Below are 71,203 nucleotides of genomic sequence, written 5' to 3'. Positions count from 1 at the left end.
CTGACCCGGCCACGCGTTGCTGTGGCTGATTTAGTGTAATGGGAAAGGAAGATGCAGTATAAAAGAGAAAGTGATGTCTTACCATAGGTCTTTGCGTTGAAGTTGAGGTTGTTTTGGTTTTCTTTTCTTGCTCATTGTTTTTGTGTATATAACTCATTATTAGTATTGTTGTATTTTCTGATTCCTTTTTTTGAATTGTTTGTACGTCTTGGTTTGATGTTGTTGATGTGCATTGGAGGGCAGTATATTTGTTTGTACAGTATCAGGTTAGGCCGCCCGAACCCACAAATGGTGGACGGCCTGACTGTGCCGTTGCTTCGCTGTGTACCTGCCACTTCTATCAGCAGGCTATCTCGGTGTTAGCGGGTGGCTTAGCTTTCCTACCGATCCGTCCACCCTCCCAAAAAGCGGACAGGACGTTTCCGGGTGGCGTGGCTATGGCGCGGCTTCTCTCTGTAGCTGCTACAGGTGGCATCTAAAAGCCACGAAGGCCAAACTCCGTCTTTGCATGTGGGCTGCCTTTTGCGGGCGGCGTGCCTGTCGATTGGATGGTGGCAGTGATGTGGGGGGCGGGAGGAGGGATCGGCAACGGGTGTTGTGTGCTGTGCTATTTAACGTCCACTGGAGGGTGCTTTTTTGCACAAATTCACACATTTACCTGGGAAAGGTGTGGTATTTTTACAATCTAGGTACCGAAGATCCTTCCCATATGGCCAAGGCATGTTGTGTCCAAATTTGAAGCCAATCGGTCAAGCGGTTACAGAGAAAGGCGAAAACAAACAAACATGCAGCTTGAAGGATTTTATATACTGTATATAAAACTAAATAAAGAAACTGTAGGCTCCCCCCCCCGTCTTTTGCACCAAATGAAGTCTTATCTCAAGTTCAAACCTTAGTCCTTGCAGTTGATTTGTTCCACAGTTTGTGATCTTATCTCTACTAGCATGCGCCTGTACGTTAGTCTAATTAAGCTCTAATTAACAGGTGAACCTCTTCTTCTTAATGGTGGTGTTGGAGGGTTTTCGGCAAAGTGCTTTTGTACTTAGCGCCTTCCTGCCCCCTGCATTCCATGCCGGAGCGAGAGCCAGGTACAGTGGATGCTCGGGTTGCGAACATGATCCGTGCAGGAGGCACGTTCGCAACCTGCAGTGTTCGCAATCTGCTGCGCCGCCTCTGCGAAGCGCCAAACCCGGAAGTAACCTGTCCCGGCACTTCCAGGTTCAGCGCGGTGTGCAACCTGAAATCACGCAACCCGAAGTGGCCATAATCCGAGGCATGACTGTACTGAGACGAACTGCAAGTGAAGCCCGTCCCTCCGTCCCTGGGGGGAACTTGCAAGGATAATTACCCTCAAGCATCCTTGTTTTTCCTTTGCCAACAATCTCCTGCTGTTTTGGGGGCTGCCTCCATTAAGGCAGAGCGGAACCGGAAGCCTCCAGGGGCTGGCCTTTGAGACCCCTGCTACATTATTTGCCCCAGCTTGTGCAGCTGGACTGAGCGCAAGCTCAGACAGGGTAAGATAATGCTAAGAATAGCAAAATTTTCACGCAGCAAATCCCTTAATCTATGCTAACTGGATCTGCTTCCCATGTCACATTCAGCCATCTTTGGCAAACATCACTGTCCTCTTTATATAACATTTTGGTAGAATTTTTATGATACATGACGGAAATCGTTTGGAAGGTTCAGGCTGTGTCCATGTGGAGGTGTGATCTCCCTCAATGAATAGATCAAATCAGATTTTTCTGAGTCCCGATACGAGATTATCCACAAATGGGTGGCTTACCCAGTGGTGGAGCTTCATGCTCCAGCACCAGGGGGTGGAGAGCAGGCGGGGGCGGGGCTGGGGCACGTCCCAGGGGCGTGGTGCCCAGCGCGGGCAGGGTGGCAACCACGATGGCACCCCACACCGGGATCACGCTGACGGGGGCGGTGCGCTCCCCCCGCACTCCTCTTCCTCTGCCAGTGGGCTTAGCTGCCTCTGATTCCTAAATCAATGTTGGGTGCATGTCTCCTCCCCCCAGTTATTACATATGCTACCTCCATTACCATTTGTTCAAACCAATTATGCGTACAAACTTTAAAAAGTGAGCAAGAACAAACATTGCCAGTCTTATTTCACAATGGGCAGATTGAAGGGATTGAATTTGGTAATAAGTATTATACTGGCTGCTGCAAGGAACTAACGCCTTGCCAATTATTCTTGAAGCACAAATTTTATGCTTATTTTAAATTTAATACTGTACAGTGTTTTGCAAACACACACACACACACACACAGTAAACCTGCTTTCAGCAACAACCAGGGGAAATAAGCACTCTTCAGCCTTTCCCCTGGGCAGATGGAAACAAAATGGCTAGATTGAACTCCAGTGGGGAGCAACTGGAAGTTGCTTGCATGGTGATGGATAACACCCAGAAAAATGTTATAACTAGGGATGGGCAAGTCTGTTCATTTTGGTTTCTCTCCTTTCTAACTTTTCTAGTCTTTAGTCCAATTCTCCACATTTCTGCATCAGTTTGTGAATTCTTTTTTTTAAGGTGCTTATGAAAATTCATCAGCATTTTAGTGTGAATTTCCACGCAATTTTGCCTAATATACACATTTCTGCAAAGCAATTTCCCCAATATAATGCATTCTGGATGTTATTTTCACTAACATATGCATTTTAATGCATACTTTACCCTATTATATTATTCATTATTTTGTTGGAGAACTGCACTGCAAAATCTGGAGGTGTGAATTGCAAAGGATGGTTGTGTCTTAGTTCACAGATTGTTTCAGAGATTGCAAATCAAATAGGTTTGCTTTTTCAGTATGAACTGAGTCACCTAGTCATCATATATGTAAACAACCCGACCCACACAATGTGCTTCCATAGTAGAGTAACATGCAATTTTATATTGGATTTCTTTGCTTTGGTTGTTTGTGGATTGACTAAATCCAAATTACTATAATTAGGAAAAGAGTGCAGGATGCTACCGGTAGCTGGATGAGGAGGACATCATGTGGACAGAGCAAATCATAACCATAACCATAATGACATAAACAGCTTCAAATCCACATGAAACTCCCGTGTGTATAAGCCCTGAAAGTAGCAAGCAAATGAAAAAGAAGTCAGAGCTTTTTCAGCTGCTTGGTAAGAAAAAGCCAGTGTGTGTGTGAATTCCAAAGATATGGAAGATGATTTTTAATGAAACTAAGCTGCCTTCAAGACCAACACGGACTCTGCGACAGCTTCCTCCTTCTCAACTTGCATATTTGCAAATAAACAGAAATTACCACCCCCCCAAAAAAACCCACCACCACCAAGCAATACCCCAAACCCATAAAGACTGCCATACTTTTTAATTATAAGGAAACAAATCCTGTAAAAGGCTGCTCCCGAAACCCCTAACATTTGGAGAAGTGGTTACCACAGAAATGTGTGATAGCACAACAGCTGAGTGTCATGAGGGGTTTTCCAGCCACTTTCTTGGTTTGTCTTCCTACAGAGAGAAAACGAACTTCTCTCCCATGTTGCAGTGTGTAGGTGTATAGCAGGTCAAGATACGCTACTCAGCATTCCCCTGAGGTATGGAAGAACTACAACCACCCCATGCTCTGCTGGCTGCTAGGAAGGGGAGAGAAATTTGATTCATGCGTCTATCAAATTTGCACTTTTCAAAACAATGTATGAAATGAAGCACAGCTTCATTTTGCTATGCCTTCCAAAAAATGTTCACAAAAATACATCTATTAGGGGGAAGTGTGCATAAAAATGAACATATTTGTGAAAAGAATGCACAAAATGCATTATGTTAGCAAATGTGTACATTAGTGAAAACTATATATCAAAGATGTTTATTAGGATAACTTTGCACTAAAATGTTGTGAGTTAAAAAAACACCCACCAATTGCTGCAAAATGTAGAGAGCTGAATTTAAAACGAGAAAAATGAGAATGTGAAAGAACTGGAGTTGAGCTCCTTCCATCCCTGCTGGCAACCCTCTTTCTGTATTACCTGTCCCCAGCAGAAGCCTCAGGACTTCACTTCCATCTGAAAAATCCATATTCTCAGTTAAAAGCAGAAATGTAACCTTCTTTAAAAGCTGCCTCAAAACTCCCCTCGGCTGCCTACTTCCTCCTTGCGCTGTGAGTGAGGAGACACAGTGTCCACCTCCTGGATTTCCCCCGTGCTGCTCAACAGTAAACATGACCTCTTCTGTACAAAGAAGGAGGCGCATGGGTGAAGAGAGAACGTGAAGTGCTTGCTCCCCCCCCCCCCCGCAGAGTGCTGATCATTCTTGAGCCCATAGCGCAGGAGGAGTGGAAGGGAAGGAGGTGGTGCAGGAATGATGGCGGGAGAGGGGCCAGCTATGGCCAGGCCAGGCTGGCTGTGATAAGACACAGCTGGGAGTAGGGCTCTCTGGAGCAGGCTTTTATACCAGCCCCCCCCCCCCAGCATATGGAGAGGATGTCAGGCGGTCTCCTGGGCTCCATTCCACAGATTCCTAAGCTGCAAAGCATCTGCACAAGAAAGATGCACTCAGCAGTGCTGCAAACACATGGGAGAGAACTCCAGCATGAATGGCCTGGATTGCTGCATCTCTGGCTGACCCCAACTCCCAGGAGGCTTCTGGGGAGAGTTGAGGCAATGGTGGAAGCACCACCTGGGGAGGCAGGCCAACCTGAGCCAGGAGCCAGGGGAAAGAATAGTCGCTGGATGGGATGAATAGCATTGAAGGCTGAAGCAAACTACAGTGGCACCTCTGGTTACAGACACCTCACGTAACAAACTCCGCTAACCCGGAAGTCGTACCTCGGGTTGAGAACTTTGCCCCAGGAAATCGTGTGGCGGCGGCAGGAGGCCCCATTAGCAAAAGCACACCTCAGGTTAAGAATGCTTTCAGGTTAAGAATGGACCTCCGATAGGGTTGCCAGGTGTCCACTATTTGAGTGGACAGTCCACTTCTTTCACATTATGTTTAAACCCCCCCCCCCGCTTGTCTGCTATTTTTTGGAAGCAGACCAGGCAACGCTAGGATTAGCTCTTATCTTAATTCACTTGAGCAAAGTTTGCAGCGTGGTCAGATGTTAATCCACCATTTAATAAAAACAAAAACAGTAACAACAGAAACTATAATTAATATAGCACCATCTAAGAAGAGAGATGGCATATTCCTGCACTGAGGGGCTTACTGTCTGAAAGTGTGTGGGTCGGGGTGAGAAATGGAGGCATGGAGAGGACAAGGAAGAATATGGGATTGTTTCAACCACAAAACTTTGGCGATAGTATACAATTGCAGAGAATGAGTTCTAAGTTCTAAGGCTTCCCAGAAAACTTGATTTTTGATAAGGGACTTAAAGCAAGTGAGGGAAGATGAGACCTTTGGAAGGCTGTGGGAGATAGAACTGGGTGAGTGAAGGGTGGGAAAGAAGTTTACGAAGATAAGGGGCTAAGTTTGCTCCCCTTTCTGTGAGGTTCCCGCTCCCATCTTCTTTTATGTTTAGATTGGATTGCCACAGCATCTTTAAAGGGTTATTCACTGCTATTGCTCTTAAGAAATAGCTGGGTTGCGTACGCATAATACATTTAAACCACACACCCCAATTCCTGGGAACTTTAGTTTACCCTATCACAGGGCTACAGCTCACAGCACCATTAACAAACTACAGTTCCTGGTGGGTGTGCTTTAAATGTATGTTGGTCTCAGACTTGAACAGATTATGGGCCTTTCCAGCAGTGGCAGAGGAAGCCTCCACGCCGCCCAGGGTGGCGCGCAGAGGTACCCCCCTGGGGGTGGGGCGTTGCGACGTCATGACGCATGTCAGGATGGGCTGTGCATGTGTGGAAATGCCACGCATGCGCAGTCCATTGGCCTAGCGCTGCTGCTCGTGCGACGACCGGGCGGGCTGCCGGGTGGGCGGTGGCTTGTGGGCTGCCCCGTCCGTGCTGCTTTACGGACGGGGCAGCCCCATGAGCTGCTGCTCACTTGGCAGTTCGCCTGGTCGCCACAGGAGCAGCGGTGCCGACTCGGATGCACTGTGCATGCCCGGAATTTCCGGGCATGCGCAGTGCATCCCGCCCGGCGCTGCTGGTCCCGTGGTGACCGGGGGAGCTGCCGGGTGAGTGGCGGCTCGTGGGGCTGCCTTGGCCATCCGTGGAGTAGCACGGACGGGGTGCTGGGGAGTGGCCACCAAGTGTCACCCCCCTCCTCTGGAATCCGGGGCAAAGCACCCCGTACGCCCCGCCCTTCCTACGCCACTGCTTTCCAGTATATGTAATCCCACTTTCAATACTATTTGTGCAGTCTGCAAAACTTTGGGGGTAGTCATACTGCTTTGTTTCCAATCAGTGTATCCCCCCCATAACTCCTTGCTGAAATCCTGTATATCACAAATGTTCAGAGGTGGCTGCTTTTTTGTTGTGTGCTATACCTCAAGAGTGCCCCTCCAGATGGCAGTGATACAGTAGCATTGGGGGAGCATCTCAGAACTAACAACGCAGAATGGAACTCCCACTAATGCACCATTCTTGCACCAGTGGCATGTAGCAGGATACACCTTGCGAAATAAAATAACCCACTGGTCTGGAGGGGCCCTGCCATATACTTATGAGGTCAGAAAAGATCCCCTAGGCTCAGAATACTCAGTGGTGAGGTAGCTGCATGTGCCCAAGGGCACTCTCTCCCATCAGTGATGGAAGCAAACAGGTAAAGAAAAGGCTGAGTGGCCACGACAAGGAAAAAGGACTTTCCTTTGGTGGGGAACAGACAGGGTTCTGGTTGTACAAGATGCTGGCCAGGAATTAGACGCTAGTAGTGAATCCTTTCCAAAGAAAAATGTGTCCATATGTGCTTAAGGCTCTGTGGGAGTCCCTGCCTTAAATCTAGAAGACCTCCCCTTAATTTCATGTTTGTGGGTAACTGAGTAATTGAGGTGAAGGCACTCTGCAGTTGCTCAGAGGCACCTTCCCTCAGTGAACTTTGCTTCAGCTGCCCTCTCTCTCTCTCTCTCTCTCTCTCTCACACACACACACACACACACGCACTGTGGCTGGGACTGTGTGAGAGTTGATCACACAGGAACAGGAAGGAGAAGCGGTGAGTGGATGGCCCCTCTTTGCAGACAGCCAGGCGGAGGTAGGAGGGGGAAAGCCTGGGCTGCAGGATCTCTTGAGCGCCCACATGACCGTTGGCTTCCTGCGAGGTTCCCACGTGTTGAGCAGCTGAGAAAGAGGAAGTCTTGCATCAGGCCTGTGGGGGCTTGAAAGCTGTGCATTGTTTTTTCTTTTTGTAACCTAGTTTTTATTCATTTTCATCCTTAAACTATTTAACACGGTGGATGCCTTGGGCTCCAGTGCTGCATTGCTGTGGGAGCAAGCCCCTCTTGAGATGACCATGTTGTAAGATCCAGACTCCCTCCATTTAAATATGTGAATAAACCCTATTTCTTAAAGCTATGATAGCCTCTGCCGCATCTTGATTCTCAAAGGAGCACAGACCCTGGGTGAGTGCCTGGAACCCCCCGGCAGAGAGTGGGGATGGCCCCCAACTTTTGTAACAGCACATAAAGCTGTAAAAGAAGGTTGGTTGTCCTACTTCCTTTTCCACCTCTATGTGTTTTCCAAGATTCAGATGGTGATGATGATTTAATTGCCGAGCTCATGGAAATGACTCAGAGCAACCTACTGGTTCTGAAATGTGTGGCTGCAGCTTTCCTTTCTATCTTGGGGGAGGGAGGCTAATTAAGAGGAAGGGATAGAGAGAAGTGACCAGAGGGGGTGGTGCTTATGGCCCTTGCTCAAAATTCCAAATGAGCCCATGGACCTAAAACACTGATGAATATATATTTGAGCTGTTTCTAGCAGAAGCCAGCTGTGTAACATTCTGGCTGAGTGTCCCTTCTGGCAGCCATGAAGCCACTGCTCTCCCTCCCATCAGCCAGGGCCAACCGAAGACATTTTGGCATATGAGGTGAACCAAAATGGCGCCCCTTCCAAGGCCAGGGAAGAAGAGGGGAGTCAGGAACAAGGGGAGGGAATCAAATCCATCTCACCCAATGGAGTGGGATTCGAAGGCCATCACTAAAGTACATCAAGCAGGCCCGAAGGGATGTCGCACACTGTCCTGACGTCACATGTGCGACATTGTGTGATGTTCTAACATTGCTCTGTGCCCAGCACTACGTTTGGCCTCAACAATGGGGGTGGGGGGGTCCCTTCAAGAGAAAGATTGAGGGGGACCCAAAGAGCTTTAGCCCCCTGGAGCTGGCACCTATGGCAGGTGCAGAGCCCAGGAGATCTCAAAGGCCAGCCCCCACCATTTACTCCTTGGGGTGGCAGGAGACCAGCAACATCTTCTATTCCCCGAGAGGCCCCTGTAGAGGGGGCATGAGGGGGTTCTGCTGAGGAAGCAGCAGATCTAGCCTCCAAGGAGCGCACCAAGGAGCAACCCATTCCTTGCAGACCAGTTCTGCTGTCCCTGTGGATCCTGCTGCCCAAGGCGGTCACCTCACCTTTCCTCTTGGGTGGGCCAGCCCTGCCATCAGCTGTACAAAATGCTGATTAGTTGCTCCTTGGGTACCACCACCAGAGTGGCTTGAAAAAGTGCTCCAGGTAGTGTGGTGGAGTGGCAGGTAGGACTCAGCTGCTGAGCAGGAATATTTTTGTGGAGTGGCAGGCGGGACTTCCCACCCTTCCCATCTGGCACTAGGGTGGAACTGGAGGCCCCTCCCTGCCTTGGAGGCTGCTTCTCTGGAACGCGGGGCCCTTCGCTCTCTGTGCCTGAGAGCTGCCTCATGGCCTGCCTCATGGATCTCAAAGGACAAAAATATTATTTGGTGCAAGAAAACTTTATTTACAGCATCCTTTGCTTTCCAGTGCGGCTGGGGTCTGATAGTAGCTATGGTCCAAAACACCTAAACTCCTGGAGGGCACCAGGTTGGCAAATGCTGCTGCAACAGAGTCGTATCTGTCACTCAGTCCCCCAGAGATTATCCTAAATCACATGGAAGTGACTCCTTTGCTCTTGGCACTGATTATCAAATGAAGCCTGGCCCTTCAATACCACAAACAGTCTTTCAAACCTTGACTAGATTAGTGCTGATTTCATTGTGAATTCCCCTCAAATACTAGGCATGTGTTGCAACAACAGACCTGAAGCTTCTTTGTGGAGCAGACCAGAAGGTCAGAGTGCATCAGCTATAGGGGATGGGCTTAGTGGTGGCTTTCCTAATGGTCAGTGTTCGTCTCTTAACAAGGGGGGAGGGCTGTTTTCTCTTTCTCTCCTAATACAAAAAATATGGGTTGTTGCCAGTATTCTGTGCCTTCTGCTAACATTTTCTTCTCTTTACATCTAAAGGGGCTGTTTGAAAAGTTGGCAACTTTTATTTTCAGAGGGAAGTTAGTGGGATATGATAAATAAGCAAAATACTTTAACTCTTTCCATGTGACAGATTTTTTTTATTTTAATTAAATAAATGGAATGTAACTTGGCAGCTGCTGTCATGACTGTCCTCTGAGGCTATTGGGTTGCATGGTGCACGGTGAGTGCTTATATTTAAATGCAATAATAAAGCAGAAAAGGTAGCACTACTTCCCCTGTGATGGTATAAATTTAGAAGGTGGGGAGGGAATATGACATGGTGAGAATTTTGTAGCATCATATATGTTTAAGACTATAGTTGTATAGCTTTCTCCTATCCACACTTACTTTGAGTATGCCCCACTGAGTTTCAGGGGGATTCAAAGGCATAGCATGATGGGGGGCAGGAGGTGTGGCTCTGGGCGCAGAATATTGGGGTGTGCAAACCACTTTCCCCCTGCATGCTCCCGGTGCGCGATCGCCTGTCAGTGGCAGGGACTGGGTGAGTGTGGAGGGCTCCCTCTGAGGATGAAGAGCAGTCGGGCAAACGCTCACGTGCTGGGCGGGGACAAGGCACGGAGGGTGCTCTTCACCCTCGATGCTGACCTAAATCACCCCTGTTCCAAACTCTGCTAGGGAGCAAGTCTACTGTGCTGGTTGCTGAGGTGGCCTAAGTCGGGCAGAGGGGAAGCAAGCCTTTAAAATAGGGTTTGACTTACACCACCCTTTTGCCAGTGTAAGTTCTGCTGGGTTGCCAGGTCATGTGATGAAGCTGAATGGAGTTAGGATCCAGGACAAATTCCCTCCTCTGGAACACCGATTTTTTAGGGTTTACGCTGGCATAAGGCCCACCAATCTCAGCTCAGCTGGGAGTTATGCTGGCATAGCCTGATGGCATCAATAATTGGTAGCTGAACCCGATATCTGCTGGATCCTAACTTGTTCATCCTGGCAGATCTTGGGTTTGGATTGCCCCCTCAGGCAATCTATTCTGGGCTGAGTCAGGATACTGTGAGTGTGCTTCAAGTACAGCTCGCAATGTCAGAGAGACCGAGAACCTGCTCTGTGTGCAGCTTCTATCCCCAGCATTGCTAGGTAAAAGGATATTCGCTAGAAGCAGGACTGAGAAAGCCCTCAGCATATGACGTTGGGGAGCAGCTGCTAGTCAGAACAGACCATAATTGGACTAGTGATTCAGTGTAAGGGAGCGGAGGCCACTGATCCTATTAGGGCTGCCATCCTGCCAGTTCATTATGCCATGACAGGAGCCATGTTTTCATAAACAGTGCCCTGAAGCAAGACTAGGAAACCTCAGGCGGGGGCCTGACTAGGTCCCTCTGCCCTGCCCAAAACAAGACAGGGAGCTTCTGATGCCAGAAGGACGCAGCGTGCAGGATGGAAAGTCAAAAGACAGGAAGCTGACCAGGACCCTGTGTCTCATCACCAACTAACCTCTGATATCGGAAGGGAATGTGATCAGATCCCCCTGTGGCAGTGACTGAATTTACCATGAGGGCATCCAGTCAGAGCCCTGCCGCCCCCTTCCCAAACCCAGGAAGCTTCTGCCTGGCTTAGGGAGGGAGGTATGATGCTCACACATGCGACGTCTGGAGTCATGACATCATGCACATGACACACACCCCCATTGCGCCTTCTGGCCCTACGAAAGGTTTCACTACATGCCACTGGTACCCCAACCCCTGGAGGTGGATCCATGGCTGACTGGCAATGTTTTGTTGCAGGCCCCAGTGTTTTTCCTTCTTCTTTTCAAAATTAGAATGCAAGAGCTAGTAAAGGTAAAGGACTCCTGGACGGTTAAGTCAGTCAAAGGCGACTATGGGGTTGCGGCGCTCATCTTGCTTCAGGCTGAGGGAGCTGGTGTTTGTCCATAGACAGCTTTCCGGGTCATGTGGCCAGCAGAACTAAACCGCTTCTGGCCCAACAGAACTCTGTGATGGAAGCCAGAGCCCACAGAAATGCCGTTTACCTTCCCGCCGCAGTGGTACCTATTTATCTACTCACACTTGTGTGCTTTCGAACCGCTAGACTAGGGCTATGGCTCATGGTATCGTGAACCCAACCAACGAGTGTTCTTGAACCACATTTCTTTCAGTCACTTGCCTGAGCTTGGGCTGGGGCTAGGTTTATCAGAGCTTGGGCTCTTGGCAGAGCCCTGCCTAAAGCATAGCAACATTTGTTGTTGTTGTTCAGTCGTGTTCGACTCTTCATGACCCCATGGACCACAGCACGCCAGGCACTCCTGTCTTCCACTGCCTCCCGCAGTTTGGTCAAACTCATGTTAGTAGCTTCGAGAAAACTGTTCAACCATCTCGTCCTCAGTCTATAAATAAGTAACTGGATGACTGCAGGATTTCCAGGGGGAGAGCTGTATGTCACTAAAGAATTACATGACTCAGCCTTTGAATTCTTTGAATTGAAAAGGGGAACACAGAGCAGAGCTGGAAGCATCGTTGACTAAATTCCTGGATTATCTTTTTTATGCAAGCATGTTTCTTTCCAGTGCCAGGAGATATGATAGCCATCTTCCAATATCTAAAGGGCTGTCACATGGAAGATGGAGCTAGCACGTTTTCTCTTGCTCTGGAGCACAGAATTTGAACCAATGGTTTAAGTTAAAGAAAGGACATTCCGACTAAACACCAGGAAGAACTTTCTGACACTAAGAGCTGTTTGACAGTGCAACTGTCTCCCCTGGGAGGCTATGGACTCTCCTTCCTTGGAGGGTTTTAAACAGGTTGGATAGCCATCTCTCGGGGATTATTTAGCTGCAATTCCTCCATTGCAGTGGGTTGGACTAGGTGACCTTTAAGGTACCTTCCAACTTCCATTATTCCATCTCCTAACTATATCCAGGCAATCAGAGAATGCTACCCATTGTTATCAACAAGTCTCCTGTTAGAGCATTTTGCCAGCTTCCTGCATAAGCTGTTGATGACAGCTGTACTTAAGCAATCTATCTCATTCAAACTCTGTATATCCCATGTGTATCTCATGGAGACAGCTATATTGCAAAGCACCAGAATGGGCAGAATATTTTACATCAAACCTGAAATGTAATTTATATCACTGAATGCAAAAAATGGGATGTCATATAGTTTTACACAGTTAAAAACCATAACCAACCTACTCACATGTTTTAGAAACGGCAAACTGACAATTTTGACAAAAATGTGGAGAAATCTGTTGCTAAACACTGAGTACATTAAAACTGCATGGCCTCAGAGGACAGAAGTAGCATCACTTTGCTTCAGAGAATGAAGCATTCTGAGCTTCCCATCCTCAGCGCTCTATGGCTGCCACCTTGGAAACAGCATCATTTCTATCACAGCAACTGATGAAGACAGGGGCCAAAATGTTTTGCTATAAGAACTTCAAATTTCTCTTTTGCTAGTCACTGAAATATAGCATCATTAACTAAGAACCCCAACATCTGGGATCCCCTCTGCTTCAAGGAATGGAAGAAGGATATTTCTAAGTTTATCTGGCAAGGGGGTGGGGGAGCCAAGAATTAAACATAAAATTATGATATACATAAAAGAAAAAGGAGACTTTGTTCTGCCAGACCTGCAAATGTATTATGAGGCAGCTTGCTTGTGCTGGTTAAAAGAATGGATTACACTGGATATGCGGACATCCTGGACTTAGATGGCCATGATTTAAATTTTGGCTGGCACGCATGTCTCTGGTATGGGAAGGTGAAAATCTATAAAAGTTTTATGAACCATAATGGAAGAATTTGTATAAAGTTTGGGAGAAATATAAACATCTGCTTGGAAGGAAAACACCTTTATGGCTATCTTTTATTGAGGTTATTACAACAAAGAGAGTTAATATGCATAGACAACTTACATGGAATTGCTGTATTTCACAGAGGGAGAACCTAAACTGAAATCAATGTAAGGAGCCATGTTACAAACTGGCTACAATTACATGAAATGTTTAAAATAGATAGGAAAAATGGTTTCTTGGACCAAAGCTCACAATTTGAAAAAGAACTTGTACAAAACAAAGAAAAACCTTTATCTAAATTGTACAATTTGCTAATAGAATGGGAAACAAAAGATGAGCTTGTCAAAGCCTCTATGGCACACTGGGCAATAGATATAGGACATAACATAGATTTTAATCTCTGGGGAAAACTTTGGAAGAGTGATTTGAAGTTTACAGCATGTTATTCCTTGAAGGAGAACTACTGTACCATTTACAGATGGTACCTAACTCCAAGTAGGCTTGATAAGATATATAAGACTGAATCAGATGAGTGATGGAGATGCAATGAGGTCAAAGGTACTTTCTTTCATATGTGGTTGACCTGTAAAAGGGTTAAAGAGTATTGGAAAATAATTTATAATCAACTGGAAAAAAATGTTTTAAAGCACTTAAAAAAAAACCCCACCAGAGTTCTTTCTGTTGGGGATAATTCAGATGGAAATTCCCAGGTGTCAAAAAAGGTTATTTATGTATGCCATAACTGCGGCCCGTGTATTGTTAGCCTCAAAATGGAAAACCAGCAAGGTTCCAACCAAAGAAGAATGGCAACATAAACTGATGGAATATGCACAGCTTGCGGACCTAATTTATAGAATAAGAGAACAAGAACAACATATGTTTAAAGATTGAAAAACGTTTATTGAATATATGGGGGGAAATTGTGTACATTTGAAAATGTTGGCAGCATTAAGATAAATTCAGCAGTGTAAATAAGTTTTGATGGATGTAATAATGGAATACTGAATGGTTTCATTTATATAAAATATGCAGGGATTTATGTTATGCAAAATGAACCATGGAAAGAGACGAAGGGAAGTCATTGATATTTTAAGATTGTTTAAATGAATATTTTAAATTGTAAAACAGAAAATTTAATAAAAATTATATATTCGTACTGGAATTGTCCCTTAAAGCAATCCCTGAGAGGGCTTCCAGGGGGCCATAGGATCTCCCTTGTCAAAAGGGAAAAAAGAACTCTGACCTCAGGGAGGGAGGGAGATCTAATATCAGATGCCCCCATCCCACCACCAGTTTCCTGGCATGCCACCAACCCCAGAAGGAAATGTCAGCCGTGGAGCTGGCATACTTTAAATTAGGTGTGAGGAATGTTTGGCCCTTCAGATGCTGCTGAACTACAACTCCAATCATCCCTGGTCATTGGCCATGTTTGCTTGGAGTTGCAGTTCAGCAACATCTGGGGGGCCAAAGATTCTACACACTTTAAAGGTTTCCCAAGGGGAGGTTGGTCATTTAATGTGGGTAGGGTGATGTTTCCGTGTGCTGCTCTGGTTCGCCAGAAGTGGCTTAGTCGCCAGCTCCCTCAGCCAGTAAAGCAAGATGAGCGCCGCAACCCCAGAGTCGTCCACGACTGGACCTAATGGTCAGGGGTCCCTTTACGTTTACCTTAGGGTGGGAACCAGAAAAGGATGGAGGATTGCAAGAGCTCTGCTCTGCCCTTACATTCACTGGGTCAGCAAGAACCTGCCAGGTCACTTGATAATTTGTCCACTGTAGGAATGATGTTCACAGGGCTGAGGCAAACCTTGCCTGACATGGACAGGCCACAGCCTGTCCAGTACGTCACACTCTTGTCTCTGACCTTTACCGCCTTCGCAGAGGCATGGCTCACTTTCCACTGGGTAGGAACATGACGTGGTGGAGCAGGTCTTGCAAACATCAGAGGAAACATATGTGTCAGCTCATGATGTAAAAGTGCTAAAGGTCAGCCTGTTCCTAAACGTGTGCATATTCTTGCTAATAAGAAGAGCCTCTGCCGAGCTAGCAACCAGCTTGCTTGCGCACAGCTCACCTGCATCATCAACTCCTAAGCGTGTTCTTCACTTCAGTTCACCTTCAGTCTCTGTCACTTTAGGATTAAATTAAATAATTTAGAATCCAGTTACTTTTCAGATGAAGTGCCTGGATAAAGCCCCTGCTCTGTCCGGTCTTCCGGCGTGAGCGCCATTGCTGGTGGTTGGGAGCTGTCTCGGTTCCGAGACAGCTCCGGTTCTCCCGGGGGTAGGAGTCCCGCAATCGCGCTGTCCCGTGGCTAGGGCTTTCCAGCGGGCTCCTTTGTGCCGTCCCATTCTCAAGCTTCCCTTGTAAAAGGGAGGCTTGAGTGAACGGGCTCCGGCGCGGAGCTGTGGAAGCCGCCTCCAACCGGGAGAACCAAGCGGCAGCCGGCCGCCAGCAGTGAGCGCTCCATTCTTACTCAATTTGGCGAAAAAGAGGAAATCTGTAAGTACGGAATTTGTACTTAAATCTGGACTAAATTGTTGTAATTGGCTTACGGAGAGAGATTTAAAAAGAGGAAGTCTGTTTCTCTCCTTTGCGGCAAGATCAAAGTAACACCGGATTTGGCTGTTGCTATTGTGGACTGCTTTGAAGTTTTACGTTGGTTCTGATTCTGACTGCTTAAGAAACCCCTGTTTGGGGCGAGACTGAGAAATTTGAATTATTTCTTCTGATTGACAGAGGATTATAATGAAAGAAAGTTTACCCTCTGATGAAGGGGGGAAATGGCAGCTGAAATCTGAGTAGCGAGGATGGAAAAGTACTGAGACTTTGTTATTTCCTGCCCACTCCTGTCTATTTCTATTTGGTTCCCACGGTCTTTCCAGACCCAGCAATGACATCAGGGCAGAAAAAAATCTTTCTGCAGAAAAAAATCTTACTGCAATTAGAACTTTTGCAACAGAATGTCACTGAAACATTTTCTGGGATTTGAAGTGCTTTCAAGAACTTGGCTGAGGAATTTAAAGAAACAACTAGAGAACTTAAAGATACATTTAAAGATACAACTAGAGAGGACTATTTTCCAGAGATTTCATCTGAAGTAGAGAAGACACAAGTTCAACAAGAAGAAGGGTCTCATGGACGTGAGAGGTCTGAGACTGGTGGCAATGACTTTATAACGGCTTTCTGGGGTGGGAGCCCAGAAATGCAGGAATATCAACTCTGGGATTTAAAATTTGATTTGAAGAATGGAGTAGAGACATTTGGTGACAATGTACAAGTTGATTGGAAGAGCTCAGCAAAGATATTTGGTAACAATGTTTTGGTCTTTAGGTATCAAGGAAAAAGTGACATTCTGGATCAAGGAAAATGTGACATTGGGAAAGAAGAAATTGGTGTGGGGGAAGGAAGATTTGGACTGGGAAAATGTTGGGGGGAAGACTGGTGGGAGATTGAAATGGGAAGAGGGAAGGCGGTGAGGAGGGGTGTGGGGTAAAAGAATTTATGAGATTTATCAGGAAGGCTAACCATGGTACTCTGACGTCAGAGGGTAATAAGCGATTTGGAGAAGGGAAGAAATATTTAGGTTTTTTATGATAATGTGTTGATTATATTTTTTTATTTTTAAGGTAGGAATTAGAAGTAATAACAGCAATAGCTTTACTAAGTTAAGAGAAAAAAGGATATAAGAAGTTAAGATTTGGAATATGATTTTATGTGATAATAATAAGTTGAATGATATAAGATGCATAAGATGTTCATTTGAAGATTAAGAATAATGGTGAATGATTGTTAAACTAGTAATAAAGTTACTAAAGTAAATTAGAATTGAACGCAGAAGAGAGAGCGGGGGAAGTCCCCCCTTAATAAGATTTGAAATAAGATCATAATTAAGAATTGGTGTGTTCCAGTGTCAGGGTGTGAGGTATGTATTAGTTTTTATTTCATTGTTATTTGTATTGTTTGATGTGTTTGTTTTTATATGTAGAATGGATGTTTTTTATTTGTTGTTCTCTTTATGTGGAAATTTCAATAAATTTTTATTAAAAAAAAAAGCCCCTGCTCTGTCCGAACAGGTGCATGAGCACTAGAGACACGTGGAAACAACTGTGAAACTCCCTTCTGCTAGAGATTAACTGGGCTCCCTCTTTCTGCATTTCGACAGAATGTAAAGACATTTTCTTTCCTAATACAGTCGTACCTTGTTTTTCAAATTTAATGCGTTCCAGGAGTCCGTTCAATTCCTGGAACAGTTCAAAAACCAAAGCATGGCTTCTGATTGGCTGCAGGAGCATCCTGCAGCCAATTGGAAGCCGCGGAAGCTGCACCGGATGTTTGACTTCTGAAAATTGTTCAAAAACTTGAACAATCACTTCTGGGTTTCGATTGTTCAGGAGCCGAAACATTCAAGTTCCAAGGCGTTTGGCTTCTGAGGTTTTTATTAACATTAATTAGTGACCTGCTCTTTTTATCACTATTTGGAGTTTTAGACCTTTGGATACTTTAACTGTTGTGGATCATTGTTTCAGTAGATTATTTATTGTTTTGTTCTACCATGATTTTTTTTTAATTCTAAGTCTCTTTGATTATTTTAATAGGCAAGTGGAATTCTTAATCTAACAAAAAACAAACAAACCCTAAAGAGTCCAGTCCTATGCAGTCCTCAGAACTAAGTCCAGTCCTCAGAACTAAGTGTCCCATTGGATTAAATGAGACATACTCCCAGATACATTTGCTTTTATAGCCTAATTTGTTTGATCAGAATTCCCATTTAGCAAGGTCCATTTTCCCTTGCAGCTGGCTTCCTCCTTGACCTATTCTTTCAAAGCAAAATCTATTCTTTCTCCTATCTTGGCTTTTTCTTCCTCCTCCATAAATTGCTTCCTGTTCACTAGCAGATTCATGGCAGTTGAGACCCGGATCTTAATTACTCAGTCCCTGCTCCCTGCAAAAGTGCATGATGGCTTCAATTTATGACTTTCTCTCTGTAGCAAAACTAATTGCTCATCATTATTTTTTAATTAATTGCACATCTTAGGTGGTCCAGTGGTTCACGAATCTATCTTCTGCCCACCTCCAGGGAAGAGACAGAAAGCAACACTTAGAGATTTCTGTTGATAGTTTGTTCTTAATAACTCATCAAAAGGAAGCAATCCTTCCTAGAAATTGTCAGTTCAAGGTTTTCCTGTTATTCCTTTAGCTTCATAAAGAACTAACAAACAAGGAACACCACTTTCACTTGGCTGCCCTTGAAAATAATTGTATTTGTTTGTGCAATTTTGGCACATCACTGCCTATTTGTCAGGCCATTACAGAACATAGTGAAATCAAGTCTGTTTACATAAATAGTCAATATATAATTGTTTTTTAATCAGGAGAAAAATGACTGTTGCAGAGTAACAATTATGCTCAATGGTTTTGCATCTCCTCTAAGAGAGTAATGGGCCACCATCCTGAGGAATCAAGTGTTCCTGGGTACATTGCTTATGGCAAATTTGAAATTAAGCTCACAAAAGTTACTTGTGTGCAAAATCATCATCATACCTGCATTGTGCATTTAAAGCATATGACCTTTCCCAAAAAATATTGAGAAATATTGTTTGTTAAGGGTACTTGGAATTGTAGCTGTGGGGGGTAAACGGTTTCCAGGATTCTTTGATGGGAGCCGTGTGTTTTATGGTGCAGATGTGACCACTTGTCTCCTAGGAACTGTCAGAAGAGTCAAGCAGAACATCCTTCTTGCAACATCTCCCTGCATTTCAATGCTGGGCTTCTCTCCTCTGGACATCCACCTGACTTCTCTGCTGCTGAGCACTGAACAGGGACAGAGAACTGTTCCAACCGTCTTCTCTCACTTGCAGTCACCTGCATCCTGTTTGTGATTGTGAAATGACAACAAACAGAAACTGATGAATTTGCCTGGGCTCTCCTTAATTTGTATGTCATCACAATCATTTTCCTCCCCTTCATTGAGCCCTCTTGGCAGTCATCATGAATCCGTTCTTGGATTTTGACAGCATCGTGTTCAGCAATCACATTTTCACTACACCTCATACTGTACAGTATTCCACTTGTGGGCTCTGCCCAAAAAGCTACAGTGTTTGCAATCAAACTCCTGTGAAGGAATGGAAATGTGTTCATTTTGGTAGTACTGCAATATAGGGGCTGACCAGGCTGAGTAGTGATCACGAATAAGTTCTGGGATGGAAGAAAGCTAAGGGAGAGGGAGCCCCCAGACAAGGAGATTGAAGGTAAAGCACATCAGATGTCAGGGAGATAAAGAATTACACAACTTTCAGGGAAGTTTTTAATGTCTGACATTTTATTATTTTTTATATTTCGCTGGAAGCTGCCCAGAGTGGCTGGGGAAACCCAGCCAGATGGGCAGGGTGGTACTACTACCACTACTACTAATGCAGAGCCGTAACTAACGGGGGGGGGAGTAGCTGGTTTTTTTTGCTGGGGGTGAAGGCTTCCCAAGGGCACTATTGAAGCTCCCAAACTGCCAGCATTTGCTGTCTGAAAAAGAGGAAAAAGTGAATGGTGTTTATTGTACATGTCTAGCCTTCTCAGATCCCCCCCCCTCCCCGTGAAGCGGAAGGCTCTTTTACAAGGGAGGCAGGGAGAGGGATGGCGAGGCTGCTTGGCTCTCCCCAGTGAAGCCCGATGGGGGGATCCCCTGTGGTTTTGCAACTGTGTGAGAGAAATCCTGGAGAGAAGAATGGGGTGCGGGGAGACTGCCCTCCAAGCAAAGCTGAAAAGACACGGGTTTGTTGCTGTCAACGGCTTGTTTTGCTGTTAAATCTAAGAGAATAATAGAATTGTAGAGTTGGAAGGGACCCAACCCCTGGAAATAACCTTATTCCCTTTTTCTTTTTCCTCCTCTCCATGTCTCAGAGATCCCTACCCTGTCCTTTTATTTATATATATATATATATATTTGGAAACGGGAGCTTTTGGCACAATTAAACAATTTAAATGTCAAGTTCACAAGATAAGCCCTTTGGAGCATTGTTTGCTTATCCTATGTGTCGTGTGTGTGTTTGGATCTAGAGGACAATGTATTCCACATACACCATGTGAATACATAAAGAGGGCACTGCCGCATACAGTCAGCTGTAAAATACTTGAAATGAAAGAAATGTGATGCTGACATATGAAACACTTTGTATTTATCCCTTCCTGTAATTTTTAGCCAATCCAGCTTTCTTAGGCAGGGTTTCCGGCCTCAGTCAAGTTGCTGGAAACGAACGGCAGAGCTCAGTGGCAGGAGAGGCCAGCCAACCGGCAAGTCTCAGGGGGGCTACTTGCCTGGAGGCAGAGTCCATATGCAAGGTTCAGTCCAGTCCTAAGGGCAGGAGTATCTCAGCTCACGTAGTCCAGGGGGTCAAGAAAGCAGAGGATCCAAGGTCAAGAGAAGCAAGAAGCAGCAAGCTTCGACTGAGGCAGGAAACTGCTTAGGAAAGCTGGGGCCAGCTGGTTCACATCAGAAGCAAGAAGGCTGATCAGCAGCAGGTGGAGTCACTCTGCCTTCTGCTCTTTCAGGCTGCTGCTCAGCAGGTGAAGCCGATTCCTGGCCCATGACAAAATGGGTTGAAGAAGAAACCTGAAGGAAGTGGCCTGAGACAGGACCAGTTCCAGGTGTTCTTGTTTGCAGGGGTTGGGCAGCAATATGCCATTTGGTCGATCTCTGATAGGGTAGTGGCGTGGCTGTGGCTGCTCCTTGGAAGCTGCACAGCAGCAGGGTTTGGCAACATGCCCTTCCGGGGTGCTTGCAGGCAGCCCTGGTGGCTTTCCAAGGATGTCAGCTGCTGCCAACAATCTGTTTGTGATATCTGAACAACCCTTTACAACTGCAGCCCCCAACAAACACCGCTGCCCCTTCTGCTTTTTAATGGTGCTCAGGTATAGTTTGTGTGTTTGTAAACGTTGACCTTGGGGGGACAGGTTCCCTTTTTTGCCTGTGTTTAAATATAATTTAAATAAAATTCAATAAAACCCCAATTTGTAGCCTAAGTGTGGTTGCTGTTTTTTCAACAGAAAGAAATTTGATACAGAGCTGAGGAGCACAGAAAGCTCCTGACTGGTGGAACAGAGTTGAAGCACATTTCAGTCATTGATCTTACACTCTAAGCCATGCAAATCAGTATCTGTACTTGGGAGAGAATGTTTAAAATTTTTACACCGGTGGTATCATAGCTCTGTTCAGCTGTCTCATATTACTTACATCACCTTACCAAAATGTTGGAGAGGTTATGGGAATTAAGAGACCTTTTCCATTTATCATCATAAATGGCCACAGGTTGCCCTATTATGGAATGAATTTTTTCATGAGGTATCAGTTATTATTAAAACACATAGTCACATCTCTCCTCAGTTATCCCTACTATTTATGTGTGCAGATACTATGAAGAAAATTTGCCCAAAAGATCTTCTGACATGGATGCAGCAGATACCAGGAACTCTATAGCACAACAATGGAAAACACTGAAAAACCCACCTATGGAATTTTTATTGTATCTCTGGATACAAGCCAATGAGCCACATATAGAAGAAAAGAGGGAGCCAAATGGTAGTGGTTCTCAGTTGAGAAGATGGTGTGAGCCCCAAAAGGATCTCTCCAAACTGAGCAAATGGACAACAAAATGACCAATGAGTTCTGCTGTGAATAAGGATAAAGTGATGTGCACCGGAGCACAAGACCCAGCTTCACATATAAGATGATGCGGCCTGAACCAGCCATGTGGACTAACTAAAACTAGCATTTGCCTGCTGGGTGATAGACTTGGATTGCTGACTTCTTTTCAGATTAAGCCCTCACACAATGGAAAACCTAATGAACTTCCATGAGTCAGACCTAATAAGATGAGTCTGGTTTCCTTTCCTTTCCCTCTCACTTCCTTCTATTCTGCACATATACATGTCAACCTATAGATCCTTTTGGGTTAGTGTTTCAAAAACTATTCTAGTGATGAAGGCTACTAAAATGAAAGAAAAAAACCCCTCCTAGACCCAAGGGGCAGGAGGTGGGGAGGAGGAGCCAGTGCCAGTTGAGGAAGCGGGGGGGGGGGGACATGAGAACAAGCCTTCCCAGGGGTGGCTCCCTGTTTACACTTTTCCCAGGGCATCATCATTACCTTGATTTAGGTGCCAGGTGTCAGGGCTGCAAGAAAGGAAGCAAATCTTTGATGCCAGTGACATTAACTCTTTATTCAAGGAAACGAAATACAACTCAGCCTAGTGGTCTCAGCACACTTCCCCATAGGTCTTGCCCTTGTGGAGCAGTTGCCAGGACAGAGAGTCCCTGCCTTCCACCCTCTCTAAGACTCCTCCTCTCCCGGATGTTTCCCAAGCAGTCTCAAACTGCGACTGTGCACCTCCGGCCTCTGCTCTGCTCTCTCATTACTCTTTGTGTTCTTGAAGACCGGGGGGGGGGGGGCGGGGGGGGAGAGAACTTGTTGGTGGAGCCTTTCAAAGCACACATTCAATGTAATTCTTGCAGTGAATACCATTTTCTGACACATTTATTTGTTTAATTGATTTTTTAGTTAGCATTCAAATGCTTTTTCAGCATTTCTTTATTAAAAAAAGAGAGAGAAAGAGAGGTATAATGCTACAAAAACCGTAGCTCTTTGTTTGTTTGCTTATTGTATTATAGTGTTTATAGCGCTATAACACTGAAATAAAAAATATCATTTTCTGTAATAAAAATGTATGTATATAAAAAACATGTTACAGTCAGCACCATTTGAGCAATAGCAATATAAGAATATAAGAGGAGCCTGCAGGATCAGGCCCATGGTCCATCTAGTCCAGCGTCCTGTTCTCACAGGGGCCAACAAAAGGAGGGTTGCCATAATTTGAAGAGCAAAAGAGAGGATACATCAACAACCCACTTTTCCACCTATGCCCCTGGCCGACTCTCTTATATGGGGCAGGGTGTGTGTGTGTGATGGGGCTAGACTTCACAGCTCACTTTGGAAACTCAGATTACAGTTGTTGCAGCAGCAGCAGCAGGAGGAGCTTCAGCTGTGTTCCAGGAAGAGACCTTCCAAGGCAGGAGAGCGAGCCTTTTCATTGGCCAGAAAAGCCCAGCACTGTGAAGTAGCCAGCAGAAATCCCTGCTGTCCCCATGCAGGCTCCCTGCAACTCTCCGCCAGAACCACTGCAGTGCTTGCTGCTGCTGCTGCTGCTGCAAACTACACCAGGGCTGGTAGGGGTAACTCTGTATGATGCCTGAATCCCTTCTAATTCCTGGGGTCTTGAATCCAGGGTTGAAATCTATTGAAGGAGTAAATTGTTGAAGAAGCCAGGCCAGCTTTTTGGTAATGGGCCTTCTAGTACAGCAAAGGATGTTACATATAGCATATATTCAGCACAATTTGTTGCTGACAAAGGACAGCTGGACACATAAAGGCTCCCATTACCTTCAGGAGCTTAAGGCCTCATCAAACCCAAATCCAGCCCTGCCTACGTTCCTCAATATATACCAACTTTACATTGTTTCATGGGTACCATAAGAGGAAAAATGATTATTACTCAGACTTTATTGAAGCACAATCACAAGGGCTCCTCATTAGGCACTTGGCTATGTGATGTTGAATGTTATCTGTTAACTCTGTTCTTTCCTGTTTCCTCTTTGTTATTGTAATTGTTTAAACCAAGTCATGAACTAATAACTTACACATTGATCACTAATAATGAGCCATATATTGTAATGTGTGGTGTAGTGGTTAAGAGTGGTAGACTCCTAATCTGGTGAATTGGGTTCGTGTCCCCGCTCCTCCACATGCAGCTGCTGGGTGACCTTGGGCTAGTCACACTTCTCTGAAGTCTCTCAGCCCCACTCACCTCACAGAGTGTTTGTTGTGGGGGAGGAAGGGAAAGGAGAATGTGAGCCGCTTTGAGACTCCTTCGGGTAGTGAAAAGCGGGATGTCAAATCCAAACTCTTCTAAATATAACTGCAAATTTATTATGCTACTTTTGTGGTGTGCAAATGACATTTCACCCTGCACTTAGCTCTCACCTGTGGCTCCTAGAAGCTGTCAGTGTGCAACAGTAGCCACACCCTGGGAACAGCTTCGACTGGCTGGCTAAACCAGGTGAGGGTAGCTGATGGGTCTTAAACCCATGGTAAGTGAGGAGTTTCCCCTGCATATGAAGTCTGGCTCCAGTGGATGAGACCAATGGTGGCTTTGCACATGCTGTAGAGGACAGTGAGGGGCAGATGGGGCACATCAACCTGGGAAGGTAGGCCATCTAGGAGAAGGAAAACTCTTACCCTACGAACAAGCTGGCTTTAGACCTAACTGCTCTACAATGGACCACACTATAATTCTCCACCATCTAGCCATGAAATACTCCTCCAACACGCGGGGCTATCTATGTGCTGCATTTATCAACTTGAGGGCAGCTTTTGACAGTATTCCCAGAAACATCCTTTGGAAGAAGCTTGCGACCTGGGGAATAGATAGAAGACTCTTATGGCTGTTGATCCAACTACACGAGGGCTCTGTTGCCAGAGTAAGATTAACCCCGGCAGGAGAACTTACGGACCCGGTACCTATAAATAAGGGTGTTCGTCACGGTGATATATTAGCCCCTTATCTGTTTAATTTGTTTATAAGTGACATGAGAAATCCTTTAATCGAGTCACAGCGGATTACCGTTGTCCTTTACTTTTGTATGCGGACAATGCTGTGATTCTCTCCTTCTCGCAAGTTGGACTCAACAGAGCGCTGAGGATTTTTGCTGCTTATTGCCAAGCAAATCAGTTAGCTATAAACCACTCTAAATCGAAGGTGATGATCTTTTCTAAATCCCGAAGATTGTATAAATGGAAGCTGGATGGTGAGACAGTAGAGCAAGTATCCAAATTTCAATATCTGGGCATATATTTCCAACAAAATTTACGATGGATGTCCCATATTCAGTATCTTCTTAATAAGGCCAAAACAATGTCACATGCCCTTCTCCAGTTTTACTTTTCTGATGGGGCTTTGCACGTGCCCTCGGGACTGAGGGTGTTTAAAGCAAAAGTAGCCACTATACTTTCATATGCGGCACCACTATGGGCTGCTATGGCCACATTTACACCCCTTGAGACGCTCCAAAACTATTTTTTGCGCCGTCTTCTGAAACTCCCCCCTTGCGTGAGTAACGCGGCGATTCGTCTAGAATTGAAAATCTCATCAATAGAAACACTGATATGGAAACGAACTCTAAATTTTTGGTTAACACTCTGGCATAGACTTCCTGATCACTATCTAGCCCAATGCCTATGGCGGGATGAATTTGCTAGTCCTTGGGCCAGCAAGATCCAAGCCAAACTTCTGCATATTGGAATTTCTCCTTTTGAAGTCCTGAATTTAGAATTGATTTCCGCAAAAAAAACTTATCAATTTGAGACTAGACGATATCAAACTGCAGCATAATCATATGTTGGGGGGGGGAGTATGTTCCCCTCGGCATTTGGGTATTACATCTACGCAGTATCTCCCATCTTACTTCTCATCCCTTACCACTGCAAAACATCGTTTTGCATTTATTAAGGCAAGGTTTAATGCCTTTCCTTCCGGGGTCATGTCACATAGATTCTCTTGGGGCCGTGTATCAGATTTATGCTCGTGTGATGAGTTGTTGAGGGAATCCCTCCTGCATACTGTTTTTATCTGCCCTTTATACAGTGATGTCAGGAGAAATTTGTTGAGCCCACTGGTCCAAAAATTCTCTGGACTTCCAGTTGAGATCCAGCTTACCCTTTTACTCCAGGAGTAAAGTGGCAAGGTATCTGACTTCAGTTCTGAACCATAAGAGGTGAAATGGCCTATTACAGGAATCCTAATGGTTCTTTTCCACCCCCTTTGGACCTATAACTCCTGATAGTATCATAGGTTGAATTTATATTTATTTCTCCTGATTGTAAATATTTTATGTTATTATTTCTATTTTAATGTAATTATTTTAGCTGTTTTTGCATGGATTGTAAGGCAGGTATGATTTACGTGTCTATTTATGTATGAGCTTATAGCTGCAATAAAGTTTTATTATTATTATTATTACCCTAAACCTCTGCCACTTCAGAGAGGTCACTTATGCAGCAAAAAAATGCGGCTTGACTTCATCCCTGGACAGGCGCACCACACCTAGGGGGCGGAGGTGTCTTTGGTTGGCAAAGCCATTGCTCTGTGGTCTCGGCTGCAGGTGCTGCTGAAGTGCAGCCCCAGCTCAGTGGCTTGGAGGGCTTGGAGGAGTGAGGAGCAGAAATTTTGTGTCCCTAATAACTTTGCACCCAAGGCAACCACCCCTGTGTGCCACCCATGCTACGCCACTGGTTTAACAGGTTTTTTAAGTGCTGACAAAGACCTGCAAAACTAATCAGAATCAGAAATGACAGCAAGATGAGTGCCCACACCTTGAGTGCCAATTCCTCTCTCATGCCACCTCGGGCTGTCAAAGTGGGGGGTTTGTATTCAGTTAGTCATACTCAGCATAAACCCATTGACATTAATGAACATGGCTAAATTAGGTCCATTTATTTCTGTGAGTTTCCTTTTGAGTAGAGGTCAGTTGGCTCCACAGACCCTCTGGGTGCAGATGTGGGGGAAGTGCCCAGCAGTGACTCTCCTTCATGGCTCCCCCTCCACACAAATTAACAAAAACTCCATCAACGCCACTGAATGAGGGGTGTGCAATTCATATGTGGTCGATACATCAACGTGGGTCCTGCAAACAGGAGCCACATTTGGGGGGGGTTAGTGTTGCGTGACATCATATACACGTCATGCACAATGGGGGGGGGGCAAACCAGGCGCCCCTTGCAGAGATCCCCAGGCTGCCGCCCGTGTTTGAGGCTCCCTCAATAGGGATATCCTGGTAGACACCGAATAGCTTGACTTTCGCAAAGCTTTTTGACAGAATTCTTCACCAAAGGCCTCCGAATATACTGAGCAGTTCCTGTCCCCTCCCGGACTGAGACTGAGACGGGGGTTCCCCTGAGGATCTGCTTTCCTAAATGATCTTGAGTTAGGGCTGAGCACTGAGATGGCGAATGTGCCCATGGTGGCACCAAATTATTCGGGGTAGTAGAATGAAAAACGGATCGGAAAGAGCTCCCCAAAAGCCTCTCCGAAGGAGGCGAAGACGGCAGGTGATCTGGTTCCGTGAAGAGCAGAGCCCCCCGCCCCCGTCACTCGCAGGAGAGTCGCCGTGGGGCGGGAAGTTCCCCCTCCGACGCCCCCAGAAGGGCCGGGCTGGAAAGGGGGCCGGGCGGCGGCGGGAAAACCGAGCGGGCGAGGCGGGAGTTTCCAGGGACCCTCGTGAGCGCAGCGACGAGGCAGAAGAGAGCGAAGCCTTTTCCCGGAACCGCCTCGGGGCGTATAAACCTCCGGCGAGAGGTTGCGGCCGCCACAAGCGGATGCGCTGGCGGCAGCCTGGCTGGACTGCTCGGCCCTTGCTTGCACTGATTCGGAGTCGCCTGCGCACCTGAAGGGGTCTCTCGGGCCGCACCTCCCCTCCGCCTGCCTCAGCCAGCCCTGGCCAGCACCATGCCGCGCCTCCTCTGCGTCCTCCTCCTGCTCGCCTCGGCGGCTTGCACTGCCGCACAAGGTAAGAGGGGCTGAACTTGGGATTCCGCCTTTCCAGGTCTTCTGTCCGTCGGTCCCGGCCGTAGGTGCTGGCGGTGGGCGGCGAGGCGGGCGAGGGCGAGTCTCAAAGGCGAAAGCCAAGTGCTCGCCGTTTTAGAAAAAAGGGCGAATGTGGAAGATTCCCCCCCCAATGGTCAGAAATGCACTCTACATATGCCCAGAGGCACTTTCTCTGAGTCACACTTCACAGGGTTGGACATGACTTGGAGAGGGCTTATTTTATTTCTCTTAAATATGTAACCAGAGCAGGCGTGTTTGGTGGTGACTGGGCTCTCTGCTACTAACATGAGTTTGGCCAAACTGCGAGAGGCAGTGAAGGATAGGCGTGCCTGGCGTACTCTGGTCCATGGGGTCACGAAGAGTCGGACACGACTGAACGACTGAACAACAACAACGGGCTCTCTGCTTTTCACTGCTTGCTGGACCCTCGAGAAGTGGAAGGTGGTTGCAGTGAATCCCCCAACCTCCCCTTCTCTGAACACCCCACCTCTTTAGTGCTACCTTACTATCTTTATTAGCTGGGGAAAACCCGGGTTTGCTTGACCTTGGTGTTAAGCTTCCTGGAATGAGAAAAGCAGCGGCAATTCATTTCTGGCTACTTTCAAACAACAGCTGAGTGTACTTTTTCCTCCCTGAACATAATTTTTTTTACTCATAAAGAAGGTACCGGTACCTTCTGCCTGATTCTGTGAGGGAATTGATTAGTATATCTATGGAAGGACTCAGGAGTGTGAGAAGTGAATGAAGATGAATTCATTCTATGGTTCATGAACTCTAGGTGAAGGTAAAGGGACCCCTGACCATTAGGTCCAGTCGCGGACGACTCTGGGGTTGCGGCGCTCATCTCGCTTTACTGGCCGAGGGAGCTCATGAACTCAGGTAGTGCAAAATTACAAGAAGAAAACAAGAAAGATGTAAATGCAGCTGGCTTCAATTAAAATGTCAGTTAGAGCCGATGAAACAGACACATTGGGAAACTTTAATTTTTTTTTGCTATGGTGCCAAAGTATGAGTTCACATTCACTAAGAACAGAGGGTCTCTCTCACACACAAATCACAACAACAGCAACAACATATACACCATTCCAATCTCTGGTGGAAACATTCTATGGTTCTGTGATTGTGTGGATCCTGTTGGGCAGCCACCTCAAGCTCAGCTCAATGTAGGCAAAATGTCCAGGAGGGCAAAAGCCCAGTGTTCAAGCACATGCTTTGAATGCAGAACAACCCAGGTCCAATTCCTGGTAATATCACTAGCTAGAAGGATCCCAGGTACCAATGCTGGAGAGTCACTGTCCGAGACCTTGGGGAGAACTGCTAGGTAGAGGGCACATCTTTTGACTGGTCTCTGGGTTTGCAGCTTTCTAACTCCCGGCTGTTTTTAAGCAACATTTCTTTTTCTATCTAAAATTAGAATGGTGAGATGAAGAAAGCTAAACAAGATGTTGACCTTTTTGTGTGTGTAAAAGGACATGATCAGAACTCAGTTCTGTTCTGGTACAAAAAAGAAATCCCTAGAAGAAGGAGAACATGCCCAGATGTGCCCTGATCTTTAATTCTAACTGTGTGTCTTTTGCACCTGCCTCTGGTTTGTAGATCTTGGGGTTCTTATTAAAAACAAGGTATTTCTGACAAGCTTGAAGTTTGCCTACTTTGGTCACTCTCTAGATGGACCAGTTGTCTGGCAGCTTCATACGTTCATGTCCACAGGCCCAGAGAGAATTCTCTCCAACCATTGTGTTTGCATGCTTGCTGCCTTGTGGACAAATCCACTGCATTTGTCTTAAGAATGGAGACACAGTTTGCTTCACTGCTTCAGAGAACACAGCCTTTGGAAGCGGGTGCAAGGGTACAATCTCTGGAGTCACATAGAACAGAGAATGAGGGCGGAATAGCTAACAAATCAACCCACAAAGCCTATCTGGCGCCGTGGTGCAAGGATCCCTCCGGCGGCCCCCCACGCCCACTTTTCCCTCCGGGCGGGCAGCAGCTGGAGGGTGGCTCCTCCAGCAGGGAGGTCTCCAACCCCCCTCTCCACACAGGATCCCGTTCCAGGTGTAAGGCTGGGCGTGCGCCGGGCATGGAGAATTGGTGCCGGGACTGATCTCAGCTCACGTTCCACGTGGATCCCTTCCATAGGGACCCCTTGGGCTCCTTCCTGCAGGGGCGTAGGGGGTGGGCCACCCCGGGTACCACCCGGGGGTGACACTCCGGCACGGAGCCCCGCCCCCCACGATTGGTGCCTCCAAACCCTTGCTTGGCCGGCGCTTTTTTCGACGCTGGCTGGCCTGCGGAGCCGCAGCATGGAGGCGAAGGGCGGGCCAGCGAGGAGGGTGCCCCTTCTCGCTGGCCCGCCCCTCGCCTCCATGCTGCAGCTCCGCCCAGGGAGCCCAGTGCCGAAAAAAGCCGCTGAAAGGGGAGGGAGGGAAGCAAAGCAGGCGCGTTCAAGCACCTGCTCTGCTTCCCCTTTTCCTCATTTCAGCAGCTTTTTTTTTGGCGGGAGGGGTGGGCCAGTGAGGAGGGGGCGTCATGACAGCAACAAGCGTGACGCCCCCTCCTCGCTGGCCCACCACTCACCTCCATGCCGCATCCACGTGCATCGTGACGTCACAACATATGCATCGTGCCCCACCTCCACGGGGGTGCCCCCGCTCCATCGCTCCGGGCAGCCAAGAGGCTTCCTCCGCCGCTGCCTTCCCGGCCACCCCGCACCCTCCTCCAGTCCTGCGCAGCGGCAGGCTGGAGAAGCGCTCCGGCGACCAATTGCGGCACTGAGAGGAGGGGCGGCCGCCGGGGATTGCGCCCCCTTCCCAGGCGGGGCGCACACACCAGTGAAGATGGGCGGACGGAGGCTGATCGCTGCTCGCCTGGCTCGCCGCCACTGATCGCCTCCTCCCGTCTTCCCCCTGGCAGCGGGCAGGCTGCCGCCCCTACTGAGCCACTGCTGTGGCCCCCGGACCGCTTACCTGGTGCCCTCCAGAAGGTGGCGTAGTGGTTCCCCGTGTCACTAGCCTCTATGGCTAGGACGCCCCTGCCACAAATTTATATAATGAAAATACTCAGCATTAAAGCCATTTTCTACTTTAGTCTTCCTTGTGGAATTCCAAATGCATGTTTTCCCTCAATTCAAATGACCACTCTCCCCCATATGTACTGATGTATGGGAGTTGAGAGGACCTAGATTGCCTGAACCAATGATTGAGATAAACACAGACATCATATGCTCATCAGAAAGGCAAGATTAGTTGTGCACAGTATAGGTGCATCCCTTTGCCAGACAAAACAATCAGGCAGTGTTTGATGAAAGGATTCCAAAAACTGGTGCCCTCCAGATATTAGACTAAAAGAATCATAGAATTGTAGAGTTGGAAGGGACCCCAAGGGTCATCTAGTCCAACCCCCTGCAATGCAGGGATCTCAGTTAAAGCAGCCATGACAGATGACCATCCAATCTCCGCTTAAAAGGAGAGTTCACCACCTCCTGAGGGAGATTTCAACTCCCAATGGTGAATACAGTGGTACCTTGGGTTACAAACACTTCGGGTTACAGGCTCAGCTTACCCGGAAGTAGTACCTCGGGTTAAGAACTTTACCTCAGGATGAGAACAGAAATTGTGTACTGGCGGAGCGGCGGCAGCAGGAAGCCCCATTAGCTAAAGTGGTACCTCAGGTTAAGAATGTTTTCAGGTTAAGAACGGACCTCTGGAACGAATTAAGTTCGTAACCAGAGGTACCACTGTAGTCAGGAATGATGGGAGTTGTAATAGTTGGAATATCTAAAGGACATCCGGTTGGGAGGCTTGGGCTACAGTATTGAGTTTGCATGTGGAAAGTCCAGATTCAACTCTGCCTCCTCACCTTAGCCATGAAGGCTGCTCATGTTTGTCCCCTCTCCACTGCGCCAAAATGCTTTTCTGAGTGGCATTGTTATATAGCCAACACAAACATTTATATCCCGTTTGCCATACTCAGGTTTTTTTTTGGGGGGGGGTATATTGTTGAGCACTTAACTTTCTCAATGTACTTAACTTCTTGAGTAGACGTTGTGATAGACGTATAGGGTTGCACTCTTAAAAAGTTGCTTTAAGCACCCTGCCATGTTCACAGTTCATAACTAAAAGGGGATTTCTCCCCATCACTCTCCACTCCCAATCACAGTGAGTGTGATTATAGGGTTCATGTTGAATATTCCCTTGAGTCATGAGGAATCTTAGGTGTTTAGAGTTGGTGTTTTTTTTTTTAAAGCAGATGTCTTCCTATTCTAAATTAAACTGTCAGCCTTTAAGTGGAACCCACCACCTCACAAAATAAAAATCCTAGTTCCTTTTTGACTTCACTCCTGAGGAGCACTCTTCCATTGTCTCCTGAGACAGGCAGATGCCAACCATATGATACTTGTTTTCCCTTATGGGACGAATAGGCAGTCTAAAGCCCTTCTTTAGCACGCCCCCCCCCCACTGCCACCAACTGCTTTGCTTTTGTTTCAAAGAGACATCTATTCACAGATCCCCCATAGTCCTTCAAAGTGTTTCCCCAAAACAAACATCTGCTTAAGTGAGGTCCTGAGAAATTAGCATTTCACTCTGAGTTATGAAACCAAGTGAATGGAGGTATCCAGACTGAAGGTCCTAGTACTATTATTTAATTTTCTTTGCAAAGTGAGATTATTGGGATGGAAGGGCTAGATGTAGATAAGGAATCTTTCTTCTGGGGAGATAGCAATGTGGATTGTGTATATAACTTCTAATGCACTCCTATACGCATGTTTGCAGAGTTAGGTCCCTCTGTGTTTCATGGGGCTTGCACTCCCCCCCCCCCCTAGTAAGTGTGTTTGTGTAGCCTTGCATTCCAAGGGTTGGATGCATTCCTCCTTCCTCTTGTAATTCACTTGGTGAGTTGAGCCATTCCTGGAAAGGGTCTGATTTTCTTTCAGCACTAATCAGAATAAGGAGTGGCAGGGAATTCCTCTTCTTGATCTACTGGCAGCAGTCTAAAGAGCAAGTCAAAAAGTGAGTCATTAAACAAAGGAAAAAGGAAGCCTAAAAGTTTCCTCAAAGGAGATTGAAAGTCACACCTAAAGCAGGTCTATACAGTGCCTCTGTTCTTAATTCTCAAGAATCATGGGGGAGGGAGAAGGCATTGTTTCCACAAACAGAAGCCTCTGTTTAAAAATAGAAACCAAAGGACTCCAGTATTTCAATGGCTAATCAGTACCATTAATGGATTTAAAACAGGCATAGGCAAACTCCGGCCCTCCAGATATTTGGGACTACAATTCCCATCATCCCTGCCCACTGGTCCAGCTAGCTAGGGATGATGGGAATTGTAGTCCCAAACATCTGGAGGGCCGGAGTTTGCCTATGCCTGATTTAAAATACCATCTGTTGTTGTTGGCATCCGTCTGTCTCAATGGACAGAATGGAGTGCTTCTCTGGGGGGGGGGAGGAGAGTCAAACTGCTGGAGAATCATAGCGCCTGCTGTGGCTGCAGAGACTGCTGACTCCTGCATTGTATTTGCTGTGTCAGCAGCACCGAAGTGACCTCTGTGGGGCACAAGCCTCTTGGCCTCACTGATGTGGTCCAAATGAAAGCAGAACAATACTCTTGGCACCAGCTGGCTGCAAGAGTTGCCAGAAAGAGGCTGCAGTGCAGGTATGGATTTCTTGTCAGGGTTTATGCCCAAAGCCTTTCTCATGAATGAGTATAACCACAAGGCAGTGGAGGTTTAGGATCAGAGTTTCCTTCTCCTAGGCAGGCTCCCTTCCCAGGTGGATGATCCCCACCTGCCCCTCATTTCCCCCTACAGCATGTGCAGGAAACACATTCTTGACCATTGTGCCCACTATTGGTTTCCTCCACTTAATCTACCAGAGCCTTTCTTCACATGCAGGGGAAGTCCCATTGGCTGCCCTCATCAGGTTAAGCTGGCCAGTCAAAGCCATTTCTGGGGGGGGGGGCGCTGTCACATGCTGACAGCTTCAAGGAGCCACAGGTGAGAGCTGGGTGTAGGGTGGGGATCAAAGGTGGACAAACTACCCCGGAAGGAGCACAGAGTTGTAGAGTTGGATTATGAGGGTAATCTAGTCCAACCCCCTGCAATGCAGGAATATTTTGCCCAATGTGGGGCTCAAACCCACAACCCTGAGATTAAGTGTCTCATGCTTTACAAGCTGAGTTATGTTTCCTGCCGAGGGAAATTGCTGCCCCCCATGAGATTGGACCCCCAGTCATGCCAGAAATTCAGGGCTGTGGGTAATTAGTTCTGCCGACCTCTCCAGCGTAGGAGAGCGCTGTCTCACCCGCGGAGTCCGTTATCTGGCCCCTGCAACAAGATGTGGGGGCAGAGGACTTTGGGTGCCAAGCCCGGCACGGAAACTGGACACTTTCTTGAGTCATTCTCTGGAGCAGGGATACCTGTTTCTTAAAAATTAATAAGATTTGGCTAGAAACAAGCATATTCTGGACAGAAAGAGATAAGGGAAACAATCTGCGGAACTGCAGAATTTCCTTATAATTCCCATATTTAATTTTGTATCCTTGATTGATTGCGGAACTGCAGAGTTCACCTTATTCAGTTTCACGTTATTCAGCATTTCTACTTTCTTTCTTTTGTCCTTTCCTAGCTTCTTTTCCCCACTGTTTCCCCACTATTTTATTGCTTCTTATTGGGGTTTTTAAAATTAAGAACTATTTAGTATTGCATTTTTGTACATGTTGTATCTATTGCATTTTCAGGGGCTCAGCAAGCGGAATACTTCTTGAGGATTTTGCCAGAAAAGCCTGTAGTGATGTATGGAGATTCCATGCTATTAAACTGCAGTTCCAATTGTGAGAACATTGGCTTGGAGACCAGCCTACAGGCCGTTGCTGCAGGGACTGGGCCTACTTGGAAAGCCTTCAATTTCACCAGTGTTACTGAGTGGGAACCGAATCCATTGTGTTTTGCTACCTGTGGGGGGACAGAGCCGAAATCTCAGAGGATAACCATCACAGTTTACCGTAAGTCATATATTGGGCAGTGCTGGAATAATCATTCACAAAGGGCAGAGGATTTGGAGTGCTGCTTGCCTTGAAGGTTATTCAGTGAAAAATAGGAGGGACATGGATTTAAATTCAGCAAGAGGCCAGGAAAGAAAGAGGCTGGCTCCTACACTGAGCATGCAGAGCTGCTTTCTGAATCCACATAACCCGGCAATCTAACTTGGAGTGGCTGTCCGGGGGGGGGGGGGGCAGGTAGGGATCTTCTCCTGCACAGTCACTTGTGATCCTGGGAGCCCTGTCTTCAGGACTGTCTCCCCAGAGTAGTTCACTGTGGTGCTGTTCATTTTCAGCACCAGCAGGATACTTCTGTATTTGCCCAGGCCTTTGGTTTTTCTTTTATTTCCTCATTTAAATGCTGTTGATATTTACTTCTATGTTGCAGCACTGCAATTCCTCCCATTACTATTATTTGATCGATTCTATTTATGAATTACTTCCTATAAAGCATCTGTTGTAAGATCTCAAAGCAGTTTAACAGAAGAAAGAAAGAAAGAACAATTTGAAATGCAATGCGGCTATAGGGTGCTTTTATTAAAATAGCTTTGTTTTTATGTTTTTCTTCTTTAAGCTGCCTTGGAAGTTTCCTTGTAAAGTGAAAGGCAGGTGCCAACCTCAAAAGCCCCGAGCAGCTTGGAGCCATTTGACCAGAAGTCGAGGTTCCCTTCAAAGGCCCAGTTGCTTGCCCTACCTCAGAGGTGGGGAATCTTTTTCCAGCCCAAGGGCTGCATCAGGGGCACTACTAGTGGAGGACAGGGCCAGATGCAAAAGTGGGTGGAGAAATTAATTTACACCCATGCACCTTTCTCTACCCTTCATCCAGACAAGGAAGAGACACCCAAGTTCAAGGACAGATTCCAAACAGGCAAAATCATTCCGTGAGGCTGCAGAGCTGGGCTGGTGAGGGGCATGGTCTGGGGAAAGGGGCTGCGGCTTGAGGAGAGTTCTGAGAACCAGATAGAGAAGCCCCCCATTGAAAGAGGTTCACTTGCTGAGAAGAAGGGGCAGGGCCTTGTTGTGGTAGCCCCCCAGTTATAGAATTCCCTTCATTGCCCCATCCTTGATGACGTTTGAGTCGACAGCAGAAATGTCTGTGCCTTGAAGAGAGACGTTCTGCAACCTGTAAATATTATGTAAATTAATCAAATGCTTCCTGCCACTTTTAATATTTTGCATAATTCAACCTGCTGTGGCATGCCCGGAAGTTTTGTCCTTTCTTAGCTCTTAATGGCTTTGCCCATGTCAGCCCTCTCTGTCAGCCCCACTTGGTTCCCAAGCAAAATTATCTTTGCAAAGGCAGGAGGGAAGACGGCAGTGGAGTGAGAGGGGCTGCCTAGTTGCAGCAGAGACCTCATGGGTCTCATCCTTAAGGTCTGGACGTGCTGCCCTCTGTTCCTGAGGTGCCCAGGAGGAATCGCTTCCAAGACTGGCATAGAAAGAAACACAGAACGTGTATCCTTTCTTTTTCCATTACTTATCAATGTTATTAACCAATGAAGGTTGGGTGGTATTTAATACTCAATTGTTTATGCATGTTTTTATTGTTAAATTGCTTTGACATGTTTCATAGGAAGTGATCTGTAAATGAAATAAATTATTATTATTACTCATTTCATTTCTATACTGCTTTATCCTTTAAAGAAAAAATCTCAAACTGGTTTGCAACATTTAAAAAACAATAACAATCCAGAATAAAACATTATTGAAGAAAGTCAAATCAATAGGATTTATCACCTTTTATTCTGTTCCAGGAGCTCCAGAGCGCGTAGTGTTGGATCCGCTGCCAGAGGTGGAGGTGGGTAAGGAGTATAATGTGACTTGTCGAGTTTTCAATGTTGCCCCCATCCGGAACCTCACCGTGACCTTGTATAAAGGGAAGAAGAGGCTGTACGTGGAGACCTTTGAGGACCGCAGGAATCTTGAAGCCGGCAATGTTGTGGTGACAAGCAAGAGCATCACCGCTCAGCAGAATGACCACGGAGAGGAAGTCTCCTGCCACACAGCTCTGGACCTGAGGCCGGAAGGGCCCTCCTTGGAAACGGTTTCCCCCAGCAAATTGCTGGAGACTGTTGGTGAGTTCACATCAGAGGCCCCACGTCCTCTAAAAGAAATGGGCAACCATGACAAAAGAAGCAGATTCATTGACTGCTAATGGGCATAAATCCAAGCAGAAACTCTGGAGGTAATGGAGCCCCCCCTGCACTGCCACCCCCCCCCCCATACAGATCCCCTTGGATGTCAGAAAGGACACTCTTTCTTGCTTCTGTTTTCCATCCATGATGGATCTGTTTCATTTTTATTTATGAAATGGCATTGGGGTGCAGACAGGGCTACTGTATCTGCAAGGCTGGGGGTATTGAATGAAACTGCAACTGGTTGTAATCTTTTTGGCATATGTGCTTTCTGTGCTTATAATTTATTTCCATATGCCGCAAACCAGAGAGGGCAGTAAGTCCGTGGAAGCCAACTAACACCTAAGCCAACTGAGCAGGCTTGATGTTCATTGGGCTGGTTTGGATATCATTACTGCCTTCCTTTGTTTTTTTGGGGAAAGCTCACTTGTTTTAACTTTTGCAAACCTCTAGTTTATTTCTTCAGTAGCTTTGTTTACATTTCTGTTGGCATCAGGGGTCACTGCCTCTCTATGAGAGTGATATCTCTTTTCATAACTGATATGATTTCTTTCATGGTTTTCACAGTTTTCCCCATGGACCCATATCTTCAAACTTTGGGCTCTGTAGAGATCAATACTAGCATGCCTGTGGAATGTAAGGTGTCTGGACTTTTTCCGGTTCAAAAGGCAGCGTTTCAGCTGTTCTTTGCAGGGGAGAGACTGAACTCCAGCAACCACATATCAGGGCACAACGTGAGTGCCCAGGCTCAAGTGTCCTCAATATCCGCAGGAGAACATCAGTTGATCTGCACAGTCACTCTGGGGCCAGTGACCAAAACTGCAGAGAGTACTGTGAATGTCTACAGTGAGTATCATATCTGGATTTCATAGAATAAAAATGGTAGAGTTGGAAATGACCTGAGGACCTTCTAGCCCAACCCCCTGTAATGCAGGAATCTCAGCTAAAGCGTCCATGACAGGTGGCCACCCAACCTCTGCTTAAAAACCTCAAATGAAGGGGAGTCCACTACCTCTCATGTTTCACTGTCAAACAGCTCCTACTATCAGAAACTTATTCCTGATGTTTTAGTTGGAATCTCCTTTCTTGTAACTAGAAACCATTGGTTCAGGTCATAGCCTCAGGAGCAGGAGAAAACAAGCTTGCTCTATCTTCCATGTGACAGCGCTTTGGATATTTGAAGATGGCTATCATATTTCCTCTCAGTCTCCTCTTCACCAGGCTAAGCCTGAGCTCATTCCACCAGCATTATGCATTTGTTGGCCCCACACCTACAAAGCACAGCCCTTTGCAGTGGAGCTGCCAGGCATAGGCCTTCCCTGCATGCCTGTCAAAATGACAGACATTTGGCTCCCATTAGTTAACAGACTTTCAACATGCAATTCTAAGGGAGCAGAGTCTGGCCAACGTCTCCACACCAAGAGGGGGATGATGAATGGGTTGAGCAACAGACTGGAACTTTCCTGCCTGTCCAAAAAAGCATCTAGATCAGCTGGATGCTTCTAGGAAGCCCACAAACAGTAGGGAAAAGAAACAACTTCCCTTGCCCCTTCTGTTTGTCCCTAGCATCTGGTACCCTGCCTGTCACAGGTACCCTGCCTCTACAGGGAGTGGGTGGCGCTGTGGTCTAAACCACTGAGCCTCTTGGGCTTGCCAATCGGAAGGTCCCGTTGCTCTGTCCCAATTCCTGCCAACCTAGCAGTTCGAAAGCATACCAGTGCAAGTAGATAAACAGGTACTGTTGCAGTAGGAAGGTAAATGGTGTTTCTGCGTGCTGTGGCTTCCATCATGGTGTTCCGTTGTGCCAGAAGTGGTTTAGTCATGCTGGCCATATGACCCGGAAAACTGTCTGTGGACAAACGCCAGCTCCCTCATCCTGAAGCGAAATGACTGCCGCACCCCATAGTCACCTTTGATTGGACTTAAGCATCCAGGGGTCCTTTATCTATTACCTGTTACCTTTTTTTTTACACTGCCTCTAAGCATGGAGAGCTCTAAGCTATTTCACCATCATGGCTAAAACCTGCCAATTTACCACAGGCCTATTTTTAAAATTCACCATTTTTTTTAACTTGATAGGGTTTAGCTCATGGTGCAATAATTATAGTCAGTCAAGAAATCTAGATATGTAATGGCTGTTCTGCTACATTCTCTTGCAGGTTTGCCCAAACCCACCCTACACATTGACCACCCCCAAATCCCTGTCAACACAAATGTGACAGTTATGTGCAGGTCTGATGGCTCCAAGTCCCCTGGTGTCGTCATGCGGATCAGTGACACCAAGGAGATCTTACTATCCGGAGATGCTCCTTCTCTGCAGTATGCACTTACAGCCCATAAAGAGGATAATGGGAGGCAGTTCATGTGCAAAGTGGAGCTGAAAGTTGATGGGCGCTCGGTGGTGAAAGAGACATCTGCAAATCTCACTGTCTTCTGTGAGTAGGAAATGCTCTTCTGAACAATATTTTATTTCTAGAGATTCATAACTCTTCACATTATGCAACAAAGAATAAATAAATTATGCAGTGGGAATGAATTGTCCAAACTGTGCAGCTTGTTGTCCATAGTTCTGCATGAGGCAGGCTGTGCTTGGACTATACCACTTCAGACTGTAGATAGGGGCTCACATGACTGAGAGCTATTTTATACATGGTGATTGTTGATTTATTTATATCTCGATTTTTCTCCTGACAGAACTAACAGATAAAAATAAGAACCACTAAAAACATAGAAAAAAACTCTCAATCATTAAAAAAACAATTAAATATTGGTAGAATTAAAACCACTCACACACAATTAAAACAAACAAATAATTACAACAAAAACAGCACAACAGTCAATCAATCCCTGCACTTCAAAAACAGGCCTGGCCTTCTCCTTTATATGCTAGTTTTTAATGTGTGGGGATCTTTTGTTTGTATCAAGTAGCAATGAGTCATGTCGGCCCCCACTATCACCTGCCTTCTGAAGTGGTACAGACCAAATATAGATTTATCTCATCATTGGGATCAATGTGATATATGCACAATTTGTGGGGTTCATTATTGTGTAAGGTTAATTAATTAATTTCCATGAATGAGAAAATAAGGGTTAAGGAAATTGCTTGAGAACCCTATAAAATGGTAGGTTATTCTTTCCTACCCAAGCACAGGTCCTCTGGTTGTAATTTTTTCCAGTGCAAGTTCCCAATGCATTTTCTCAAATCTTGGAGCCACTTACACACAACCTGACCAACTCCTGATTATTCACATCTGATGTGATGTTTGATGCTGGGAGGATTGTGTTTGGATGTCCTGTTCTTTTTAAACAGTGAAAGCAGGGGCAGGGAGGGGCTGATTCAGACCCGTGCCATTTAGCTGGGGGGGTGTTAACCTCCCTCCCTCAACCATTTCATTGATCCAAATTGTTCCAATGAGAGATACTAAATGGTGCATGCAAATGATATACTAGTACCTATGAGTGTGTGTGAGTGTGTGTGTGTGTGTGAGTGTGTGTGTGTGTGTGTCCAGTGCTGTGGTTCAATCCCACCCCACCCCCTCCTGTGGTTTCTTTTAGCATGTTTTCTTTAAGAAGAAATAATATTTGTAGGACCAGACTATGGATGTTAACTCTTGACATCACATCTGTTTTAACCCTGAATGTATGAACTGAGCTCAGCTGAAATGCATTCTGTGTTCTGACGTGATATGACACTTCCCTCTATGGTGCTTGGCCTCTGGTGGTTTATTCACACATGCGTCATGCAGTGAATACAGATGCATGGACTAGCCTTGGGATTCTCAAGTCTCTGTGCAAGCTGCTAGACTGGAGCATCCAGGTGGCTTCGAGGATCCACGAGCACCCTGTGCACGCTGCCTAAAGGGCGCAAGATTACCACCAAATCTTATGCAGCTTTGCAAGGATGAAATAAGATGCTGCAATTCACCCCTTATGGAAAAACAACCACGTTTGTCTTCTCCATTCCAGATGCACCCCAAATGAGTGATTCTAGTTGCCCTGATAAGTTGACCTGGAAGGACGGCAGTGAAGAGACCTTTATCTGTTCAGCCTCAGGAAACCCACCACCAACTGTCGAATGCAGGAAAGATGAGGTGTCGTACAATATTGGGATACAGCAGCAAGTCACGAAAGAGCATGCTGGCATCTATCACTGCAATGCCACCAACACATACGGATTTGATGTAAGAGATGTGATCATAGACGTTGAATGTAAGTTAACCTCCTTGCCTAACCCGCCTCCCAACGAAACACACACACACAAATATGAGAGAGAGGGAGAGAGAGACTCACAGAGTTTGGATTTGCAGCAGACCACCAAGAATGTGGAATTATTTAAAATTACTCAGCTAAAAAACAGGACCAGAATGTAGGTTATAAATTCATCTCAAGGAGGCCAACAGAGAGAATCTTCCTCAGTCTTTCTGGATTGGAGATAGTACACAGCTGGATATGGGATGCTAAGCTGAGCCAGGCCACTGGCCAGGTTTTCTAAAAAACCGGCAGGCATTAATTGCGCAGGTCCAATAGAAAGACTCTTTTGGGTTTTGATGTGAGTGCTGTTGAAATCTTGCACACACTTGTTGGCTCACTGAACAGCTTTTGTCAGGTGCCAGCCTCTGGAAGTTGCATATTCTCAGCCTCAAAAATCAGAGATGACAGTGGACCAACATAAAAGTGTGCACTTACCACAGGTAATAGTGATGCCTTCAGGTTCCCAAATCTGTGGACTTGACTCTTCTGATACTTGCTCCTATGTTCCCTTTGATAGGTCTTAGTGCTTCCATAACCTTCAATTTGTACATTGCCTACACAAAATTCCACTTTCGGAAATGTGCAGGTTAGCTCAATTGTCTTAGCATTTCAATTTGCAACCATACTTCCAACCCTTAAAATACCAGGAACTTCCAGAAAGCAGCTAGTTTTAGAGGATTAGTCACGTCTAGCATTCAACAGTAACACAAGTGTAGGAATCACCAGAGGTCTTAAAGCTAGCGAAAGAGGCAAGAATCTCTGTGGTCCACTGTTCCAGGGTCATTTACTTGAGCTTTTGGTGTTTAGCAACCTTCATGTCCTTTCAATCACGAGGGCTTGAATTTTGGCCTTTAAAAAGCAAAGCAGTGTGTGTTCTGCAGATTTGCAACCCTGCAGAATTCTTAGGCCCATAACCTTAACCCACTTGTCTTTGCCTTTCACAGCTTACCATCTTAACACCCTTGGAATCACAATTGGGATTCTCTGTGCAGTGGTTATTTCTTCCGTAATAGGGGTGGGTTATTACATGTACTACAGAAAACAAAAGATCAGGAAGTACAAACTAAGACAGCGGCAGCTGCAAGTAACGGGAAGCCCCATGGAGCAAAAGTGCCTGAATGGCAACGCATAGTCTGTGAATGTTTAAGTGGACAGGTGGCTGCTATAAACTGAAGAGGAACTTGAGCCCATGCCATCAAGTTGTAGTTATTATTCAGGTTCATCATCCCCACTTAGCCAGGGGCCGGGGGAGAAAATGGGAAAGTGTTCTTGAGATGCTGAACAACTGATGGGCAGTGCTCCACCTGGACATTGTCTTAAGGAGTTTGGATGGTTTCTGCACTTTCAGACACTGACTGGTGGAATTTATTACAAAAGACTTGTGATCAGAAACTTGTCCCTTTTATGTTTTTCTTAAAATCTTCTCTTCCACCCAAGCCTTGGAATCTTGCAGCTTTGAGAACCAGAATGCTTACAGGTCAGGTGGGGATAAGAGCTGCCAGAGCATATGCTTTGAGAGATAGCTGACAGCATTCAGTTACTCAGTAAGAAGCAACACGAAGAGTTCAGGCAGGTGTGTTGAAGGGGAAGGATGGAAGAGCCACATTAAGCATGGACTGTTTCGCCAGCAGTGGATGCTTTCAGAACTTAGATTTTCATTCCTGCAGTGTGAAGTGAAGTGCCTGCCTGGATCCTTCCCCTCGCCCCACTGGGACTATAAGCCGGCAAGATCATGACTGCATTTTGCATTCTGGAAACAATTGTCTCTTTCTTGGACCACCCAAGCTCTTCCAGGGCACAATCTGGCACCAGTTGGGTCTTAAAGGAAAGCCAAGATTCTTATGTGGTAGCAAAGTCAACATAAAATGGTTTTTTATCATGATCCATGAACTCAGGATTCTCTTCTTTAAAGATACTACGTCATAACTCTAAGACAACTTGTCTTTTTCCATGTCAGGCCAGGCTGAAGTCTTTAATGTGAAGGATATGAGAATGGTTTAAAAATAATGGATGCTTTTAAATGACTGCTGAAAGATGTTGGGTAATGTGTTTCCACATGCTTAGTTTTTCCATACTTCTGCGAGTTTAAAGTGTCATTTTTGCACATGTGGCTCAAAGCCACATTTATATGTAAAAACACCCACAAAATTTGCTTTGTGAATTATGCTTTATGGGTGTGTGCCTAAAATGCATGAAAGGGTCTACATACATTGGAATAGGAGGAAAGCACTATTGCAGAACCTTGAACTTGTCATCTAGATTTCTTTAAATGACTCCTTGTTTTAAATCTAACTTAGTATAAGAGAATCCCCCCGCTGTTTCAAAAATCTTTGAGCATTTATTCTGGAGGCTGAGCAGTGCACCCAAACAGCAACTGAATTGAAGGGACTGCAAGTTAATTTTCTTGCATCAAAACCTAGCAAGTCATTCTCATTGAATTTATTTTTATGTTCTTGTCTTATTGCCTGGAGAGTAAAATTGTTTGCTAAATTCTGCTCATGCCATCTCCTGAATGAAACTTCCACTGCAGCATGGTGAGCCTGTTAACAGGAAGAACTGCAGACTGCTAGCAGTATGTGGGACACGATGTTTTCTGAGGGGAGGCGGCATATGCTGTGATTATGTTTCCTTAGCTGCTCTGTCAGTGTTATCATGCAACAATATACAAAAATGGGAATGCTCTGAATTTAAAATTCAAGGATATTTCACTATTATTATTCTGTAGACTTTCCATACCTTAGACATTAGAGATTTTTAATAATAATAATAAATAAAAATAATAATTTATTATTTATACCCCGTCCATCTGGCTGTGTTTCCCCAGCCACTCTGGGTGGCTCCCAACAGAATTAAAAACACAGTAATTTTTTAAAAGAGGTTGCAAATAAATCACAGACCCATGTAATTGTAGAGTTGGAAGGAACCCTGAGCATCATCTAGTCCAACCACCTGTCATTAAAATAACACCTGGGAGGCACTGACATGCCAAATTTCATTGTGTCTTAGAAGTCTAAAGTGGCTTCATGTGTATTTCAAGGCTGGATTGCAGCAATGCTGTATGTGGCGCTTCGCTGGCACTTGGTCTGGAGGCTGCAAGATAGTGCAGGATGCTGCAGCACAATTGCTGACAGAAGAGACGCCTCGTCAGCATAGAACACCTCTGCTGAGAGATCTGCACTGATTTGCCTACTCACTACCAGGCCAAGTTCAAGGTGTTACTATTAGCATATAACGTCCTTAACAGTTTACATCTGAGATCACCTTGCCCCACATATGACCGCTTGACCACTTCTATTGGCAGAACTGGCACCTTCACAGAGACTGCACATGACCCACACCTGTAAGCATTTGATTTTTTAGTGTGGCAGCACCAACACTGGAACTCTCAGCCTCTTGCTCTCAGCACCTTCACTGTATTCCTTTCAGCACCTGCTGAAGATGTTCTTATTTAAACAAGCCTACCCAGATGTTCTGAAAGTTTGTAGGCGTTTAAATTTGTTTTAGTCTATTTTACTGTGGTTTTAACCTTCTGTATATTTTAAATTATGGTTGTAAAATTTTTAAAGAGATGATTTTATTGGTCTATCTTTTTTGTAAACCGCTTTCAGGTTTCCTAGTCAAGCAGTATATAGATTTTATGAAATAAGTAAATAAAATTAATAAATGGGGAGGCATGGAGAGGGAGGGGGAAGCCCTGTTGTTATTTTAAATTTTGTTTTATTAAACATTTTCTTGGGTTACATAAGTACAGTGTTTCTGTTTTCCGTTCATAGTCTTTTCTACAGATCATTTATATTTGATGTGAGACACTAACGTTTTAGAAAAGATAAGGTTGGGAGAAGCCCTGTTATGCATATGGAAGGCCTTGCCTAGGACTTCTGCTGATGGGATTCATCGGTTGAATCCTGCCCAAGGTCTTACACCTGCTCCTGCTGCCCCTGAGAAGGAGCCAAATCTTGCAGGGCCTAATCTTGGGGTAACCTATGATGTGAGCATTCCATCTTCTGGCTGTATTAAAATTGTTATTATTCAAGAAAAAATTATTATTCAAGAAAATAAACATCTTTCTGACTTTTAGAAGACATCTGAAGGCAAACCTGTATCGGGAAATTTTCAATGCCTAATGTTTTACAATTTTTTATGTGCTGTAAGCTGCCAAGAGTAGCTGGGGAAACCACGGGCGGGATATAATTTATTTAAAAAAAATTATTGAAGTGATTTTGCCCCCTCACAAATGGAATGAGCTTGGGAGAAAAGAGACTGTACAAATTGAAACACATGCTATGTCTCTGCATCACAATTCCCTAAGTGCATGGCTGGATTCTATGAACTGGACCAATGTCTGTTGCTGAGAACAGAGTACCGGTAGCTAAGCAATACTGGATGGTTAAGTCCAGTCAAAGGCAACTATGGGGTGTGGCGCTCGCTTTAGGCCGAGGGAGCCAGCATTTGTCCACAGACAGCTTTCTGGTCGTCACGTGGCCAGCAAGACTAAACTGCTTCTGGCGCAATGGAACACCATGATGGAAGGCGCATGGAAACACCACTTACCTTCCCGTCGGAGTGGTACCTGTTTGTCTACTTGCACTTTTTGGCATGCTTTCGAACTGCGAGGTTGGCAGGAGCTGGAACCGAGCAACGGGAGCTCACCCCGTTGCAGGGATTTGAACCACCAAACTTCTGACCAGCAAGCCCTAGGCTCAGTGGTTTAGACCACAGCGCCACCCGCACCCTTTACCTTTACAACAATGTGTACAATATACAAAAGTGTAATGTTTAATATGCAATATCGGCTTCATTTTGCATCACTGTAAGTGTTATCCTAAGAAGAAATGTGGCTGATTAAGACAGGCGTGTTGTGCATGGGAAAGAGAACGTGGCAAAAGCCACTTCCTCAGGCAGGTGCAAACCCTGCAGTCCATAACAGGCGTTCTGGGCATGCATTTCAGATGAGTGAGAGGAGCTCCCCTCCAAGTTCCCTTAAGAGGCTCAGGCAGGCCCAGTGCCAGCAATCCGCCTGGCTGGGCACTTCCTGGTAGAGGGCCCTGCCAGCTCAGAAGACGCAACCCAGGTGTGCCACCGCTCACCTCACTCGCCTTACCTACCCCCAGGCAGCCATTATTATCAATTATTATCATTACTATTTCTTACCCATCCTTCACCATGAGGACCCATGGTGAGTTTCAACCAATTAAAGGTAAAATATTGGAAACAGTTAACGCAGATTACAAGCAAGAGAATAGGGCAAGATCAAAATGTGGGCATATTCAACCACCCCAGAAGTTCCCAATCCTATTTGGCCTACTACCCCCTTTTCAGAAAAAAATATACTCACTATCCCCCTGGAAATCTACCTTCTTTAAGTGAACAAACAGAAAAAGGCAGTGACAAATTTGCATTCTTTTATGTATCTATATTCCTACCTATGTCCTACAACATAGTAAAGAAAGATGTTGTAAGAAAGACACCTTGAAGCTTGAAATTATATTTTTTTTAAAATTAAAATCGACCATAGTAACATTACACACAGGAAATTAAGATAAAGAAGGATAACATTAAAATAAAAGTTATGAATAACATTAAAAATAATCCTAATGAGAAGCATGAACCTAGTGCACTGCGGTCAGTTTATTCATGTTTGGCTCTATTTCTGTCAGCAGCATTCTTAAATCACCACAATTACCGGTAGCTCTCACCCAAGCCTGGGAAAACCCCTCGCCTCCAGCACGACCTCCATTGCTGGCTACCCTCCTGCATCGGCACCCGACCTGCCAGCAAGCGCCATCACACAACGGAGGATGAAACATCTCTGAATGGGTTTTTAAAAAAATAATAATTCTCTTCTCCCATTATGCTTCCGCCCCCCATTGCACCCAAGGCTACTCCCGCCCCGCTGGATGGCACATGTGGAAAACACTGAACTCCCCCCCCTTCCTTCCGCTCCTGGAGGCCGGTGCGAGGCCGCCCCCTGCGCCTCTCCGACGGGACCCCCAGAATGGTGTGTAGCCCCAGCCGGCAGATTTATGAAATGTGGCTCCAGAGACGGGGGGGGGGGGCTCCCCTGCTCGAGGTCCCAAATCTCAGTCACAATGTTGGTGCCTTTCGGTGTGTCCGCTCCCCAGTAGTGGTCGTGGCGGGTGGCCATTCACCTCCCCCCCCCCCCCGCTTTCCCGCCAGAGGCCGCATCCAGGCTCAGCCAGGCCCTTTTGAGCAGCGGGGTTTCCTCTCCTTGGGCGTTTCGAAGCCGCCTTCCTTCAGCCCGAGGTCTGTGAACGGGCGCCACCTGCTGGCGAGTAGCAAAGGGCGTCTCCCGAAGTGCCTTCTCTGCCCTCTGCACTTGTAAGGCATATTGTTGGCACATGATCCATTTTTCGGGTGTGGAAACGGGGAGACCTCCTCTGGGAATCGCCTCTGAGAGCCTTAGGATGTTGGGGGGCTGCACGCCTGTAGCCACTGCCCCACAGTCCCGTGGGGATTCATTTGGTGTTCTGGATAACCTCAGAAATAACCAAGTTGCTTAAAAAATACTTATTTTCTCACATGTATATCATGTATACAGATATTTCAATCTTTGGAGAGTTCCATATGTTTTACAAATGTTTTGCTCTTTAAAAGGTGGGACAGAAACAGCCTCCAGCACTAACTCTCCTTTGTACTCAAAGTATTATTATTATCACCAGGACTTTTTTCCCCAGCCGGAGCTCAGTTCTGGCCCCTCTCAGGTGGGCGCCATCGCCATTCCAAGAGAACAAGGGAGAGGTTCATGGTGAGCGCCAGCACTTGTTTTTCTTGAAAAATAGCGTTCATTATTATTATTTACAGTATTTCCCCCATTTATTGAAATCTTGACACTTTGATCAACCTAACAATGCAAACACTATAAACTTTTCCCACTGCCATTTTCCTGTTTATGCTGGCAATTTGACAGATGTGAGGCATGTCCATTTTGTGCATTGCCTTTTTAAAAAAGTAGATTATGTTGCCGTTAAAGAAACCACAATGACTCCAGTGGAATTAATCTGCATAACGGGAGCAGATGTATAGGAAGCCTGAAGTGCAAATGAGGCTGCTGGTTGAGAGCCCTATCTTTCATCTGCAGGATCTTCTGACTGTTTGTCAGGTTTTAAGGGACGTGGGTGGCGCTGTGGGTTAAACCACAGAGCCTAGGGCTTGCCGATCAGAAGGTCGGCGGTTCGAATCCCCGCGATGGGGTGAGCTCCCGTTGCTCAGTCCCTGCTGCTGCCCACCTAGCAGTTTGAAAGCATGTCAAAGTGCAAGTAGATAAATAGGTACCGCTCCGGCGGGAAGGTAAACGGCGTTTCCGTGCGCTGCTCTGGTTCGCCAGAAGCAGCTTAGTCTTGCTGGCCACAGGACCCGGAAGCTGTACGCCGACTCCCTTGGCCAGTAAAGTGAGTTGAGCACTGCAACCCCAGTCAGACACGACTGGACCTAATGGTCAGGGGTCCCTTTAGCTTTACCTTAATATGTGACGTGAGTCTTCCTTGTGGTCCACTCCCCCGTCACTTTTAACATCTTACTGAACCTGCGAGACCCCCATTGCAGGGGCTCGGCCAGTGCGGTGGAGGGATGAGAGTGTTGGCCTAGGACCTGGAAGAGACCAGGATTTGAATCCTCATTCTCATGAAGCTCATTTGGTGTGACCTCAGCCCAGTCACTGCCTCTCAGCCTAACCTACCTCACAGGGTTATTGTGGGGATTCAGTGAGCAGTGTGAGACCCATGTATGCCACCTTGAGCTCATTGGAGGAAGAAAGGTGGGACATAGGTAAATGCAATGAATGAATGGATGAATGAATGAATGAATGAATGAATGAATTAATGACTATTGGGGCCCCTTCCAGTTCTACAATTCAGTGATTCTATACAAAGGGAGAAGAGGCAAGACAATCCTGTGCCTGTTTATTCAGAAGTAAATCCCACTGTGTTCATCCAGAACTTCAGCCTTCAGCACATGCTGAACTCTTGTTAGGGATGGGGAGAAAAGTGATTTGGTTGGGATTTTAATGCAAACTTACCCAATTTACACTTTCTGAAAAAAGATGCAAACTGAAACATGGCTATCCTTAGAAAATTCACACTTCTCTGACTCTTGTGATGCAGTTCTAGCCAAATAATGTATGCAAATTGCATGTACAAGAGCAGAGGTTTTCAACTTTTATGAGTTAACAGTTCCCTTGACCAACTGCATTCTTTCTCCAGCTCCCCTGTAGGGAAACATGCTCCGAGTCTCAGGGGCTCAGTTATGTTGCTCCTTGCCTGCTGAGCTGTCAGCCCCTCACCCCTCTTTTGGACACCCCTGACCATCATTCAAGGCGCCCCAAAGTGCCATGGTGCACTGGTTGAAAAGCACTAGAGGAAAGTGAAAATATTAGTCAAATTTGCATACAAAAATGTGTATATTACAAGAAATTTTCATTAAAATGCTCACAATTGTTAATAAGGAATCCTTATTTAAAACATAATCACAAGTGAAACTGAGATAAAGCAAAATTTATAGATTCACCTCCCCCCCCCCCTTTCTCTTACTAAAAGAGACTTAGCTTTGGTTAGGCTGTGCCCAAGGTGATCTGTTGGTGATGCAAAACAGAACTCCACCACCTGCTCCTCCAGAATGTTCTTTCTGGGCACTCTTGAGTTTGGCTGGCTTATCTTCCTCTAGCAGAAAGGATATAGTGCCCTCAGCCCACCACCAGCTGAAGCCGCCTTATGTTTCCTGCATGTTGCTTGCTCTCCTTATCTTCCTATAGCTCTTCCTGCAGTCTCACAGCAAGGAGAGAACACCAACCTCACCACACGCCATTTGTCTTGCTTGGGTGCTCTTTACTCTTCCAGCCACTTTTGTCACTGTCCTCCCTGCAGGTAAGTGAGCCAGCAGCCCCCTCCGTGTCACTTCTTGGGGACTGGGAAAAGTGCACAAACCCTGGGATTTCCTCTTCTAGCTAGCCAGAGGTGGGGGTGGATAATGAAAGCCAAACTGCTGCCTTTGACAGAAGCTGCTTGGTGGTCTTGTTTGGCCCATCATTCTTTCAGCCTGGCCAACCTGACATGGCAGTTGTTGAGAATAAAATTGAATGACCTCATGTATATCTCTGAGTCTCATAGAGCAAGGGGAGGAGAGGAACATGGTGAAGGACAAGAAGTAAATCTATGGGATTAATAGAAAAGCCAAGTCAATTCAATTGTTTATGCACTATGTATATATCCCTTACCTCATTGAAAAACGTTACAAAACTGATTAAAGAATTAAAATCAATTAAAAAGACAGCAAGAAGTCAAAATGAAAGGAAATAATTAAGTTAGAGTAAGTATGGCTGCAATCACACGAAGGAGAAAGTCCCTTTGAACTTAGTGGGAATTACGTCTATGATTAAACATGCCTACGTTTGCATTGCAAGTACCGGTGAGTAATGAATGCCCTGCTCTGCTGCTCAAAGGGTATTCAGGGTAGCGTCACACCATGAAAATGCAGAGGGAAAAATAGGTGTCAGAGAGGCAAAAGAGCACATTTAAACTGCAGTACTCTAAATGAAAACAGAAAGGAGCAGCAACAAAACTTTAAACATTACAAGACTGCTGAAACAGAAATCAACTTGGAGTGCAAAAAACTAGAATGGGATCCTGACAGATCTCCACTGAGAAGATGCTTGAAAACAGAATTGACCTGGACACAATGGACCCAAAGCAGCTTCATATGCCCTGATGAGAAAATTGATATTTCTTGACATTATTTCATGTGCATTCCTAAGCATTTGGGTTGGTGTTGATGACAACTTTACAAACTCACCAATGGGTCATTGGGCAATGGTTCTAAACCAGAAGAAGGGGAAAAACCTGGGATTCCCTTTAATGGTTGGTTGGAGAGAAGGCTTTTTAAAAGAATTATTTTGCAAGCTAAAACTCTGCTTTTCTCTCTTTCTTAACAGTAATGAGATCCTGGAAGCTCTGCATGGATGTTCTGTGGTGTGCTGTGACCCTCACAGCATTTCCAGGTTGGTGCTCCAAAACTGGGACTGTACACTCAGCTCAATCCCATTTCAAAAGGCTCCTCCAGAGGAGCTATTTATTCAGCATTTGCAATGATTTGCTTGCACAAAGCTTATTTAGCGGTTATTGATATTCATTCTGATTTGCAGGGAAGTCAAGTTGTACTGCAATGAGCATTTATTCTGATATGCCTGTGGGTTGTTTATAGGGGCTTGTCCACTTTGGGGGTGCCTGGATTAGAGGCTTGGTTTCTTATTGTTGTCATATGAGCCTCACCAGCGCAGGGAATGACTAGAGACACTCCTGCAGATGGTCCTGAGGTATTGTTATAAGAATATTAAGGTCTGAGATATATAATAAATGTTCATAAATGTACCAAGCAAACACGTACATAAATATATAAACCACATGTCTGAAGCAGCACAGGAAGACAGGTAGACCGCCTTTTCTCTGATGTAGGTATGGTGTTTGTGGGGGATGGTCTTGGGCTACACCCCTTCTGTGATGTATGCATGATGTATGGAGGGGTGGTCTTGAGCTCCAGGGCAGGGAATTTCAAAATGGCTATATAAGGCCTTGCTCACCATTGTTCGAGGTCCTCCTCCTCTCTCCTGCGTGTGAGGGGAGCACCCTGTTGCAACAGCTTTAATAAAGATCAGGCTTACTAGCTGCTTTGCTTCTCCATATTCTCTGGTTGGCCTCTGTTATTTTCTCCTGCCGGTGGAGAACCTACAAAGGACTCTATAAGGCCTCTTGTGGACCCCATAAGGGAATAAGGGCAGATTTTGTTTACAACAGTATCCTAAACCCAAGTTGTTCAGGGCTTTGTAATCAATACAAGAACCTTGAACATGGCTTGGTATCAGATAGGCATCCAGTGGCAGCAGTTTTATCAATGGTGTCGCATGTTCTCAACCAGAAGCTCCCATCAGCCGTCTGGCCACAGTGTTCAGCACCAGCTGGAGCTTCTGAACTAGGTCCAGGGCAACCCCACATAGAGTGCATGTCAGCAATCTAGCCTCAAGGTTACAAACGTGTGCTATAGTGAGCAGACTTTCCCTGTCTAGGAATGGCCGTACTTGGCGAACCAGTAAAAAAAGGTAAAGGTAAAGGGACCCCTGACTGTTAAGTCCAGTCGCGGACGACTCTGGGGTTGTGGTGCTCATCTCGCTTTACTGGCCGAGGGAGCCGGCGTTTGTCTGCAGTAACAAAACAGACAGTCACGGGGACAAAAAGTTTACAGAGACAAAGTGAACAAAAGATGTGAAAATCTCTAGAATGGGTAGTTATAGGAAAAATACAACAACTTAACGTTAAATTGCTTATCGCAAAACTCGTTACTAAGCTGGGGGGGGGGGAAGAGAAGGGGCAGACAGAAGTTGAACAAGGGAACTTCTTCAATTTCACTAAATCAATACAATCATAAAAAACCCATAAAAAACCACAGCAACGTGTGGCCGGGTCAGCTAGTTATAAAACTATACAGCTATAAAACACATACATTTACATTTACACAATACACATACACAACACAACCTTATTTTCATCGCATAAAACATACCTACATTATATAATACCTACCTGTACTATACATATCAACATACCTCCACAGCTACCCCACACGGACACCCACCAAGTGACTTGACTTCCAGCCGTTCTTGTTACGCTACTTTATTTTTCCAATTAGCTTAAACACATTTAATTATTTCTTTAGTCTCTTCTTCTATCTTGACTTTACTCTCCTTTCACTCCAATCATTTTCTGGATTCACTCAATATCTGTCAGAAATTCTACTTTTCCCACATAGCTTTTGATGTATTCCTTAAAGATAGCCCACTCCTTATTCACTTTTTGTGCCATATCTCCTCTTATCCTCCCTGTTAATTTGGCAATATGGAAGTATTCCATCATTTTAGATAGCCAGACTCTTTTTGTTGGGACGCGGCTGCTTTTCCAATTTTTGGCAATCAATAACCTTGCCTCTGTAGTTGCATAAATAAATATTGGATGCCTTTTCCAGAGCTGCACGTACTGGAGGACGCTCAGAGGCTTGCAGGCACCCCCAGGGCGTTTTCCCAACACTCAGTGCCCCTGCTTCCCCCAAACATTTTCTCAACATTTATATACCCTTCCCGCTATATTATTGCATTTTCATACAAGTTGTATCTGTTGTGTTTCCAGGGGCTCAGCAGGAGCAAGAGTTTCTGAGCATCTGGCCCAGAAAGCCTGTGGTGGAATTTGGAGGCTCCATTGTATTAAACTGCAGTGCCAGTTGCAAGAACATTGTCCTGGAGACCAGCTTAAACAACGTTCCAGCAGGGGACGGTCCTACTTGGAGAGCCTTCAGCCTCACCAGCATCCGCAGCTGGGAACCAAAACCATTGTGCTTTGCTACATGTCAAAATACTACAGTTCAGGAAGCAGCCATCACCGTTTACCGTAAGTCATATTTTAGACTGCCTTAGAATAATCATTCAGCTCGCCTTGAAGGAAAGTGGAGCTTGCTCAGTGAAATACAGGGAGGGGTTTCCTCTGCTTTAGAGGCACAGATTCAAATTCAGCAGGAGTCCAGACAAGAAGGTGACTGAATGTGCACCCCACTGGCAGGGAAGTCTTTCTTTTTCCAACAGGCCTTTGAGAACTGACTGCTTTTATTGAAAGGGCTGGTGCTGTGCTGCTTTTATGGTAACTATTGGTATGTTTTAAACAGATTTCATATTGTTATATCGTTTTAATTCTACCAATATTCAGTTGTATTTTAATAATTGACCTTTTAGTGGTTCTTGTTCTTATCTGTAAGCTGTCCTGAGTCCTGTCAAGGAAAATAAGAAATACAGAGTCAGACCATTGGCCCATCCAGCCCAGTACTGTAACTGAGAGCAGATTCCCCAGGATGCCTGGCAGATACATTAAATGTGCACAAAAGCATTTGGTTAAAATGAAATGAACAGAGGTCACAGGAAACTACCACATGCCAAGTCAGACCATTGGCCCACCTAGCTCAGTATTGTCTGCACTAACAGGCAGTGGCTCTCTGGGGTTTCAGGCAGGGGACATTCCCAGCTCTACCTCCACCAGCCCAGTTTAGCCCTAAAACAACGTTGTGAACTGCCCTGAGATCTGCAGATGAAGGGTGGTATACAAAACAAACATGGATGATGAGGATGATGATGATAATAATAATAATGATAATGATAATCCAAAAACAGAAATAGCTTTTAGGAGATCCACAGATCTTCTTCAATTCCACATTGAAAGACAACCAGTAGGAAAACCTCCCCCTGCAAAGCCCATCTAGTCTGGTGTTGGCACCCAGAGGCATTACATCAAGGCAGTCTGGCTTCAGGGACTTGAAGTGATAACATTTGTGATGGAAGCAAACAAAGCAAATTTTCATTTCCCTGTTATTTGTGCATTTTGGGCTGCTGTTTTGCATAATTCAGTTGATTATTTTGCAGAATGTGCATACAGGAGCTCTGTCTCTTGTGCACATCCTGAAGGAGTTGGACACTAAATGCCCCACGATCCCTGGAATGGAAGGGTGGTGGTGAAATATGCCCAAACATGACAAGACCAGCAGGCCCTTGATCCAGCTTTGCACTCCTTTCCTCAGGTAGCACAGGTCCAAAAGCCCACAAAATATCAAAACAACAGCAAGTCCTCTTCAGTGACTTCTGGCTCGCCTTGCGTTCTGCTGAGGTCCTCTCACGACAGCAGTCATGGGGCCCCAGAGTTCATTCTGGTCCCAGCAGACTTAGTGGATTGGTCTTTCCAGCTCCTGAGCCCCTTGGTGCCAGAGTAGCCTTTCCCCAGGCTATGGGACTCAAGGAGTGACAGGTCCAATGGCCCCTCCTTAGGACCCCTAGAGTGGCGCTTCTTGTGCGCCTGGTGCCACAGTGGCAGGAGAAGCCCCTCTCCCCTTCTCACTGGAAGGAGACCCAAGGAGACGGTATCCTCACAGCTTCGACTTCTCCTGGCTCAGCCTTAGCCCTCCAGTTAACTCCTGTCTGAATGCTCTCCCAAAACACTCAACACTGTCTTCCAGTCTAAGCCAAGAGACTCCTTTCTCTAGCTGTAGATCATTTCCTCAGAGTGGACGTTACACACATTGACCAGAATCACCTCAACAACTCTCCCTCCCAAAACTGTCTCTAAAAATTCTATCTCTATCTCTATGCACGGCCATAGCCAAGGGAGGGCAGCTGCGTCCCTCAATCAAGGAAAACAATAGAAATACTTAACTGACCAATCACATTGGTTCTGCCCCCCCCCAACAAAAATCCTGGCTACACCCATGTCTCTATCTCAACACTCCCTCAGAAACTGCTCTTTTTATTCTCCCCCCCCCCAGTGCTGACTCCCCCCCTCCCCTCCGGCTAGCTATCTTGGTAGCCAATCAGAGAGAGGCTTCAGCCCTCTGGTGGAATTCTGAGGAACTGCACCCCCAGACTCTGCTCTGGCTCTGCCTGGTGGGAGGGGTTGGGTGCAGGTATACCGGGGAGGGATGTCAAAGGCACCAGAGTGATCAGTTCCAGAGATTTTTAAAGAAAGGTATAGACTTACTGCAAATCAGCCTGCCAGTTTCCCAAGCCTTTGCAGATGTGGGACAGACACCACAGCAGAGAGAGGGCATAACATTCTTCATACACAAAGCAGCGTTTGTCACTTTGCCTAAGGTTTCCCGTTGCTTCACCTGCCCAGATGAGGGCATAGGTGGCAAAACCCCAAGCCTGACAGATAGTTCCCCTCAGAGCCCAGTATCCCAAGCCCACAGGTAAGGATAGCATCAAAGCAAAGCCATTTAGGCTATATCAAAGCAAGTGAATATAAGCATAAATCAGCTCACTGCTACAACAACCACTAGTTAATTGTGGGGTTATCTTGACTACCAAGTTGGTGTTAGCAAAGCTTCTGGAATAGTTCACCTTTGGTTCAACACACTTTGCAAAGGAGGAAGCTGGAAGTGGGCTGAGAAGGGCTGCCTCATGACCTCATGGGCCTCATCCTTAAGGCCTGGGCACACCACCCTCTGTCCTCGGGGCATGCAGGAAGAATTATTTCCAGAGGAGACACAGAGAGGCAGAACCTTCACCCTTATGGTCTTCCGCCCCCTCTAAAACGAATAAACAAAAATGAAGAGTTGTCACCTTTTGTTCTGTTCCAGGAGCTCCAGAGCGCGTAGTGTTGGATCCGCTGCCAGAGGTGGAGGTGGGTAAGGAGTATAATGTGACTTGTCGAGTTTTCAATGTTGCCCCCATCCGGAACCTCACCGTGACCTTGTATAAAGGGAAGAAGAGGCTGTACGTGGAGACCTTTGAGGACCACAGGAATCCTGAAGCCGGCAATGTTGTGGTGACAAGCAAGAGCATCACCGCTCAGCAGAATGACCACGGAGAGGAAGTCTCCTGCCACACAGCTCTGGACCTGAGGCCGGAAGGGCCCCTCTTTGAAAAGGGATCAAATAATCTAAGTGGAGTGGCATGTAAGTGGCTGAACCAGGGGAAGTTTGGGGCATGGTGGCTGTGGCAGCACAAGTGTCTGGTTTCGAGGAGTTAAGGGCTTATCCACACTTTCCTCTTGTCCTGCTGCTTTTCCCCGGGAAAACCACTCTTTAGTGCTCAATCGGTGATTCGGGTTTTTCCCAGATTGCCATTTGTTCCATCCAATTTATCACTAAAGAGTGGGTTATCCCTGGGAATGGAACGGGGCAAGACAGAGGAAAACCTCTTGGGCCTGTACTTTCTAGATGTGGGACAAGCAGAAGTCTGTACAAGCACAGGTTTTTGTGAGGCTTACTGGGCCTTTACAACCTACCTAGCCTCGTCTCAATATTGTATCTGAGGACTAATCCACACTTCCTCTTGTCCTGCTGCTTTTCCCTGGAGAAAACTGTTCTTTCACATTCAGTTGCAGCAAATGGTAATTTGGGTTTTCTCTGGATTGATGTTTGCTCTGATTTAGAGCTGAAGAGCAAATTTTCCTTAGGAAGGGTGTGGAGAAAGTGACAAGTCTCCTAGAGATCCATGCTCTCTAGGAACAGAACAAGCAGAAGTGTGGGTGAGCCTGAGAGGACCTTTTCTCCCTCTCTCACCATCCAGTCAGGAGCTGCACCTGGAAGGCGGGTCCCAAAATCTCTGTTGAAAAAGGACACCCTCTCCCCCCCCCCCTTTACCCTGACAACCTCCCCCTCTCAATTCTTCTGCTTCTCCCCCACTTCTCATCTGCATGGTCTGTTGTTCTTAATGGCCTGCCATTTAGTTCTCCTTGTGTTTATTTTAATGGCATCTCTTTTTGCAATCTCCTGAACAGGAGAATTGATTTAGCCTGTATTTCCACTGGCCTGGCATCTTCCCTTCATACTCCAAAAATCAGCTAAATTTACTACATTTAGGATTATGAGCAGTCTGCCCCCTGCCACAAAATCATAACATTTTAAAGCTACAGGCAGGAGTGGGGGTACCTCAGGTCTGGAGACTAAATGTCCCCCCACCCCAGCCTCTCTTTTCTGACCCTCAGGGTGACCCCACCCATGCCATGTCCCTCACAGACTCTCCCCTGCATCCTCCTGGAGGAATCTGTCCTTGAACTATGATAATGTCTGTCGCTTGCCTGGAAGGTGGATGAAGAGATGTGTTTGCGGTTTGTATGTGTGTGGAAACCTCTGGTGTTTGCAGGCTTCAAATGTAGCCAGCTCTGCAAGGGTTAAGAGTCACAGCCTGTTGCTCAGCTCACTCTTGCCTCTGACTCACTGCTGCCATGTGGCCCTTGGAAGATTAGGCAGTGCTCTCCTTGGGCCACATGCCTGCTGTTGGTAAACAGTTATAATAAATTGGACAAATCAGTCTATTTCTGTCCCATGTCAGTTTTGTACACGCTTACTCACAAACCTGCTCTGTCCTATTTTCATATTAATCTATAATTTTAAACAAAACTGTAAGGTTCTCAGTTGTTGCTCATGAGTAACCAAGCGGACTCCGTCACTTCTTTTCTCAATTCTTTATTGTGCAGATATTTACAGTGCAGAGCATAAAAGTTCACGTCTGTCTCATCCTTTGCCAGAGTCCAGGAATGACTCTTTCCGGTTCTTTGCCCAGCATAAAAGCCGCGAGATGCGGAACCCCCTCCTACCATCCCTGCGCCTGGCCCCTCTGCGCAAGTGGGGAGACGGAAGAGGTGCGTCTCCCCCTGTGCCTGCTCGGTGCGATGGCTCTCCTACCCTGGCAGAGCCCTGGTCTGCACTTCCCTGGTCAGGCTCTCCCTCCCCACTAGAGAGACCGCTGCCTTCCCACTAGAAGAAGAAGAATTGCTGAAATGGTGGGGCGGGGGCTCGCGATAGCCAGAAAGCCCCGACACCACTCTGCGCTGATGCGAGGGCAGTACCCTGACAAAACAATCAGTATGAAAATTAGCATTTTAAATGCAGGTTTAAAACACATTAGAATATGCAATTCTAAATGTATTTTCTGCCCTACAATACTAGTTTTAACATTTATTTTGGTAATGTTTTTGAACTAAGAATCGCACCAGCACATTTGGAAGGTGGCAGTCTGCACAAAGCATATTCTGGGAGGTGTGGATTACGGTAGGTCAATTTGTACAGTGATTCAAATTTGTTTGCTAAAAACCATTGGCCATCACAAAACCTGCAACCGTCAGGCGAGAGATCCTTTTCTAATAATAAAAAGCATAGATGATCTTCAGCACATGCACATTGTCCCCCATGGGTCTGATGAGGATGGTGTAGTCAACACTAACAAGTTCAGTGTGAATCAAGGATAGCACTGCCAAGAGACATTTGACACATTCAGATCTTGGCAGCTCGGTGGAAGGAGGAGAGGAACATGGAAGCCCAGTGGGCTGTCACTTGATCTTAACATTTCCCTTGCTTTATGTGTTATTTCAGACCCTCCAGAGCAGGTGGTCATGGAGCTCCAGAAGTCTTCCACAGGCCACAGCTGGCACTATAACCTGAAATGCCACATTGTAAGAGTGGCCCCCCTCAGCAAGCTCACAGTGACCTTCTTCAAAGAGGCAGAGAGGCTACATTCGCAGAAACTCTGGAACTATACCAGGCCTGAGCGTGCCAACGTTACAGTCACCCACCCCATCACCCTGAGACCGTGGGACCATGGGAAGGTGGCTACCTGTCATGTGACACTGGATTTCAGCCCCCACAAAAAGCCCTTCACTGCTGCATCCCACAAGGTGCAACTCAGGACAGCTGGTGAGTTTGTAGGCATAACATGTGCTCTGAGTCACCTTTTTAACAAACCAACCAACCAACCACTGTTTTATTTGAATCAGTGCTTCAGCTCATGGCTTGCAACATTTAAATAAGTTTCTCCACTTTGGGATTGTGCAGCTTCAGTCTCACCATAATGTATAAGAACCATTGTCGTCATGTAGCATAAGGGCATAGCCACCACAGATAATTTAAATGCACACACAAATACAAACACATTAATGAGAGAACAGATTCCTTCCTAACCAATCAGCCTTCTCCAGCTTTGCAAGTGTTTTGGACTACAGTTCCCATCAGCCCCCACCCAGGCCCTCATGGCCATGCTAGTTGAGGCTGATGGGAACTGTAGTCCAAAATAGCTGGAGAGCACCAGGTTGGGGGAGGCTGCTCATCTGCTGTCTTCTCCCTTCTCTGAGTGACAAGGGCAAGTGAGTGGGCACAGTTCAGGTAGAGAGTTGCAGCATAAGGTTTCACTCATATGTCCAAAATGCCTTATATGTCTACCATGCTCTGTAATTACGGTACCATTCAGACTGGCAGCCACTCTCCATCCAGCATCTTAGGGCTTACCCACCTTACCTGCCCTCCACACTTTCACAGGCACAGCTCCAGTCCAAGCACTTTTGTGTGGGTGGGTATTGCTCCAGAGCTTTCCCCTCCTCCGAGGGCCCTCTGGTGGTTCCCTCACTGTGAGAAGCGAAGTTACAGGGAACCAGGCAGAGGGCCTTCTCGGTGGTGGTGCCTGCCCTGTGGAACGCCCTCCCTTCAGATGCCAAGGAGATTAAGAACTACATAATTTTTAGAAGACACCTGAAGGCAGTCCTGTATCGGGAAGTTTTTAATGTTTGATGCTTTATTATGTTTTATATATTCTGTAAGCTGCCCAGATGGGTGGGGTATAAATAATAAAATTAGTATTAGTATTCCTTGTGAAAACCCACTCTTTAAAGCTAAATCAGCATAAATGGCAATCTGCGGGAAATCTGAATTGCCCTTTGTTGTGCTTCCATCTTTAAAGAGCAGATTTTGCAGGGCAACCTCCAAAGTACAATGTAACTTTTCAGGTACTGAAAGTTGATGCTGACATATAATCAGATATGCCCATTCAGCAATAACATTCTCTAATTCACTGCATGTTCAGAGCTAATTTTGTGGGGACATAAAGTGACATTGAATTTACTGTTTGAGAACTGTGACCCCAAGTTTGCTGAACACATTGAAACTGAAGTATTCAATTTGCTCATTAATGTTTCAGAGAACCTTGACCTACCGGTAAGTTGGGCGATATGATGAATGTTTGTATTTTTTCTCTCCCTTGGATCTCGATCAGAGGTGGGGAACCTTTGGCCCTCTAGATGTTGTTGGACTACAACTCCCATCAACCTCCTCTCTTGGTCATGCTGGCTGGGTTGATGGGAGATGCATTTCAGCAACATCTGGGAGGGCCACAGGCTCCCCACTGCTGATTTACCGGTAGTTTGCCTTGGTACCTTTACTGATGTTTAGGGACATTGCCTGCCTCGCCTCCCTGCTTTCTTCTCCTCTTACATTTCTTCTCACTTTCAGAATCCTCCACAGCTATAATTGTAGCTGCTTCTTCCATAGCCATGCTGTCTCTTCTCCTCGTCTACTATCTGGTCTGGGTGTGTGCAGCTTCTAAATGGAACCCAGGAGGGCCGAACAAATGTCAAGCTAATAAGTCGAGAAAGCTTTGGATCAAGACTACCGTACACTTGTGTTTTATGAACATCCATACAGAAAGCAGATGAGCTATGAGTCATAAAGGCAACTATGAAGCATTTTGTACATGGGAAAGTGCTGTGAACCTTTTTTTTAAAAAAAAAAAAGTAACACAAGCCGGAATCACAATCAGACTTGGTCTTCAGCCTGACACACAGGGGAGGTGGGGAGAGGCATGTTGTCAGGCCAATAGCATTATTTCTCTCCACCTGCTCTCTTCCTTCTCCTGGAGGTGCGCACAATCAGATGTCCAAGTGACACAGTAGCTGTCTGGATGATGTGCCACCCATTCATTGTTTTAAAGGACCTCTCATATTTCAGAAGCTTGTCTACAACCTAGCTGCACGAATATAAGATGGGGAATGCCTGGCTTGCCCATAGAATAGAAGGGTTGGAAGGGCCCCCCAAGGGTCATCTAGTTCAACCCCCTGCAATGCAGAAATCTCAGCCAAAGCATCCATGACCATCCTTCCAGCCTCTGCTTAAAAACCTCCAAGGAAGGAGAGCCACCACCCCCAAGGGGAGACCATTCCACTGTCAAACAGCGTCTTACCGTCAGAATTTGGTCCTGATGTTTATTCGGAATATCCTTTCTTGCAACTTGAAGCCATTGTTTCAAGTCCTACCTCCAGAGCAGGAGAAAACAAGCTTGCTCCAGGTGACAGACCTCGAGATATTGGAAGATGGATATCATATCTCCTCTCTATTTCCTCTTTTCCAGGCTAACATATCCACCTCCTTCATCTGTTCCTCTCAGGCTTGGTTTCCAGAACACTTGATCATCTTGGTTGCCCTCCTCTGCACACATTCCAGCTTGTAAACATCCTCCTTGAACTCTGGTGCCCAGTTGTCCCCACTGACACTGAGTCACTTGATAGGGAAAGTTTTAGCGCAAATACATACCAATGAAAGAAAAATGCAAAACAAAAAAGGCATTTTTTTCCTTTTGGGGGGGGGGGAAGCTCTCCTTTAGAGGAATCTTTGCGCATTGCATCCAGTGAAGAAAGAAGAAAAGTGCAGTGAGGATTTTTATGTCCTGTTTGTCTTGCCCCACTGCTACAGTGCATGACAGTCATGTTAAAGAGGAACAAGTCTATATTTGCTGTTTTCCTTCATTTGATTTATTGCTGTCTTTCACCACAAGGTCCCTGAGCAGGTCACAGCAATTTAGCAGGTCAGACTAGGATACGGCTGCTATCACCAGAACCTCCGTTACACCCAGGTGTTCGAGAAACTCAGGCAGACCTGTGCAGAGCTTGTCTGAGACCTGGGGCAGGAGTCTTGTTCATGAGATGCCACCACCTAATCTGATCTAGCTACACACTAGTACACAGTAACACAGCTCCATATTTTCCTATCGAAGCCTTGCCTTGCATATGGACCAGCAGGGGCATTTTGCCCATTAAGTCCATGGTCAGCTGGGGTGTTCTGGCATGAGATGTTCTTGCCATGACAGCGTAGGTTTGGCAGGGCTCTTCAGCTGACTTCGTCCTCCAAGGCCTGGGGCAAGCAAAACTGGCTGTCCCCACCCCTCTACACAAGCCTGAACTTGGGATCCCAAGTGGTTCGCTAGCTTCTTAAGGCCAAATCATGATGTAGCTGAAGGACTTGCCTCCAAACACCAAATCTGGGATGCAGTTTGCTCTTCCACCTCATGCTGCAGCCAAGCCAAGGCACATGCCACATTCTTTCTGAAAAATATCAACTTCCAACTCTCAAAGGTGTGTCACTGCTTCACCCCTCTCCATACTAGTACAAGACTAAGGTGACAGAGCCAGGGTTATGCAGTACCTTTATTGGAAGATTTTGGTCAGTGTCCACAGGTCAGTGAGACCACCATTTAAAATTTTTATTTTATTGTTACATTTATATCTCACCTGGAGGAAGTTATTGGAGCTCTCCGGTGCCTAGTGGGGAAGGGGGTCACCAAAGGAAAGAGACCTGGGGGACTGGGTTGCCATTATCGCGTGTGGGCACGTTTGTGTTTAAAGTTTTGCTAATGCTAATAACGTGCCCGATTTCTTCCTCCACCGTCCACCATTGGCGAATGTGCACCTGCCCTTGCAAGGACTCAGGGTAGCATGTATCGTATGGAAGTCCTTTTAAATGTGTGTGTCTTTACCTAAAAGTTGCAGGTGGTGGGCGATCTCTGAAACAAAGAGGTTGCTCTCCCCCCTCCCCTTCCCTATCTTTACGGCCGTGACTCTAAATATATTTAACGACAAAGCGGGAATTCAACAGGTGTAGCACAAGAGATGCCGCACGGAGACGGAGCAGGGTAAAACAGTGGAGGGGGGGGAGGGGGGCTGTCATCTGTGTGGAGGTGCTAGATTAATTATTTTCACTCGGAGCAGCCCTGGAGATCTCAAGAGCAATTCCTTTCCATTGCAAAGAGCGTGGTGGTTTGCTTGTTTATTTCCCTGAAAAACAGCCAGCCCCTGAAAACTCCTCGGCCAAAAGAGAGACGCACCGGCCCTGCACGCGATGGAGGGGCAATGGCGAGAGTGAGAGCGGCCAGGAGGGTAGGGGAGGGAGGGAGGCGCAAGAGGGAAGAGCGAAGCCTGACCCAGCGGCGGCAGCACAGTTAGCAGAGGAGAGCAGAGCCGACCCCACCGCAGCCCGCCGCTGTGAGCGCGCAACAGGCGCCCCTCCTTCGGCTCCGGGACAGGAGCTGCCTTGGGCAAGGGGGGGGGGCAAAGGGAGGAACTCGGGCGGCGGGGACAGCTGACTCCTCCTCCTCCACTGCCTCCCCTTCTTCTCCGCTCCTCTCCTTCCGCCCCGCTTCTTCCTCAGCATGACGCCGATCATTTTTGCTTCTGGGGTGGGGGGTGGGGGGCAGCTGGCTTCTAGAGGGGGGCAGCTGCCCCCTGCTGCCCGCCCCTCCTGGGTACGCCCATGAGTGCCATATTCATTTCTGATTGCGTTCACACCAAGGCATACCTGCCAAGTGCCCCAGAAAAAAAACAGGACATCCTGGGGGTTGTGAGATTGCAGTGGTCATTTTTGGTGCTGCACTCTCGCCCCGAAAAAGTGCTTTATTTGGAGGAGAGTGAGACACTGGTCATGAGACTCACCAGGGAGTGCATCCCAGTATTGGGTCTGAAAAAGTTGGATGGTATGCCAGGGGTGTTGGGGGTGGGAGGGATGTCTTTACCACATGGATGCTCAATGCATATTCTGCATAGGGCTCACTCACACTTCCTCTCTTCCCACGGTCCGCCCCCCCCCCGAAAACCCCTCTTTAGTGCTTAATTGGAGCAAATAGAAATTCATATTTTCTCCAGATTGACATTTGCTTCAATTTAGCACTAAATAGCGGGTTTTCCCCAGGAAAGGTGCAGAGCAAGTGGGAAACCGCTTAGACCCGTGTCTAAGGTAAAGGGACCCCTGACCATCAGGTCCAGTCGTGTCCGACTCTGGGGTTGCGGCGCTCATCTCGCTCTATAGGCCGAGGGAGCCGGCGTTTGTCCGTAGACAGCTTCCGGGTCATGTGGCCAGCATGACAAAGCTGCTTCTGGCGAACCAGGGCAGCGCACGGAAACGCCGTTTACCTTCCCGCTGGAGCGGTCCCTATTTATCTACTTGCACTTTGACATGCTTTCGAACTGCTAGGTGGGCAGGAGCTAGGACCGAACAACAGGAGCTCACCCCGTCGCAGGGATTCGAACCGCCGACCTTCTGATCAGCAAGCCCTAGGCTCAGTGGTTTAACCCACAGCGCCACCTGGGTCCCTAGACCCGTGTCTACAATTGCCTTAAATAGGTGCAGTCCTAAATATGTCTACTCTGAAGTCTGGTTTGGGATAGATGACCCTTTCAGCTGTGCGATTTTGATTCTGTACCGTGTGCTGCTGCCGTGGGCATCACAGTGGCATGAAACGCTGTTGTGTCAAACCTGGCAACTTGAAATTATCACCCATGCGAGCATGTTACTGTTTTTCAAAATTGTTTTTAGATGTCCCTAATGTTGTCAAATGTGCTTTTTTAATTCCCTTGTTCGGCCGTTTGCCGCCTTGGGCTTCTTTGGGAGCGAGGGCGGGACAGAAACGTCAGAAGGGAATAAATGAAACGCGGGGTTTTCTCCATCGATTCCTAGGCAGGGGCAACCACGGCGGCAGCAACAAAAGGGAGAAATTGGCGCTCCATCTTCTTCAAGGCGGGATGAGCGCTGCTTAGCCCCGCCCCATTGTGCCGTCGTCGAATCACGGGCTTCACGTCGTCCACAGGCAACAACGCAGCCCCGCCCTGTTTGAGGGCTGCCAACATGGTCGCCCTAGCAACGGCAGCACTTGCGGCGGTAACCAGGACTCAGAGCAACGAGGTTCTGCTCTAACCGGGAGAGGAAAGGTGGAGAGTAGCTCGGGATCCTGCGTCTCAAGACTGTTGCTCGCCATGCGACTTTGGCCTCGGGTGTCGCGGAAAATATTTCCGGCGGAAATCGATGGATCATCCGGGACCCTCCGGACCGGCTCAGCCAGGGGATGTGGACCCCGGGAAGGCGGCGGATCCGCAGCCGCCCGCCTTATGCTCCTTGTGCTCAGGAACTATTATGTGAGTGCGTAAAAGTTCTGGTGTGCTCTGAGTTTGCCACCAAATGCCACAGTAAAGTAATGAATCTTGCTGTGTAGATACATATTGCGATGAGAGATTGTGTTAGAATGTTTTAAGGTGAAATTAAAGTTCCTTTATTTCATTTGGCATTAGTGGTGTAATTAGAGTTGGGGGGACTCAGAGGAAGGATGGAAGAAGTTGAAATGGCAATGAATGCTTTTAAAGAAGAACAGCAACAAAAGTATTTTATTTTTATTTAAAGCATTAATATCCTGACTGTTTTTGATAGAGCTAAGGTGGTTAATAGCAAAGTTAGATCAACATAACAACACTAGAAGCAGAACAGAGAATAGAAAGTAACTACTAAATCAGCTTCTACCAGTTAAAAGTTGTTCCGTATAACATTTATGGGTTGAAAAGCGGTCCTTAAAAGGAGCGTTTTAACAATTTAAGCCTTTTTAAAATGGTTTTAGCTAGCCACTTAGAAAGGGGAATGGTGTAAGTCCTTTTGGAGAGAGTTCCAGAGTCTGGGCACAGCTACCATGAAAGCCCTCTTTAAAAAGGACTGTTTATTATTTGGTTCCTTACCTAAGATTTTAAGGCTGCAGTCCTATACACACTTACCTGGGAGTAAGTCCGTTTGAACTCTGAGTACAGGTAGCTATGGATAGGATTGTATTGTTGGTGGTTTTTAAAAGGTAAACTACCGGTATGTCATTTCCCGATTTTCAGGAATGCATGCCGCCCTACATTTACATAGACAAGGGAGTGTTTATATGACCTTTTGGCATAAATACTGTCTGAAAACATACTATTCCAACGTTTTGCTGCCACTGCCAGGCTCCAAATGTTGAAGACATCCAAAAATGTAGGCATCCTCAGTGGGATTTTTGACTTTGATCAGCATGCCTTCCAAAACTACTTTTGCAAATCTACTCAGTTTCAAACATACTTTTCCAGGCAGGATGGGCAAGCATGGTTGGTACTAGTCACATAGTTATCTGGATCTTACTGTCTTTACGATTGTTGGATAATAATTTTGATAATTGTTAATAGTTTATTAATTATGCTTTTATTTAAGATATGAAAAGCTAATGAGAGAAATGGCCTAAGCCCGCCGAAGTGCGCCCGTTGCCTCAGCCCGGCCAGGTGCGTGTGGATCGCCAACCATCTGCTCGGCTACCACATGAGGAACGAAAACCAGCCGCCTGCTACCACATGAGGAACGACAACCATCCGCTCTGCTACCACATGAGGAACGAAAACCAGCCGCCTGCTACCACATGTGGATTCGAAAACCATCCTCTGCTTCCACATGTTGATCTAAGCCAGGATCTATCCACGTCTTGTGCCCCTCTTTGTGCCCCAACTGGGCCAGGCGAGAAGACTGGAACACCTACAGCTTAATCTTTTTTTTTTTTTTTTGCAAAATAGTTTATTTATAGGCTGTTCAACAAAGATATACAGTAAATAATCCAACTACAAATCATAATAAAAACTTTTCCAAAAAGAAATAACATTGTCACTTATTGTCATCAATTTGTTGGGTTACTATTCCATTCCTTTCTGGTTACAAAAAGCAAAACTGCATTGATTTAAATGATGTTAGCCATACATATCCTTTCATCAATCCATATATACATGACACACAAAGGAAAAGAAAACAGAAAAACCAAAGAAGAAATGAAAAGAAAAAAAAGAAACAAAATCAAACACCCTCATCCCCCTCCCTCCCCCAAATACAACCTAAAAAATAACAATAAGCAAATTAAACCTGAAAAAACCATATCAACCGCAAGACTCAACCCTCTCGACTTCCTGTCAGTCCCAAACGTAAAACTCACTCTTACTCATGAGTGTGTATCAACATGTCTCCTTATCTTTATAAAACTCTTTACTTCACTACCATCTCGACCAGTGCCCCCATTTCCCTTCAGTCCCTTATTTTCCTTCTCCAAGGCTATTGAAAAGCTGGCATAGCTATCCTTCCCTTAGTGTACTTTTCAACATATATTTTATATCTCAACCAATTATCTAAATTTTTTTGCTTTGATCCCCCTCTTAAGCAGTTATCTGGGCCATTTCGGCGAACTCTTGCAGTTTGTTATGCCACTCTATTATTGTAGGTGGCTCTTGTTCTTTCCACCTCTTTGCAATTATAATTCGGGCAGCCGCCGTGGCATACAAGAAGACCTCCCTTAATTTGACTGGGATTTCATTATCTACAATGCTCAATAGGAGAGAATCAGGCTTCTTAGGGAATGTAATCCCTAACATTTTCTTAATTTCCTCATAAATCTGATTCCAGCTTAATCAGGATAACTGGACTCAGGACTGTCTGTCATGAGCACCTTCACTACTTCAGAGGTCGCGAAAAAGAAACTGGGCTTGCTTGTTTCCTTCCCCACATCCACTTTCCTTTTGTGTCGTCTTGTTATATCGCAAGCCTGACAGGAAGGACTGCCTTTCTCAGTGACTTACAAACTGCAAAGTGCTGCTGTTGTGACTGCTTTGCACTTTTTAGCGGTGGACACCCTCACATTGTGCAGTAAATCTTGCAGTTGAATTAAAATAGATTAAGGGAATCCTTCAAAGAAGACTATTTCTGCTTAGAAAGCTAATCTGGATGTGGGGTTCGAGTCATGATTTTCACTGCAGCGATGGAATCAAATGATTATTAAAAAGCATGGCATTACAGCTGTTGCCATTGTGTGAAGCAGCTCTGTATGCAGCTAAGGGTTTTTCATTTTACCACTCCAGCACAAACATTTTCTTCTTTTTCAAAGGCGTTTACTGCCATTATTTTGGAAGACTAGTAACTCTCAAGCGCCTACAAGAAAACGTAGAATGCTCACGTCCGTGCTCCCAAACCCATCGACGCGCTTCCTATTTAAACGACGGCAAGTTTTCTGAGGTCGCCTCTGATTGGTGCCCATGCCGGCTGGCCCCGCCCCTTTAGCCGCACACGGGGCGCGCTCTCGCTCCCTCCTCCCTCCGGAGCTGCTTCCTCCGCCCCCAATTAGTGCAGTGCCTCGGCAGCACCACGTGACCGCCGCCGGTGACCGACATTGCACGCGCGCGGTGTTAGGCAGCGGTTGGCCAACATGGCGGCGTCGGAGGAGGACGATGGCTTTGGGGATGGGGAGCGGCTGGATTTCCTGAACGAGCGGCAGTGCACTAGCTACTTTACTTGGTTGTTTTTAAATATGAGCAATGGTTGTTTTCTTCAGTTATTCTCTTGAACTCATTTTCTTACGGCAACAATGACCAACCAGATTTTTACTTTATGCCCTACTTAAGTGCTGCTTTGGTAAAGCAATCAGGTAGGCAGGCCTATAAATTCCAACAGGGCCTACAGATACTGCACACCACAGTCCCACTCCCTGTACCCTCAGAATGTGACTTAGATTATATGCCGAACATATTTAAGAAACCCAGTCACCCTGGGACAGTTTTTTTAAGTGTTAGAAACAAAAAAACAAAACCCAACCCTATTTAAATAGAAGGGCGATTATCCTACTGTAAGACTGTTGAACTTACATAAGTGTGGTCTTATGCACACTTGAGATCAAGCTCTATTGAAAGCAGTGATATTTGCTTCCGAGTAAACACCCATAGGATTGGAAACAGCTTCAGAATTGCTCTTGGAACATGGACGTCTGGAAATTTGGAAGGAGGGAATCAATTTGCTAGAAAAAATTCTAGAAGTGACAAGAGCTGTGGTAGCCAGTTGTTGTGCAAAGACATTTCCACTCACTTTCCTTTTCAAATAGTTGAGTATCAGCCACAGATCCCAATAATACAAAGAAGTGCATAGAATCCGGAGCTTGTTTGTGTTTCAGGCCCATGTTAATGTGGAAGATTTTGTGGCCAAAACATAACTAGCAAGCCCAGCATTAGCTAATGTATGAAAGGGGTCCATGGAGCTATATTTGCTAAAAGGCTGACTCAGACCATAGTAAAATAACTGTTGGAGTCCTATGAGGGAGGAAGTAAAAGTTTGTTTTCTTCCTCTTCTCACTCTCTTCTCTTTGAACCATTGTAGCTGATTAAATGTGAACATGAAATAACTCATAAACAAGGGAATGCAGAAAGTGTTGGTGGCAGGGGGAAAATATTGGTATAAAGGAGAATTCCCTAGATGCCAAGATCCAGGTTTTGCCGGGGGGGGGGGGCAAGTATGCTTTGGTGAGAAAATGTGAGAGAACAGAAGCAGAGATTCAAAATAACATAATATGCAACAAAGTAAACACGGAAACATAGGCTGTGAGACATTTAAAATATACCCTTGAGAGTTCCAAAATTTCCGCTTCCCATACTGTAGACAGAGTTTACTTACAAACTCTCGAAGGTCAGATTCATGTGCTTTTCCATACAGCATTCATCAAAAGTTGCACGGACATCTTCACTGTAATATTTTTGGTGTCTACTAATACATTTTTGTTTAGACAAGCCAGATGCTTAGAAAGTAGAGTTAAATTTTAGTGTTTTAAAGTAGAGCTGTGAATTTTTCTCAGTATTATTGATTTATCTTTTTGTAAACTGCTTTGAGGTTGTTGGGCTTTTTTTCAATCAAGTGGTGTATAAATTTATGAAAATAAAATAAATAAATAAATGTCACATGTCATTTAAATGTGAAGGCAATTGAGAGGTGCAAGTTCAGTCACTGATTTATCTGTTTCCAGAGTTTGACTGTAAATTATTTCTGTTGTGGTTCATGGTTCTTGAAAAAGATTTAAGAAGCTTGATACAGAATACCCAATTCTGTACCGTAAATTCGTCTGCAGCCACCTGCTGTCTCAAGAAACATACAAACGCAGCAAAGGAGGAAGGAAAAAGAATGCCGCCAAGCAATGACATCCAGTCTGAGTTTTAGCAGTAGGATTTCCAGGTCAAGGGACACAACTTTGAAAAAGTACTGAGTAGCCCGAAGAAGTATGTGTCACATCCACCTCCAGGGGTAACGTCTGCATTTATGACTTTGCTTCTGAGGGAGTGTTCACATTACCAGTTTAGAGATCAGTGAAGTTGTTTAATCCGTGGATTCCACAGTGCTTTCCTCCCAGCTCTTTGCATCATCGTAGCTTCATTAGTGCCATATTCATTTCTGATTGCGTTCACACCAAGGCATACCTGCCAAGTGCCCTAGAAAAAAACAGGACATCCTGGGGGTTGTGAGATTGCAGTGGTCATTTTTGGTGCTGCACTCTCGCCCCGAAAAAGTGCTTTATTTGGAGGAGAGTGAGGCACTGGTCATGAGACTCACCAGGGAGTGCATCCCAGTATTGGGTCTGAAAAAGTTGGATGGTATGCCAGGGATGTTGCCAAAAAGTTGGATGGTATGCCACGGGTGTTGAGTATCCATGTGGTAAATACATCCCTCCCACCCCCAGGGATGTCTTTACCACATGGATGCTCAATGCATATTCTGCATAGGGCTCACTCACACTTCCTCTCTTCCCACGGTCCGCCCCCCCCCTGAAAACCGCTCTTTAGTGTTTAATTG

At 46.0% G+C, this 71,203-nt stretch overlaps 3 protein-coding genes across 3 annotated transcripts in view; all 3 read left to right on the top strand.

Annotated features, from left to right (window-relative positions):
• Positions 1–27,612: 27,612 nt before the first annotated feature.
• On the top strand, positions 27,613–43,656 carry LOC117060573 (intercellular adhesion molecule 5-like). The gene is made up of 7 exons (XM_033172944.1): positions 27,613–27,702; positions 34,476–34,739; positions 36,530–36,850; positions 37,478–37,756; positions 39,070–39,345; positions 40,877–41,119; positions 42,106–43,656. The coding sequence occupies exons 1-7, from the start codon at positions 27,642–27,644 to the stop codon at positions 42,291–42,293; spliced, it is 1,632 nt and encodes a 543-aa protein (XP_033028835.1). The 5' UTR covers positions 27,613–27,641; the 3' UTR covers positions 42,294–43,656.
• A 6,308-nt stretch (positions 43,657–49,964) lies between these two features.
• On the top strand, positions 49,965–62,720 carry LOC117061213 (intercellular adhesion molecule 1-like). Its single transcript, XM_033173900.1, has 7 exons — positions 49,965–50,040; positions 51,105–51,170; positions 53,347–53,604; positions 56,330–56,643; positions 58,984–59,389; positions 60,974–61,050; positions 62,604–62,720. The coding sequence occupies exons 2-7, from the start codon at positions 51,107–51,109 to the stop codon at positions 62,718–62,720; spliced, it is 1,236 nt and encodes a 411-aa protein (XP_033029791.1). The 5' UTR covers positions 49,965–50,040; positions 51,105–51,106.
• A 6,081-nt stretch (positions 62,721–68,801) lies between these two features.
• The window catches only part of ICAM5 (intercellular adhesion molecule 5), a 35,232-nt gene continuing 32,830 nt past the window's right edge, over positions 68,802–71,203 (top strand). Inside the window, exon 1 of the mRNA XM_033173899.1 lies at positions 68,802–68,869. Within this exon, the coding sequence (XP_033029790.1) occupies positions 68,802–68,869 (68 nt within the window). The remainder of the gene's footprint in view (positions 68,870–71,203) is intronic.

This window comes from Lacerta agilis, chromosome 16 (genome assembly GCF_009819535.1).
Source record: "Lacerta agilis isolate rLacAgi1 chromosome 16, rLacAgi1.pri, whole genome shotgun sequence".
Taxonomy (NCBI): Eukaryota; Metazoa; Chordata; class Lepidosauria; order Squamata; family Lacertidae; genus Lacerta; species Lacerta agilis.
The sequence above is the reverse complement of the archived record's forward strand: the minus strand, read 5'-3'. Positions and strand labels throughout refer to the sequence as shown.

Coding starts and splice junctions, on each gene's coding strand:
- LOC117061213 (XM_033173900.1), top strand. CDS start 51,107: ATGAGATCCTGGAAGCTCTGCATGGATGTTCTGTGGTGTGCTGTGACC. Junction 51,171..53,346: donor GACCCTCACAGCATTTCCAG/GTTGGTGCTCCA, acceptor TTGTGTTTCCAG/GGGCTCAGCAGGAGCAAGAG. Junction 56,644..58,983: donor CAAATAATCTAAGTGGAGTG/GCATGTAAGTGG, acceptor AGATCTTGGCAG/CTCGGTGGAAGGAGGAGAGG.
- LOC117060573 (XM_033172944.1), top strand. CDS start 27,642: ATGCCGCGCCTCCTCTGCGTCCTCCTCCTGCTCGCCTCGGCGGCTTGC. Junction 27,703..34,475: donor GGCTTGCACTGCCGCACAAG/GTAAGAGGGGCT, acceptor TTGCATTTTCAG/GGGCTCAGCAAGCGGAATAC. Junction 41,120..42,105: donor TGTGATCATAGACGTTGAAT/GTAAGTTAACCT, acceptor TGCCTTTCACAG/CTTACCATCTTAACACCCTT.